This window comes from Bidens hawaiensis, unplaced genomic scaffold (assembly GCF_021521415.1).
Source record: "Bidens hawaiensis isolate Kalapana, Puna unplaced genomic scaffold, B.hawaiensis_p1.1 tig00013001_1, whole genome shotgun sequence".
In the NCBI taxonomy this organism is placed as follows: Eukaryota; Viridiplantae; Streptophyta; class Magnoliopsida; order Asterales; family Asteraceae; genus Bidens; species Bidens hawaiensis.
Window position 1 is genome coordinate 210,883 of NW_027492090.1, and position 72,089 is coordinate 282,971.

General features: G+C 37.4%; 1 protein-coding gene and 1 pseudogene across 1 annotated transcript; one reads left to right on the forward strand and one right to left on the reverse strand.

Moving 5' to 3' along the window:
• Positions 1-30,272: 30,272 nt before the first annotated feature.
• LOC143542922 (uncharacterized) lies at positions 30,273-31,409 on the forward strand. The gene has a single exon (XM_077035380.1). The coding sequence runs from the start codon at positions 30,273-30,275 to the stop codon at positions 31,407-31,409; it is 1,137 nt and encodes a 378-aa protein (XP_076891495.1).
• A 13,546-nt stretch (positions 31,410-44,955) lies between these two features.
• On the reverse strand, positions 44,956-47,415 carry LOC143542923 (uncharacterized; annotated as a pseudogene).
• Between the last annotated feature and the right edge of the window lie 24,674 nt (positions 47,416-72,089).

A 72,089-nucleotide genomic window follows, 5' to 3' on the forward strand; every position in this document is an offset into this window, starting at 1 on the left:
TGATACTAACCCCAATACCACATCGAATCCTCCTAAGGTCATTACATAAAGTGTAACAAGGAACTCTCGTCCCTCTAACTCTATCTTACCGTCCTTAACCATTCTCATTATCCTAACAGAAGTATCACTAGCCGTTTCTACCATAAAAGTTTCAGGCACACGACAACATGCCATTTTAGCCAACTTACAGAATGTTACATCTACGAAACTTCTATTAGCACCTTAATCGAATAAAACAGAAACGGAAATACCGTTTACTAGAATGTACATGTCACAACATCGGGAATCTGCTTGTCCTGCTCCTGTGTCAGCATGTAAAATCTGGTCTTTGGCCTAGTCTTCTCAGCGTCCCTCTTTCCACTACCCCCAACTTTAGTACATTCCCTCGCTATGTGGCTCGTCTTGCCACATCGAAAACATGTTGGTTCTGCACCGACTCATTGGCATAATGCCCTACCTTACCAAACTTGTAGCAAAAATTTGACCCAAACTTGCACTCCCCTCCATGAGCCTTCCCACATTTGCAGCATACATCAGAACCAGTTCCCCATTTTCACTCACCACCATGCATCTTCCCACTTGTTTTGCATGGCTTCTTCCACGTCTTCTGCTTCTTATCCTTGTCATTCAACATCTGCGTACCGGGTCGTTTTGCAGGAGCAACCCACTTCTCCTCCTTCTTCTCCACGGTTCTTGCAAGGCTCTTAGTAGACCTTTCTTATTGAAGACACTTCACTGCGGCGACTACTGCTTTAGTAATGGCAGCATGAATAGCGGGGTCAATCTTGTAACATCTCAGAAAAACCCATATTTATTTTGGGCCAAACATGTCAACTTTGAAAGTTGAAGGATTAAAAATATTCTCAAAATAAGTCAAGGGAAAAAATAAAATAAGAAAAATAAAGACATCTTATCATAAGGAAATGAGAAAATTCCATCCCACATGGAAAGATGGAAGAAAATGAAAGTATTCCACATGGGTATAAATAAGGAATGGAACTTTCATCCCACATGGAAATAAGGAAAGGAATGGAAGCTCTTTATAAGGAAGCAAGTTTCCATAGAAATGTTTTAATGTGACTAATCACTCTCCATAGTCCAAGCAGAGGGTGCGAAACACCCGACGCGCACGCGCACAGACTCAGACATGGACACAAACACCGACTCGGGCGATGGGCGTAATGTGGCGTTTTGATGGCGCACTTTACATTTCGCACGCTCGCATCTCCGTGAGCCACATAAGGGCCGGTTTAGTATTTTTGGAAAATGGAAGTATGTTCAAGAAGTGACAAGTTATCAAAGACGAAGGACCAAAAATAAAAATTTGACTTCTTAAACCCATCGCGCTACGCGATGAGCTCCAGAACAAAACCATCGCGCTACGTGATGGTGTGTGATGACGCAACAGAAACGTGTCACAACGGGGAGACACGTGGCAGACGCTAGGGCTAAGTCAACAGCCACGTGTCATTCCCCTGACATCGCGCTACGCGATGCCCAAGGTGAAGGGACAATCGCACAACGCGATGGTTCCCAATTTCGGCTATAAAAGGAAGGGTTCACAGCACATTCAACTCACATCAAATCACACACAAAACACACACTACACTCACACATAGTTAACCTTGTTTTGCGTGCCAATATCGTGGAACGTGCAAAGCTCCGAATCTCTGACAGTCTAAACTCTAGTACGCGATATAGAGTAGAAGTGCTGCTCGATCAAACTTAGATAACTAACTCCAAATACCCGTGCGAGGTAGGGGCTCTGCTTAAGTTATTATTTTGTTATTATTATAATAGCATAGACCATAGTCAGGGGTATAGCCCAAACCTTGATCACTGCTAAATATAACTTTTCATAAGCAAAGGTTATAGTTAATTATTGTTTCTTCATGATTAAGAAATGTAATAATTTACATGCAAAGGGTATAGTTTAAATAGTATTTCTTATTGATTAAGAAATATACAATTCATTCACACAGGTTATAGTTAAAGTAATGTTTCTTCTTAAAGAAGAAAACTGGCATAAATGTTTATTCCTGAACACCAAACCTGATATATAATTAATAAATAAACAAATGGACTAAAGGTCCAAATGTTTTGTACAAACAAATAATTTGTCAATGTGACAGCTATACAAAACAGACTACGGGGTCTGAAGCTAGATCATTGATCTAGATATTTATACAAATGTTAATCTTGTACTATAGGTCCGAGATAACAATCAATCAATCAATCAGAAAGCTGAAAATAGAAACAGGAATCAGTAACAGAAACTGATTTACAGACAGGGGTCAGTAACAGGAATCAGTGTCAGAAACTTATTACAATCATAAAAGGTGAATACGCCCTAAAATTTTTTTCAACTCTTTTAGAGTCTGACCTGTTTGCACAGGATTTACGAATCCTTAAAACTTTGTGTTAAAATAATAAGAAAGGGGCATACTCAGATTAAGAATTTACATGTATCTGGATCCATTCATATATGGTGACTCGGAGTTCCCCGAAGCCATGCATATCATCAAACATGCCTCTGGAAGTCTACGGCACTGTTTAGAGAAATGATATTGTGTATATGATTAATTGTACATGTACTTAAGGTAAGCAGTTCACCCTGTAAGCTGTGTCGTGCTGTAACCTAAGCAGTTCACCCTGTAGACAGAGGAGAGAAAGAAAGTGTGTCGTACGCTAAGCAGTTCACCCTGTAGACGGATGAGAGAAAGTGTGTCGTAAGCATGAACAAAAATCGAGCAATGGATCTTAGAAGAATTCTACTTTTTCGGCGCGACTCTTTCTATATTCGCGCTTACATTTGAGTTGTATCTCTTTCTTTCTTTCAATCGACACACTCGACGCATATAACTCCAAGGGCCCCCTAGCTGAATACACGTAAGAAAGCTGCCTGAAAAAAGGCAAGATGCACCTTGGATTGAACTCGACGCTCTTCTCTTAGGTCCTTTTTTTTATACAAACAAATGATTTGTCACGGTTACAGCTATACAAAATAGACTACGGGGTCAGAAGCTAGATCGTTGATCTAGATATTTATACAAATGTTAATCTCGTACTATAGGTCCGAGATAACAGTCAATCAATCAATCAATCAATCAGAAAACTGAAAATAGAAACATGAATCAATAACATAAACGGATTTACAGACAGGGGCCAGTAACAGAAACTGATCAATATACAGGAATCAGTGTTAGAAACTTATTACAATCACAAAAGGTGAATACGCCCTAAACTTTTTTTCAACTCTTTTAGAGTCTGAACTGTTTGCATAGGAAATACGAATCCTTAAAACTTTGTGTTAAAATAATAAGAAACGGGCATACTCAGATTAAGAGTATACATGTGTCTGGATCCATTCATACATGGTGACTCGGAATTCCCCAAGGCTATGCATATCATCAAACATGCCTCTGGAAGTCTACGGGGACTGTTCAGAGTAATGATACTGTGTATATGATTAATTGTACATGTACTTAGGGTAATTTTATCCCAATTAAGTTCGGTGCCTAATGAGTGTCGACACAAAGGTATTATTGTTGTTTACACAATGGTATTGATACTGAGTCAACGTCATTCACCGGCTATGTACTGACATATTTTTCCCTCACAGTTCAGGGAAACTGCAAAAAATAAAACTGACATGTAAGACAAACTAGAAGTTTGGAGACATAGTCATTGGAGGTGATCTGATGGCTCAGATATTTTATTCGGAATCTTATTAAAGAATTATATTTAAAAAGGCAGGTTTTTTAATTATCAATCGGGTATTCAAATCCCGAGTTTTTAATATAATAATATTTTATCTGAAAAGACTTCCGCTGATATTTTATACAATATTCAAACGGGTATTTTAACCGAAATTTTATAAATGAATACTATATTTTAAATACTTCCGATAAAATAAACCCGCAACTCTGATATATTTTCAAAACATATGCCAACTAACGGGTGTCGCACCTAGGCCCTAAGTCGGGGTGTGACAGGTTGGTATCAGAGCTATGTGTTTTAGCGAATTAGGTATACTTTATACCTAGGCTTTGATCAGAAATAAGTTATGTTGAAAACATTGATATTCAATCAAGAATATCAACTGATATAAACTGAATGATTATGTAAGTCCTCGAACCCCAGAACCCCACAGTTGGTATTCATTCAAAACACTCGTAAAAATATTTAAACTTAAAACTGATTCATTTCATTAAAATAAACAATTCAGAGTATAATTCATCGGAAAATCTAAATAATAAAATAAGTTCCCAAAAACTGGGGAATTTTGCCCAAAACTAACATAGTTATCTTTAAATAAAAATTTTCAAAAATAATTGTTTAATAGTAAAACTTCAATTCCCGTATGCCCTTCACCGTCCAAGTAGATTCGTGCACGTCCAAGCGATAAGGCATCCTCTTCCTAACCTGAAACTCACACTAACATGCACACAAAGTCAGCTTGAGCTGAGTGAGTTCAAGTTTTAAGTAAATAATATCAGTAAACAATAGTTATGATAGTCATACCAAAATTTTTTAACAAGTAAAAGGGTGCATCCATCAAATCATCATTTCTGAAAACTAAACATCCTCATACATACATATACAAAATGTATATGAAAACATCCTTTCAATTACATCTCTATATATATCTCAGTATATATATATATATAACATCCACGTATAACATCAGGGTCGAGCAAACGTAAAACCCAAACATGTAACATCAGTGCATGCAAACACAAAGTAGGCAAACACAACATCAGTAGTCGAAACGACTACAACATCGCCAGATATAGGCCAAGAAATAATGTATATACATATATATATATATATATCTTTAACATCCTAAGGCCTACCATATGCTAGCAAGCCTATATAAATTCGTTTAAAACCTTTCATCATGTAAGAAAACACATAGGTACATGCTAGCCCAAAAGTAAAAAGAGTAAAAAGGGCATCATGAACTCACCTGAAATCAATCGAACACCTGCAATGAGCTAGAAAATTCCTAAGTGCACGATCACAAGCAAGGGCCTGTAAATTATACACAACACGTTACTAGACTAGACCGTAAGAACACTCTTGCCTAATGGGCCGTTCAAGCCCAACACTTTGGCCCAAGGCCAAACCACTTGGCCCAATGCCCGCCACTTGGCCCAAGGCCCAACAACTTGGCCCAAGGCCCAAGGACAATCAATTCGGGTCGAATGAGAGTGCAATAAACCTTAAAACCATTTGTTAAACGAATCAGCCCCAAATGGACCAAATTCCATTTTAAATCTTTTCATTCGTCAAGATTATGTCACCCGAGTTGATAGGGTTGACGGTTACTTTTTACAACTCTTACTTTACCGTTTAAACGAAAATTCGTGCACCGCCGACTCGATTGACGAAGCACTAACCACAACAGCCCCGAGCATCAAAAAATTAATTTTTCCACAGCCCTTAAACCCCCATAGGGCTGTACAAACTGATTCGGTCGATCACCCGATCAATTAACGCATCAAACTCAACAATTTGCAATTCTACACCCGATAAACCCTAGTTTTCGAACTAAAATCGATTGACCGACCTAAACATATCCAATGACCACAAAATTTTAATACAATGTAAATGCCATAACTGGGGATCTTTCTACACCAGAAACTCTAATTTTTATCCACGGGAAGTGGGCCAATTACACCTTGGCCAAACAACGAAAAGTTTCGGCAAAATTGAGCATCAAAACGATTAGGGGTGAACAAAAAGAGTGTTGGGGATTGTAGTACATACCTTGAACTACTTCTAGGATCTTGGAATCGATCAAAAAGTCAAAGCAAGGAAGGGTGGGGGTGGCTGGAAGGGGCCGATCGCAGCAGCAGCTGTGGTTAGGGTTTAGGTTTTTTGTTTAATGTTATATCATAAAACATTTTCATTCTAGCCCCCGGAATTTAATAATAATGCAACTTGGAAGAAATGTTAAGCGATTAGACGTACCGGGATGATGTAAAGGCCTCTGAGAAACGTCGGATAAATCCCGAGAATTATACATACTCTACAAGCTTTAATTCTTGAAACCGGAATTAACGGGCGTTACAGATTAAATATGATACGGATAGGATTTAATCCTATTATACAATACTAGTTCAAACAAAATAGGTACTTAACTGAAAGTATCTAAAATACAATCACTGAATAATAAACTGTTACGGATAAGATAAGAATTCAATCCTATTCCCAAACCTAACATCATACAGATGTCTGATCATCAATCTAGTCAGGATCATTTCAACCTCGGTAAGGAAAAGGAAAAGGGTGTATAGGGACAGCTTTACTCCCAATCCCTATATCTAGTAGTGAATATTCACATCAGATGACATTGGAGGAGGATTCAGATTCCTTTGATTCCAACATCCCACTAGCTCATCTGATCCCAAGACAGGATATTCATGGAACTAGATCAAGTGGATCCAAGAAATCAATAAAGTCAAAGGGAAAAGAAGTAATAACTGATCAGGAAGAAAATCCTCAGGGGCAGGAGTATTTTAACTATCCAATAAATCAAGATCCTTATTTTGCTCATCCTCAAAATGAACGCCGAAGCACAGATTATGAAGTAATATACATCAGAGATGATTCAACATGTTATTAAGTCAATGTTACAAAAATAGCCGAATCAATGCTCAGCGATATATGATGGAAGAAGAAAAGGAAAAAGAAAAAGGAAAACAAAAGGAAACAAAGGAGGATACCAAAAAGGACAGCAAAATCAAGAAATTGATTATCCGTTGGAAGAAAAAGATAATAAGAACCGTAGTAGTTGTAACAAGTGTAATTATAATAATGTTGTGCACTTTTGTAACTACAACATGATAAATAAAGGACATGTTTTGAATTCCCCGAATATTGAATTTATCTTTAACATTTTATTGTAGTATGTCCAGAGAAGAAAGTGCAAACTCTCAGAACAATCCTTCCAATAAAGTTGGAAGCAGAGAGAATGAAAACAAGGAACTTCCCGCCCAATATAAAGATGAAATCCAGAAAATGATAAAAAAAAGGATAATTCTACAAAACAAAGCCAATCAAACAAGAAAAGTCAAAGTAAATCTATTCATTCAAGAAACGAAGAAGCTTATGATAGCTCTGCATCTGACAATAATTCAAAGGGCAAAACTCGAAAGAAGTTGAGGCATCAAAAGGGATGCAACTTTAAAAATTTCCAAGCTTAAAAACATAAGGAATTTTATGGATACAAGGATACTATAGCCGCTTAAAGATGGCTAGAAGAACAAGAAGCAATTGTCTACATTAGCAAATGTACCAACAAAGAAGCTATCCAATATTCATCTCAAATGTTCAAAGGAGAAGCTCTTGAATGGTGGAATATCCTAGTTTGGAATAAGGGACGAGAAACAATGTACAATCTAAGCTGGGAAGCAATCAAAGGTCTCGTAATAAATAAATATTGTCCACTCCACGAGATGGACAAGATACAAACTCAGTTATGAAATCACAAGGTTGTTGGAACAAACCTCACGGAATATAATACTAAATTCCTTGAATACTGCCGACTAGTTCCACATCTCGTTACTCCGGAATATAATAAGATAACTCGTTATATATATGGGTTACCAAGAGAAATAAGAGACATGGTAAGAGCTAATATGCCGCAAACAATTGAGTCGGCTATGGAAGTAGCCGGATACTTGATCAATAGTATGATAAGAAATCAAGAGGAAGAAAAGAAAGAAGAAAAATAAATCAAGAAACCGAAAGAATTCAAGGAAATGGAAAAAGAAAGAAATACTCCAAAATCCACTTGTAAAACTTATGGAAGAAAACATTCTGGGAAATGTCGACTAGAAGGCACTGATAAGTGTGCATACTGCAGTAGAGAAAGACATGCAATCCAAGAATGCAGGAAGAAACAAGGAGTATGTTTCATATGTGGGGAAACGGGCCACTTTAAAATGAATTGCCAGAAAAGAAAAGTTAATCAAGACTGACATCAATGTCAAAAGCAATCAGAAATATCTGACAATAATAAAAGACAAGAGCAAACAAATATCAAAAAGAATGTCAGATAGACTAGTTAACTTCTGTACATTAATTGTAACTCGTTTTGAAACGAGAAATTTTGTAAACTGAAAAAGGGTATTTAATTCCCTCTGTTCTAAATGAAATATTAACATACAGATCTTTTCAATGCACAAGAATGCTCATATTTAGTATTTCTAAAATGAAAGACAATCGAGCATCTGAATTTAAAACTAACATTAAAAACCGATAACATGCTGATTAGGTTTATCATCTGACAGATTCATCCAATTGGATGGACTATCTCTATTAGGCCAAAGCGTGCCATAATAAAACATCGCATGTAAATACAAAATATAAAACGACTATAAAACTCTATTAAGGTTAAATCCAACCTAAGAGTCTGCTGAACTGAATCAGACTTAAAGTCTGCTGATCAGACCAAGAGTCTGCTGAACTAAATCAAACGTAAAATTTTGCGGATCAGACCACGAGTCTGCTGCCACAAGTTTGTTGAACTGAAACAGACTTAAAGTCTGATGATTAATCAAGAAACACCATCGAGGTACTTATGCCTACCTAATACAAATATATGCTAATAGCATACTGAGGGAAAAGATTCTGAATATCATTAAGAAAGGATAAATTAAATGCTAAAAGATATCAAAATATATAAAGACAGCATATCATTGAAAGAAATCTCTACTTGATCGCAAGGTATTCAAGAAATACTGGAATATCAGCAGGGATTGATCAAAAAGTTAAGGAGCTCGAGAACGTACATGATATGATTGATAGCTTATCAAATATGATACGAGTACAAGGAAACAAATAATCAGGAGCAAGGAATGGAATAGATTTAAAAGATCGATCCAAGAAGTATAGAGCTAACATTGGTAAATGCTTAGAATACATAAGGTAAGGTAAATAATTAAATACAACTGGCCACTGTGTTTAGCAATTTACAATTACTTATGAAATTCTAAACTATTTGACTGATTACGTCAAATAAAATATAATGTTAGCAACAGATCCGAAATTTTCAATCATTCTACATTAACAGTTAAACTCGAAGATCAGATTAGATAGAATCTAATCATGAATCAGTAAGTAAGAACATCCAAACCTAAGTGATGTGGTCTAAAATATACATATAAATGTATAAATATTTCTTATACTTTGAGTACTTTTGAGCTTAGTTTTTCTTGAATATTATTCTCAAGTGATTCATATGTGAGTTTTTAAAATTTAAGAGACAATGAACTAAAATGGGGCACTTTTATTAAACTTGAGACCGACGAATGAAGGGTCGAGCACATGTTATATATTACTAGTTAAGTATTAACTATTAAATTTATTTTAAAAAAGAAAATGAAAGAAAAAAAAACGTACACCATAATATGTAATAATAATAATATCTAATGATAATAATAAGTCAACACAAGTAAATTAAAAAAAAAAGAAAAAGAAAACAAAATAAAGTAAATAATTGACGTGCAAGTGAACTAAGAGATTTTATTATTAATATGTCAAACTTTATGATTGTAACTAAATTCATTCCACTTTTGTGGCATAATTAAATCAGGCCCGCCAAGAGGAATCATCAATCTCACACCAGCCGAATAAGTAAGTTAATAGCATGTGGTTGGGCTTCAAAAAAGAGAGGCACGAAAACTTGGAGGAAAATTAAGAGGGTGTCGGCCGATTTTACTTATAAAGGGAGTTTTTTGAGAGGTTCCATGAGGACTTGGAGCTAGGCAGCCACGAACGGCAGGAGACGAATAAAAAGAGGATGCCCTTATTGACTTGGAAAGAAGAGAAAAAGTCGTTGGTTCAATTATAGGGCGTTTGGGTTCGACACCTACTCATCCAAGCATCATTATTATTGGTTTGAATATATTATTTTCGTCATGAATTTATTATTTAAACCTATTTATTTTCTTTTGTTCATAAGTATGGTTGTTGGCTAAACCCCTAGACCACCTAGGTTTATAATGAACTTTTATTGACGTTGGATTTTAGTTTGGATTTTGCTTTTGTTTCTGGTTTATGATTAAGTAAAAGGTTTATTGTTATTCGTTCGATGCATATGTATGCTTAAGATTGTTTGGTGAATTTTATTGTTCACAGTTTTCTTGGTGATTGTTTCATATAATAGGATTCTGTTAGGTCATCTACTGTGTGTTTTTGACTAGTTTGTGGTTGTTATGCATTAAAACCATAGGAACAATATTAATAAATCAAATAGACTTAAGTGTGCTGCTGCTAATCTAAATAACTGTAAGGTGATAGATTATGTGATAGGTCTTGGTTGATAAATTGCTAGATTTAGTTCTCTGTAAGGAGTCCGTCTAGGTTTGGTTTATTTGCCTTGTCTATCTAGTCGAGCGAATTCTTTAAATTACCTTTGATTTCCGCGCTGTAAGGTAGGATTTCTTATAGAGGTGCTTGTCATAAAATAATTAGCGACCGTAAGCGAGTCTAATTAAACTGGTGTTTTTAAGAACTTAATAGAGATTCATAGGTGTCTTCTTGAGAAGGGTCAGGGGTCCTGTTCGGGTTTTCTTTAAGTGAATAATTTAAAATCCCAGTTCCATAACTTAGCATTTTCCAACTATTTGATAATTGATACATTAGGGATTCTAGCCTAGGTGGTTGTTTGTCATCATTTGAATTAAGTTTAGGTTTAAGTCGTTTTTAAGTCTTAGTGATTAATTTAATATTAGTTTTTCGTAAACCCCCCCCCCCCAATAATAATAAATAAATAGTCGTATCAGTTAGTCGAGTCTAATTAGCTAGTTAACGTAATTAAAGAGTCTCGTGGGTTCGATATCCGGACTTACTTAGCTTTACTAGAGTCGATCGGTTCACTTGCCGGTTAGTAGTTTAGTTAAGTTTAAGAGTCTAGAATTTACTACTTAGTGTCTAGATTAGCGTGTTTTTATATAACTACTTTTAGCACATCACTAAGACAAGCGAATCTCGAGGACGAGATTCATTTCAAAATGGGAAGGATGTAACAACTCGAAAAAACCCATATTTATTTTGGGCCAAATATGTCAACTTTGAAAGTTGAAAGATTAAAAATATTCTCAAGATAAGTCATGGGAAAAAATAGGATAAGAAAAATAAAGACATCTTATCTTAAGTAAATGAGAAAATTCCATCTCATATGGAAGGATGGAAGAAAACGGAAGTATTCCACATGGGTATAAATAAGGAATGGAACTTTCATCCCACATGGAAACAAGGAAAGAAATGAAAACTCTTTATAAGGAAACAAGTTTCCATAGAAATGTTTTAATGTGACTAATCACTCTCCATAGTCCTAGCGGAGGGTGCGAAGCACCTGACGCGCAAGCGCACGGACTCGGACTGGGACTCGGACTCGGACGATAGGCGATGGGAGTAATCTGGCATTTTGATGGCGCACTTTGCACTTCACAGGCTCGCATCGCCGCATAAGGGCCGCTTTAGTATTTTTGGAAAATTAAAGTATGATCAAGAAGTGACAAGTTATCAAAGACGAGGGACTAAAAATAAAAATTTGAATCTAAAACCCATCGCGCTACGCGATGAGCTCCAGAACGATGACGCAACAGACACGTGTCGCAACGGGGAGACACGTGGCAGATGTAGGGTGAGTCAGCAGCCACGTGTCATTCCCCCTAACATCGCGCTACGCGATGCCCAAGGTGAAGGGACCATCGCGCTACACGATGGTGCCCAATTTCGGCTATAAAAGGAAATGTTCATGGCACATTCAACTCACATCAAATCACACACAAAACACACACTACACTTACACATAGTTAACCTCGTTTTGCGTGCCGGTCTCGTGAAACATGCCAAGCTCCAAGCTCGGATAGTCTAAGCTCTAGTACGCGATATAGAGTAGAAGTGCTGCTCGATCAATCTTAGATAACTAACTTCAAATACCCGTGCGAGGAAGGGTTCTGCTTAAGTTATTATTTTATTATTAATATAATAGCTTAGACCATAGTCAGGGGTATAGCCCAAACCTTGATCACTGCTAACTATAACTTTTCATAAGCATAGGTTATAGTTGATTATTGTTTCTTCATGATTAAGAAATGTAATCATTTACATGCAAAGGGTATAGTTTAAATAGTATTTCTTAATGATTAAGAAATATACTATTCATTCGCACAGGTTATAGTTAAAGTAATGTTTCTTATTGAAGAAGAAACCTGGTATAAATGTTTCTTCCTGAAGAAGAAACCTGATATATAATTAATAAATAAACAAAGGGACTAAAGGTCCATGGATATGCCATAAAGCGCGAACCAAGATTCGTGAGATGTATGTAAGTCGACATTGCTCCATGTATATGTTCTTTTGAGCTATAACCAATCAACAGAATGAAGTTAAATCTAGGGTACGACAACGAACATGGAGAAAGAGGACTGTCTATCCAAATCCCTTCTCTTCTTCACTCAAAGGGCCAATGCATCAGCCAGCCAGTGTGGTGGCGAACACGCTGTGCTGTAAGCTAAGCAGTTCACCCTGTAGACGGAGGAGAGAAAGAAAGTGTGTCGTGCTTGATTCATAAGATTCTAAAGTAGACCCCGTATATTATTTCACTTAGCCTGCCTCTCCCATGACTTTCCAGACCAACCAACCCGGCGCTGTCCTTGCAAGTCTCTCTTCATTTTGGAAGCAGTGCATGCAGAAAAATCAAGCAATGGATCTAAGCAGTTCACCCTGTAGACAGAGGAGAGAAAGAAAGTGTGTCGTACGCTAAGCAGTTCACCCTGTAGACGGATGAGAGAAAGTGTGTCGTAAGCATGAACAAAAATCGAGCAATGGATCTTAGAAGAATTCTACTTTTTCGGCGCGACTCTTTCTATATTCGCGCTTACATTTGAGTTGTATCTCTTTCTTTCTTTCAATCGACACACTCGACGCATATAACTCCAAGGGCCCCCTAGCTGAATACACGTAAGAAAGCTGCCTGAAAAAAGGCAAGATGCACCTTGGATTGAACTCGACGCTCTTCTCTTAGGTCCTTTTTTTTATACAAACAAATGATTTGTCACGGTTACAGCTATACAAAATAGACTACGGGGTCAGAAGCTAGATCGTTGATCTAGATATTTATACAAATGTTAATCTCGTACTATAGGTCCGAGATAACAGTCAATCAATCAATCAATCAGAAAGCTGAAAATAGAAACATGAATCAGTAACAGAAATGGATTTACAGACAGGGGCCAGTAACAGAAACTGATCAATATACAGGAATCAGTGTTAGAAACTTATTACAATCACAAAAGGTGAATACGCCCTAAACTTTTTTTCAACTCTTTTAGAGTCTTAACTGTTTGCATAGGATTTACGAATCCTTAAAACTTTGTGTTACAATAATAAGAAACGGGCATACTCAGATTTAGAGTATACATGTGTCTGGATCCATTCATACATGGTGACTCGGAATTCCCCGAGGCCATGCATATCATCAAACATGCCTCTGGAAGTCTACGGGGACTGTTCAGAGAAATGATATTGTGTATATGATTAATTGTACATGTACTTAGGGTAATTTTATCCCAATTAAGTTGGGTGCCTAATAAGTGTTGTCACAAAGGTATTATTGTTGTTTACACAATGGTATTGATACTGAGTCAGCGTCATTCACTGGCTGTGTGCTGACATATTTTTCCCCCACATTTCAGGGAAACTGGTAAAGAATAAAAGTGACAGGCAAGACAGACTAGAAAATTGGAGACATAGTCATTAGATGTGATCTGATGGCTCAGATATTTTATTCAGAATATTATTAAAGAATTATATTTATGTTTTTGAATTAACAATCGGGTATTCAAATCACGAGTTTTCAATATAATAATATTTATCTAAAAAGACTTCCGATGATATTTTATACAATATTCAAACGAGTATTATAACCCGACATTTTATAAATGAAAATTATATTTTAAAGACTTCCGCTAAAACAAACCCGCAACTCTGATATATTTTCAAAACATATACCAACTAACGGGTGTCGCACTTAGGCCCTAAGTCGGGGTGTGACAAATCTGATACTCTTCTTCATGTACAGTCATGCTTCTTTCTTCACTAGGCTCAGTAATTGGTTCTGCGGAGGGTACTCGGTTAACATGTGGCCTCCCACAGCACCCCGTGCGCCCTCTTCGCTTAGTAGTCGTCTTAGCACCAGCCATTCGAATTATAACGGAAAAACACAAACATCATCACTTCGGGAACTATTTAGTACAAAGTTAGTATGGCTGCAGGTAATAATAGTGGCTAGCTGGGATTAGCTGCTCACGTTACTCTCTGTGTCCTATAAACTTCCTATCGTGAGTCTACTTGTGTTCGGTTCTACTTAAATCAGTTGAACAATCAAGCATTTCAAATATAATCAAGCAATCCTATCTCTAACAGCCCATATAAATTTCTTACTTATCACTACATTATACGTAAGGTACTTCACGTATTAAGCTTGCTTGAGTGACACATGGCATTCTCTAACTGGCATCTTCTTTCATTCTTCTTTTCATCCCATTCTCTTTCGAGTCTAAGTATGTAGGATGCTTATTCTCTCGAAGTTATGCTCTGATACCAACCTGTAAGGCCCCCGACCCGGGTGCCCTACTTTCGCTCGGGTTGGATTTACTCATTCACATAATTTGGAAATCAGAGTTAATTAAAACAAATTCGCGGAACATAAACGTCAACCATTCATACAAACACCAAGTACGGTTAAACGAAATAACATAAGTCTTAAACATTAAACATAAATAACATGTGAATCTTCTTCTCTTTGATGTCAGTCTTCATTTATTTATCACGTGTCTCCCTCTATGCAACCTGCCTCATTCTATTCACCTGTGTGCATACTAAAAGTCAGCTATACTGAATGAGTTCTAGTTAATTAATATACCTTACATACACTTACTTATTAATACGCGTCTGGAGATACATATTAAATACTTACCTGTTCATTTATCATTCATACATACATACATGTGTTCATACTATCTTACTTATTATTTTTATGTTTACATTACCTTCATATTACTTCTTAATTTTAAAGAGCATTTCGCCCTACATACCTCGGATATTATAAGGGTCCAGATCCCTACTTTCCTCGGATATTATAAGGGTCCGGATCCATACTTACCTTGGATATTATAAGGGTCCGGATCCCTACTTCGTACCATACAACCATACATTCGTTATAAACATATAAACTGTGTGCATACTAATTAATCCTTCTATATCGTTCACATACATACACAACATATATCTATCATACACTTACCACTTAAGGTAAGTGTATCAATCTAACACATCGTATTATGCACAAAGCCCAAAAAAATGTAACACATAGGGGCTAGAACTCACCTGTAGACGATTCCTTTCTGAGTTAATCTTAATGTCTTTCTTCAGTTGAGCTTGACTAACTGTTTAATAACGTATACATATTAAATCTCTATTTTTAAGTTTCTTTATTATATTAACGGAGTTATCCTTTAAGTTAACTGAACTAAACGTATAACCGTGTCAAACCGATTATATTAGTTAACTTTATTTTATTAGTTTATTAACCGTTAACTTTATTATTATTATTATTATTATTATTATTATTATTATTATTATTATTATTATTATTGTTATTATTATTATTAATATTAAGAAGCCAATCTTATAGGTTACGATCCGGTCTAACGATTCTTAACAAGCTTTACATGTTAACGGCTTCTTAACGAGTTTATACGTTTAAGCTTTCTTAACGGGTCGAGTTTTCGGTTTCACATAAGTACATTCGGGTTTTAGTTTCATATTTTTATAAGTTAACCGCTTGTTTAACGAACTTCTACGTTTAAGCGTTCTTACGAGCTTCATAATTTAACGGTTTCCTAAAGGAATCGGATTCGTGTCGAGTTCGTATTGGCATCGAGTTCGGTGAAGTTCTCATATATATATATATATATATATATATATTACAAGTTATCCATTTCTTAACGAACTTTCAGGTTTTGATTCTTAGAATGAGTTGGGTCCTTGGTTTCGGTTTATGTTTTCGTTTGAGTCGGGTTATGGGTTAGGTTCTACGGAGTTATATCCGAATCGATCAGACATATATATGGGTATATACATTATTTGTTTGAGCCTAACCAGATTGCGTACAAGGAAACACCCACCTGCTACAAGTTCAAAATTACCAAAATACCCCTCCCCACTCTCACTATTTATAATACTCCACCCTAACATGTACAGAGATCACCGCCGCCTTCATTCCCGTTAGCCATGGCGATGGAAGGAAGATTTTTAATATTGAAGCTAGGTGAAGAAGTTGGTGATCGAGCCGAGTACCTGTTGAGCCTAGCGGGCCGTTTCACCCCATGTTCCACTCGAGTCAAAATCGAATCGAGTCGATTCTAGTAGATTCACTCCCATCGAGTTTCTTTGAGTCGAGTTAGGCATCCAGTTAGTTCTCAATCGGGTCGAGTTTGATAGCTTGATCAAGTCGAGTTTCGTAGTCCAATCGGGTCTAGTGTGGCAGTTCAAACGAGTCGAGTTTGATAGTCAAATTCTAGTTGACCTTAAACAAGTCGAACCCTGCCTATACTCGAGCCAATTTCAGATTTCAGTAGAGTCCACTATTTGGCTCTACTTTACCATCAAGTTGATCCTAGGTTCCATTTGAGTCAACTTTTAAGATCAAATGAGTCGAACTCATCCTTCATCCACTCGACCACACTCGACCTGACTCCCTTTCACTCGAGTCGATGGAGGACTCGAGTCCTTTGCTTTGGTCGAGTCGATCTCCCCACTCGACTCGTTTGGATCGAGTCTACATAATTATAGTCGAGCTGAACCTATACGAGCCAATTGTAGCTTGCTTTATTCGCCCAACTTTGAACCGGGTTTCATGTACTCCTTAACCAATCGATCTAAGCCACTATTCGGGTCATATTCCGTTTGAACCGAATTCGGGTCTCATTAACCAATCAGGTTTCATTCCAATAGAACCAAGTTTGTTATATCTTTATGTACATATGCTAAATCATTTTAAACCGAAACCGGCTTTTCTTAATTGGTTCTATTAAAGTTCATTTATGTTGGTTTGGATTTGATTCATTTTGTCTAAGCTTACAAGATTCATTTTATTATTGTTATTTTCCTATATATCATGACAAGAACAAGATGAATATGAAATGAAAAAGGATAAACTTTGATCTTAATACATACCTTATAGATGGTTAGATCTTGATTCTCTGTTAATCTTAAATGAGGTTATTAAATGATGGATGAATGAAATCAACCGTTGTCTCTCCACACCACCGGAAAACCGACCTTCACACCACCACCACCACTAGAGAACCGACCTTCATTGTCGATTCCTGCCTCAAGTCAGATTCGGACCAGCATCGGCACGTCACCGCGCAACACTATCATCGCCATCTTCACTCATCATCGCCACCTAATACCGACTGTCACAGTCTTCCCCTCCATTGTACTTTCTGGCGACCGTTACAAGCATCGCCGCCCAACACCACCGTAACTTGCTGCACACAATCGTGAAGATTAGTTCTTGATTTTGAAGACGGCGGTCTAATTTTGGGGTTTGAATTAGGGTTTTTTCTTAATTCGGTCAGTAAAATTAACAATCGGCGACGACGACGACATAATAGTTCTAAATCAAGCATAGCATATTCTAAACCAGTGTTTGGTTGACACACCAGTCTGTTCGGACAGTCAACATGGTGGCGCAACTTATTGATTCCGCTAATTTTGTTCTCCCCTACACGGGTTTTAAATCAAAGTGTGAAGTCAAGTCTGAAATCGAAGAGTGAAGTATCGAGTTGGAGACTACAGTGTTGTTCTAGTTGAATTTAGGGTTTTCCATGATTCCATCGATAACAGGGGTTTCTGGAGATGAGATGAGATGAGATGGGTTTGGGAATATGCTTTAAGAAATGAACAACATAATAGATATCAAACTGAAAGGACAATTTGGCCCCCTGAGTTAATGGTAAAATAAACAGAGTTAACGATTTGGATGTAATTGGCAGGAAATGAGAAACCTCGATGGTCCAGTCGCAAAAAAGGAACTTTTTGGACGAAAATCTCATAATTAACCAAACCATAAGGACGATTTTGGCACTTTACTCTAATAATAATAATGTAAACAAACATGTAAAAGGACAGTAACACCCCTGAGTTAACATTGAATTTAGACCAAGTTAACAGTTTGGACGAAATTGGCAACGGTTGGGAAACATCTAGGGTCTAATTGTGGAAAAAAATATTTTTTGATGAAATTCACAAATGTGACCAAACTTTATGGACGATTTTGACACCATACTCATATAATAAAGAACGTGAAAAAGACATGTCTACCATTGACTTAACGATTCAATTTAATGGGGTTAGTGATTTGGACATGGTTGGGAATTGGGAAACGTGAATGGTCCATATGCAAAAAATAAACTTTTTAGACTAAATTCGCATTATTTGCCAAACCATAAGGACGAAAATAACACTTTACTCTTTTTGAGATATAAAGTTCTGATTTTCATATCTCATCAATCTTAAATAGATAAAAAAAATGTTTTCGAATATAATATAAACAAAAAATCTCATGTGATTACCAAATTTATAACTATATCTGTATCTATATTCTCAAATAAAAAGAGACATTTTTAGCACTTGTCAATCCCACATTATTCCTCAAAAATTTTTAAAAATTTATTATTGTTCATTTATTAAACTAGGTTAGTATCCCATGTGATACACAGGTTGGATAGATAATATTTTGATTTTAATAAAGTAATATAAAGATTTAGTAAATCAAATAAATTACATAAAAATAATGATAAAGTTATCAAAAATCTATAAAAAAAAATTGTTTATACAGGATTGTGCATGCCTAGCTGGTAACACCTAAATTATATAAGAAAAGAATATCATTATTAAAATATTTTGATTCATAAATAGTATAAAAACAAATGTATTAACATGTTTTCCATGTAAAGTCTTTCAGGATACATCACAACCCTAAAGAAACTTTGTCCTATTGAAAAAGTTTATAGAGGTGTATATGCTTATGCTAGTAACATTAAATTATATATGTTTGATTTACAAACAAAATATGAGAAACTACCAAAAAGATGGTAAGATGATTATGATAAATAAACAACCTAATATAATCTTAACCAAAAAAGTTACATATGCTAAACTATGAAATACATAAGATTATTCACAAATGACTACATCTATTTATTTTACTTATATACTCTTTACAAGAAATAATGTACGAACTTTTTAGATAAATTAGTTAAACAAATAAATACATAGATCTGTAACATTATTTCGTTTATGATTTAGAAAAGACAAATTATTACACGGTTCATCAGTTATATCAACAAAGTAGACATGTTCTATAAATGCATCATTATCGGTTCTCAAAATTAGTCATAAGCGTAACATTTACATCAAATTTATTAAGTTTGTAAAGTCTCATCAACTTTTCTTCATTTAAAAAATTGCATGGGAACACTATGGGTTCAAAGATCCATTAATATGAGCAGATATAACATAATCATCAATAAAAACACATATATAGTTATAGAAATTAGAAAATACTATTTAACAAAATCAATAGTATTGTAAAAACTTTAAGATGTTAACCTAGATTATCATAAATTCAACCAAAATCAAACAGGTAAACAAATTGTTGGTGCATTTTGTGACCGTCGCTATGCAATTCTGATCAGCGGAACGCCACAGGCGAAGTTAGCACAACTTCGCCTTAGGCGAAGTTAGAACAACTTCGCCAACGGCGAAGTTGTAACAACTTCTGCCTTAGGCGAAGTTATCACAACTTCGCCAACGGCGAAGTTAGCACAACTTCGCCTACTGAAGCCCAGGCCCGTGAATGTTTGTCTATATATAGTTGTGTCTTGTTTAGTTTTAGTAATCTAGAAATCAGTGTGTGTTTGAGCAGCTTGTTTATTGAGAGAGAGTAAGAGACTAGAGTCGTGTGAGACGACCCGAGGTAGAGCTCACCTCGGGTCAGTCGTGTTTTCTGTTTTTGTTACGGTATGTAACGTGATTATTTTATATATGAATCTGCAGATTTGTTTATCCCGTTCTAGTATTTGTTTGTGTATTTGATCGTGTACGTGTTTGTGTTATTCGTCTATACACCATAAACGAGTCTAGGAGGATTCCGCACTCCTAGACCTCGTGCGGATCTCGTATCGATCGCCGACGCCCCGGGGGGACTAACAAGTGGTATCAGAGCCTTAGGCTCTTATGCTATGGTTCGAGATCTGCGTTTTGGTGTTTCTGGCACGTTTCTGTGCGTTTCTGGCCGAACAGTTCTTCAGGCGAAGTTATTGTTCATCAGGCGAAGTTGCCGTCACTGTTCGTAGGGTTTCAGCGAAAGATATAAGGTCTGGCGAAGTTATGAACAGGCGAAGTTGACTTTAGGCGAAGTTGACTTCTCGGCGAAGTTATAGCCCGGCGAAGTTATAGCCAGGCGATGTTAACTTTCGGCGAAGTTAACGAGATAAAAAAAAAAAAAAAAAAAAAAAAAAAAAAAAAAAGAGTATTTTGGAATTTTCCGTCTGTATGGCCAGGTGTACACGATTATTGTGAGACCGAAGATGTTGTTCCGTCAATGAGTGATCTTGTTATCTTTTGGTTTTACGTGTGAACAAATACGTGTCAACTCTGATTTGGTGTTGAGGTTGTGAATGGGTTATTGTTTGAAACTGGATAGTGACACATATTCGGGTGTTTGTGGGAAAGGAAATTGTTGTTGTTCGTGGTGACCAACCGAAGAAAGTCAAATTGAACTGAAGGTTTTTCGTCATTACTGGATTGCGGTCAGAGCATATTATTTATGTTATTTTCAAGGCGTTCGAGAATTGGATCCTGAAACGTGATGCTTATTTATTAGAGTGAAGATTTTGGAACAAGTTGGATTTAACCGGGAATTAAAGTGTTTATGTTCCTGATCGTTATCCCTGGTGATTGAAGGTGCTTCAGATTTTTTAATGGTCGTGTGTTAGATTCTGTCAGGGTGGTTTTGTGATGAAATTGATCACTTAATGTTGAGTAGTTGAAGATTAAACCTTATCGTATGCCGACGAGTTGGTGAAGTTGTGGAGGAAGCCCAACTTCATGTGTTGGTGAAGTCAGATGGACTCACGTGATTGGTTGAGATGATCTATTGGCACGAGGATGCATGCATTACAAAGACCTCAATCGTTATAGTCGGAGAAGCTTACACTGAAGGGGAGATCTGATATGGAAGACGCTGGGTGATGGGTAGATTTGTGAAGCTACAGGACAGTTTCTGACACGGCTGGTTGACTGCAAACAGAAGATCATCAGTTAAGAGGGAGTCTGTTGGTGCATGTTTTGTAACAGATGATCTTTCGTGTTTGTTAGAATTGAGAGCAACGGTCAAAGGGGAGACTGTTGGTGCATTTTGTGACCGTCGCTATGCAATTCTGATCAGCGGAACGCCACAGGCGAAGTTAGCACAACTTCGCCTTAGGCGAAGTTAGAACAACTTCGCCAACGGCGAAGTTGTAACAACTTCTGCCTTAGGCGAAGTTATCACAACTTCGCCAACGGCGAAGTTAGCACAACTTCGCCTACTGAAGCCCAGGCCCGTGAATGTTTGTCTATATATAGTTGTGTCTTGTTTAGTTTTAGTAATCTAGAAATCAGTGTGTGTTTGAGCAGCTTGTTTATTGAGAGAGAGTAAGAGACTAGAGTCGTGTGAGACGACCCGAGGTAGAGCTCACCTCGGGTCAGTCGTGTTTTCTGTTTTTGTTACGGTATGTAACGTGATTATTTTATATATGAATCTGCAGATTTGTTTATCCCGTTCTAGTATTTGTTTGTGTATTTGATCGTGTACGTGTTTGTGTTATTCGTCTGTACACCATAAACGAGTCTAGGAGGATTCCGCACTCCTAGACCTCGTGCGGATCTCGTATCGATCGCCGACGCCCCGGGGGGACTAACACAAATCGTAAACCTTAGAGGTTTATTATCGAGGTTTGGAGAAATCATGAAAGTATTCGTAGATAAATCGGCATAACTGAGATTTGATAGATGGAATAGCTTGAGATTATGTGATTGATTTCTGATTCTCCAGATAAGATTTCAAATTGTATTTTTTTTGCGTATGATATCATTTAGGGAGAAAGTCAATTACGTCATATGTGATTTAGGGAGGCAAGAAAAGTCAACATGTGTGTTATAAATTATATGGAAATTAATATAATTTTTTTTATAACAAAGGGTTGGTTACGAGATACCCATTTACCAATTTTGATTATTTTTTTTTAAAGAAAAAGAGTTTTATTGATTGAAAATAAAATTTACAAAATGACACAAATATAGACATGTATACTCTCTTTTACTACATGTGATTATATTTTTAGTACATGATGTATAAGTGTTTATATGCTTCTCACAATTTTCTAATTCAAACTAGTATTGAACTAGACACTTGTATATATAATACGATTAATTATAAAGATTACTATAATATTGAAATTATAAAAACCGAGCACTGATTCTTTGAGCTGAGTTCTTTAATCTGGTTTTTTAAATAATAATGATGATGATGATGATGATGATGATTCATGGAAGAATAATATACACTCATATGAGTTATGTTCGGTGGAGATACTTCAATTTTTTGGGTCTCAAAAATTATAATAGATAAAATAGCAAAAGACATCCTTTATGTTTGATCGTTTTTTCAATTGACGTCCTTTAGCAAAAGAAATGGCAGAAAACATGATTTATGTTTAAAAACTCTATCACATTATGTCCTTTGGCCCTAACTCAGTTAACTTTTCTAGTTAAATCTAGTCGTGTGCTAGACACATGAGGGTATTTTGGTCATTTTAATTTTACAAATTAAATAATACTGTAAGGTCCCGTTCCCGGTACCCTACTTTGGTGTTGGATTTACTCATAAACACAGTTCTAAAATCAGAGTTAGTTAAAACTTTCGCGTTTTATTAAAACTTCATGCATTACATTACAAAACATTGGATCTTGTCGTAACATAAGTTAACTTGTCTTAAAACATACAAATTGTCTTTTCATAAACATTAATAAAAAATAGTCATGACACTTCTTCGCAGATGCCAGCTTCTTCAGTTCATGCCACATGCCTCTCCTCAATCCATCTGCTTCAACCTATTTACCTGTGTGCATACTAAAAGTCAGCTACGCTGAGTGAGTTCTAGTTTATCAAGTTATAGGATCAGTCTTACACGTTCTTTTATTCACGCACAAATATTATTTGGTACTATTCTTACATTTCTTACATAGCATAAAACTATTCTTGCATTCTTGCACAGATATTATAAGGGTCTGCCACCCAACCTCTTGCACAGACATTGTAAGGGTCTGCCACCTAACCTCTTGCATAGACATTATAAGGGTCTACCACCTAACCTCTTGCACCGATATCATAGAGTCAGCCACTCTATTCTTGCCCAGGTATTAGAAGGGCCTGCCACCCTGACTCTTTCATTATATTGTATTTGACTCTTACAATCACATTTAGTTATCAACTACGTACATACAAATTCTTACCACATTCTTTCGTTCTTGCATTAGTTATTCTCCTTCAACATATATGTATGTAACTGTGTACATATATATATATATGTGTGTGTGTGTGTGTGTGTGTGTGTACTTCTAGTCTTACAAGTATGCACACAGCCCCGAAAACGTTTCAAGAGAAATGGGGCTAGAACTCACCTGTAGTCGGCTTATCTCGGAGTTAATGGTAATTTCCTTCCTTAACTGAGCTCGGCTAACTGTGTAACAAGTTACAAGAATCAGTTATCCATTACTACTACTTCTGACATCTAAGTTAATGAAACCCTCAACTAACGGGGGTCCGGGGCCAGCGCTCCTGGTAGCGGAGTCTAGGGGCGGCAGCCCCTAGCAAGGTCCAAGGGGTAGAGCCCCTGGCTGTGGGGTCATTAATAGGTCCAAAAAAAACGCATCAAAAATTAATTGGTTCGTGTTTGACAACAATTTGAAACAATTGGCATGAAGAATTCGCAGGGGAATTCGCATGGAATTTCGCATGGGAAGTTCTCTTCGCATGGAAGTTAGCTTCACATGGGAAGTTCGCTTCGCATGGCTATGCGATGCGAATTCTTTCCTTTTCTTCATTTTAACCATTTTAAAGCCTTTTTTTTCCTACGTGGCTCTTCCTTAGGACCCGATTTTACCCTTTTTATGGGTTTTGGGTTGTACCAACTTTGTATACCCGTGTTTTATGAGGTCTGGACATCACCTCTTTGTCCTATAACGAAACCGTTAACGCTCGTCCCCTCAAATTTACATTTTTCCAACTTCTTGCAACCCGATCTACTAATATATCATGTTGCATGTCGAATCCGACCATGAAACTTAACCTATTTGCCGAAACTCACCTTTTGGCTTCGGGTTCGGATCTGGACAACCTGAGGATCTAGACGTGTTCTTGGTTGTTTGAAGACACTTGAACACCAAAAATCTTCCTTACTTTAACCCGGTTTGGATTCGGGTCTTGAGAGAGAGTGTGTGTGTGGAGGAAAAAGGAAAGGAAATGGTGAAAGGGTGGAGGGGTTGGGTTTATATAGGGGCTATGGGCCTCACAACCCACTCCCAATTCCAAATCCAAATATTATCCAAACATATACGCACACAAAATTTATCGAAACATTCCTTCATTATTATTAACAAAATAGGATGTTACAAATATTAAGTATATATATGCACCCACCTTCGCTCCTACTCATCATCTTCTTCATCATCACAAACCTCAACAACAGATCATAAAATTCCCCCAAAATTCACAAATTTTGGGTTTCTAAAAATCAAAATGCTACTAAGGAGCTCATCAAAGCCCGCACTCATTTCATGGTACCAACAACAAAATCACATCATATTATCATCATAGGAACCCAATTTTATCCACCAGAGCTTCAAATCATCAACAACCCTGCTGATGCCTTTAAAGCCCAAACGATTGTGCCATAAATTGAGCTTGAGGGTGGATATGTAACCGGTGGTTGTTGTAGGTGTAGGCGAAGCGGCGTTGATTGCAAGTTGAGCCCAAGTCGATGGTGGTTGAAGGGGGAGGCGGAATCGACGGTTTTTACAGGTGGAAGCAGAGTTGATGGTGGTTACAATAGGAGGCGAAGCCGACAGAGGATGCATGTGGGGCGTTGAGAACAAAAATCCCTAATTTGGGGATCTAGGGTTTTAAAGTTTGCAACATCTTTACCTTTTTTTTGGGTTTGAAAGCTCTAATTTGGGGTGGGTAGGGTTAGATATATGATAGTGGTGGTGTCGCCTGTTTGGCCAACGGTGGTTTTTTTAGACAAAAAGGAGATGGTGGGTTTCAATTTCTTCGTCGGATTTCTTTGAATAGTTGGGTGGAGGTGGAGTTAGAGTTGGGGAGAGACTAGAGAGGTTCGTGTGCTTGAGGACCCGCAATGGTGCGGTGGTGGTCGTTCGATGTTGCGGTGGTGGTCGTCTGACGATGCGGTGATTGTGGTTAGTTGATTACTTTGTAAGTTTGTTGTTAATTAAAGTTTGTGGTGGTGAATGGTTCTGACTTCTGAGTTAATATTATTTAATTTGCAAGAATAAAATGACCAAGATACCCTCATGTGTCTTGCACATGACTAGTAATGTTAACTAGGTTAGGGCTAAAAGATATAATGATAAAGTTTTTAAACGTAAAGGATGTTTTCTGCCATTTCTTTTGCTAAAGGACATCCATTGAAAAAACGATCAAACATAAAGGACGTCTTTTGCTATTCTGTCATTATAATAATATTCCATTACAATGCTACACCGTTATTATTAGTTAATACTATTAATTACTAAATAATTATGTAACATCCGCATTTCTAAGAATAATAAATAACAGAAAGTTTATTATTAACTGTGTGTCGTTAGTTTAATTGTGTGCGTGTTCATGTTTGGATAGGGTTTTGGTTAGAATGGGAAGTGGTGGTGGGGCCCTTAGACCCCCTATATATATCCTATCTTCTTCTCCATTCCATTTCTTTACACAACACTCACACTCAAGAAACACACAGACACTTTCTCTCTAACACCCGAAACCAATCCCGAGCTAAAAGAAGAAAGAACCTCGTGTGTGAACGTCATCAAACACCAAGAATCACGTCCAGATCCTCGAGTTGTTTTGGATCTGAACCGAACCCGAGAACCAAAGGTGAGTTTTGGTTAAAAGGATAAGTTTTAAGTCGGTTTCAACATGCAAACTGATAGAATGATAGATCGGGCTGTAAAATGTAAGAGAAACACAAACTTGGTAAGTTATACCCTCTCGAGTGCGTGTTTAGCTAAAAAGGTGATGTTTGGACTATGAGAAACACGGGTGTACAAAGTTAGTACCACCCGAAACCCATAAAACGGACTAAGACGGGTTCTAAGAAGGGTCTTGGGGGAAGATGGCTCTAAAATGACAAAATAAGGTAAATCGGGTCTTTTTCGCACGAAAAAGGGGTTTCGCATCGCATGCCAGGCGAAATCTAAGTATTCGCATCGCATGCTATGCGAAGCGAAATACTTCCATGCGAAGCGAAATTCCCATGCGAAGCAAAATACTTCCATGCGAAGCAAAATCTTTCATGCGAAGCGAAATGGCCATGCGAAGCAAAATTCTTCCATGCGAAAATCTTCCAGCCTCAACCCCAGCCAGGGGCTCTGCCCCTTGGACCCTGCTAAAGGCTGTCGCCCCTAGACCCCGCTACCAGGGGCGCTGCCCCCGGACCCCCGTTAGCTGAGGGTTTCATTAACTTAGATGTAAGTAGTAATGGATAATTGACACGCGTAATGTGTTGTACAGTTAGCCGTGCACAGCTAAGGAAGGGCATTACCATTAACGGCGAGAGAAACCGACTTCAGGTGAGTTCTAGCCCCATTTCTCTTTGAAATGTTTTCGGGGCTATCTGCATACTTGTAAGATGATCAACATATATACTTATATGATTAATGTGAGAATGAAAGAAAGATGTTAGAACTTGCATATGTTAGTTGTTTAACTTAACATGATTGTAAGAGTCTAGAAAGAGTATAAAGTTAGAGTCTAATGTAAGAGTCAGGGTGGCAGGCCCTTCTAATACCTGGGCAAGAATAGTAAGAGTCTAATGTAAGAGTCAGGGTGGCAGACCCTTCTAATACCTGGGCAAGAATAGTAAGAGTCTAATGTAAGAGTCAGGGTGGCAGGCCCTTCTAATACCTAAGAGTCAGGGTGGCAGACCCTTCTAATACCTGGGCAAGAATAGTAAGAGTCTAATGTAAGAGTCAGGGTGGCGGGCCCTTCTAATACCTGGGCAAGAGTAGTAAGAGTCTAATGTAAGAGTCAGGGTGGCAGGCCCTTCTAATACCTGGGCAAGAATAGAGTGGCCGACTCTATGATATCGGTGCAAGAGGTCGGGCGGCAGACCCGTATAATATCTGTGCAAGAGGTCGGGTGGCAGACCCTTACAATATCTGTGCAAGAATGTATGTATAATTGTATGTTTGTAAGAATGTGTAAGAATAACGTAAGAGTAGTACAAATAATATTTGTATGTAAATGAAAGGATGTGTAAGAATAATTATATGTACGTGAAAGAATAAAGTAAGGTATATGCAAGACGAAAGAACATAAGAACAGGACAAAGGTAAGAATGGTACCCACGGGTACAAATGTGTAAGAACAATCCTATAAACTGTTAAACTAGAACTTACTCAGCGTAGCTGACTTTTAGTATGCATGCAGACAAATAGGTTGAGGCAGCTGGCTTGAGGAGGGACACATGGCATGAACTGAAGAGACTGGCATCCGCGATGAAGTTTCATAACTGTTTTAATTAATGTTTATGAAACGACAATTTGTATGTTAAGACAAATACGAATGTTTTGTAATGTGACGTTTGAAGTTTTAAATTTATTCCGCAAAGTTTTAATTAACTCTGATTTTTAGAAATGTCTTATGAGTAAATCCAACACCAAATTAGGATTTCCGGAAACGGGGCCTTACAAATTAATTCATAATATGGGGCATATTTAAAGAAAGGTCCGGTTACAAAACCATTTACTAATTTTGATTATTCTTTTATTTAAATAAAAAAAAGATTTTAATGGTTGAATAAAAACTTGCAAAGTGACACAAATAAATTTTTATTTATTATAATAGTAGACATATAAATTTAGTAACAATTAATTTAAAATAATTATTTTAGTCTTCTAGCCTAATTCTTAATTTAGTAAATTAATTTAACAATATGCTAAAATAAAAAAAAACTCATATTAGAAAATAACTACTAAGTATCCACAAATTGTATTTTGTATCTTTGAAAACTAAATAACCTAAAAATACATTTTTTCAAACAGTTTTTAAAAGATTAAAATGTTATTTTTGTTATCACTTATTCCTTTTAATCAAATAAATTATAAAACTCATTACTAACACAATAAATGATATATTTTTTAATTGTGTTCATATAAAAACATTTTTTTTCCATAATCGTAAATACATACCTAAGTTTAAGAATTCTAATTTTAACTTTTAACTAAAAGTATTCCGAAAATAAAAATATTTATTCGGAAAGAATCTCAAATTAGTTTTTAAAAAGTCAAGTTCTGTCACAAAAATAAACATTTTAAAAATCCCGTCGATTTGGTTTCCTTATCTTTAAACTTTAACAAATCCGTCCCATTGACATTAAATGTATCATTTTTTATATGTTAGTTTTTTTAGAAAACTCGTGTTTTCTCAAAAATCACAACAAATAATGTCATTTAATTAACGACTTGTTTATTTTTTAAATTGCATTTTACGATGACTTTGTATGATAATTATATTGTTAAATTGTATTTTGATAATTTATTAAATTTATGGTGGTTGTTGCGAAACAACCTTTTAGCCCATGTCAATAAGCCAAAACAAAACGTACTTATCTAAAAGCCAAACAACTTATTGACATATTAATTTTTTTTTAAATACAATAAGCTAATAAACTCTTTCTAAAAACACAATCAAATACCATCTTAATAAAAAATAATGTAATTTTCAAAACCGTTTTCCTTTTTATGTTTTAGAAAGTGCTTTTTAAACCTATATACTTTTTATTTTTCTACAAAAAGTGTTTTGAGCCTTTTATTTTTTTAAATGATTTTTCAGGAGTAATAAAACAATTAGGTTGGCGGGAATGTCTCTCCCTTCATTCACCATCGTTCATGTGCTCTCTCCTCCACGTCACCCAACTCATTTTATCCTTAGCCATCACTTAATAATGAAATGCTGATCATTCATCAATCTCTCATTCAATCATTTTAAATAATCAAAATTTAAATAAATAAAAACCTGAGTTAAGGTTGTATTTTATTTACTAAATTAAATATTGGATCTTAAATATAATTAATTAATAAAGTAAAGTGATATTTTTTCAACACAAATAATGAAAAGCGTGTGTAAGAAAGAAAAAAAAAATGATTTATTATACTTGACCAACACCAACACAATTAACCTAGCTCCTGCTATTTACGTCTTCCGTCTCCTTCGGACTAAATCATATTTACACTTCTTTATTTCTATCATTTTTTGTCACTACATCACATAGGAGATAGATAGAAAGGCCGGAAGAATGTCACCTTGAATGCTTGGGATGATCTAGGTGGCTACCGTGTCCAGAACTCATTTTTTCAGATATTGACCCAGACGATGCGGTGTTTCTACTGGAGTCGGGGCAACACTGAACCCATCATTCGGGCGCATTTAACCTAATGCTACAATAGATATTACAAGTCCTTATAATCTATCAGATTTTACAAACTTCGAATTTCAAAAAATTATGGGTATACATTCGTAAATTATATAGTCTTTTTCAAAACTTATCATTTAATCCTTCATATATATATTACATATATTTATTTATAACAAAGTACAATAATTATGATTTGATTTGGTGTTGCTATACTTTACATATTATTATGTTGACTTCCTATATCATCATTAGACTACCAACTTCCACCACGAAAGTAACTAGAAATCGGGTACAAGGACATTTTACCTACCAACTAATCAAACAAAGCATGCTTTACATAATATTCCCATTTCTATAATGCTTTGTTGCTGTCCCAAAGACACACTCCAATAATAACCCCCTCTCAAGCATACACACACATCCACCACCACCATGTACACCATCATCATCATCCTCCTCCTCATACTCTCCACCACCGCCGCCATCACCACCCTCTCATCCGATATCACCGCGCTAAAAGCGATTAAATCGTCCATTAACCCGGCCACCATTCCCACTTACACATGCTTACACTCATGGGACTTCACCTCGGACCCTTGCTCACCACCTCATGTCACACACTTCCTTTGTGGATTATCCTGCTCCGGCGACCGAGTCACCCAACTCACCCTTGACCCGGCCGGTTACTCCGGCACTCTCCCGCCACTCGTTTCCCAACTCACTCAACTCATCACCATCGACCTCTCCGACAACCGATTCCACGGCCCCATTCCCAACTCCCTCTTCTCCCTCCCCAATCTCCAAACACTCATCCTCGCCGGCAACTCATTTTCCGGCGTCAGCCCGCCGGCGATCACGAATCTTAAAAGAATACAAACCTTAGACGTTTCCCATAACTCGTTATCCGGATCACTTCCCAAAACATTTGCCTCACTCACCGAGCTGACTCGGCTCGACTTGAGCTTCAACCAACTCACCGGCCCCATCCCCATACTCCCAAAAAATATAATCCAACTCGCACTTAAAGCGAATTCGCTATCTGGGTACCTCCAGAAACAATCTTTTGCCGAGTCCACTCAGATGGAAGTAATCGAACTGAGTCAGAACTCACTCACCGGAACAATCCCCGGGTGGTTTTTCCTATCACCCTCCCTCCAACAAATCAATTTATCCAACAACAGTTTTACTCGCTTCGAGATATTAAAACCCGTCAACAGCAGCCTCGTCGCCGTAAACCTCGGCTTCAATAAACTTTCCGGCTACCTCCCGGCGGCATTTCCGGCGTACCCCATGTTGGCGTCTTTGACACTGAGTTATAATAATAATTTAAAAGGAAGAATCCCGTGGGAGTACACCAAGCTAACCAGATTGTTTCTTGACGGAAACTTGTTCATCGGATTGCCTCCGAAAGAGTTTTTTACGCGGAAAGCATCAGTTTCCGGCAGCCTAGGGGACAATTGTTTGAAGAGTTGTCCGGCATGGTCAGAGCTTTGCTTCAAGTCGCAGAAACCATGGTCGGTTTGCCAAAAAGCATATCGTCATCGTGGGAAACTCGAATCAAAGTCGTAAAGTTGTTCGTCTTTCTTTGTTTTATTATTTTTGTTTTGTTAGTGTAATTAAAAATGTTTTAAGCTTATTTTTTAAATCATTTGTTGTACGTCACCACGTATCATACATATATATATTTTATTGTTGTGGGTTATTTTAGACTCAGATTCTACAGGCTTATTTTATATTGAAAATATTGTTTTTTTATTTATTTGCCCGTTGTAATCAAACGTATTTTTGGAGATTATATTAAAATGAATGTCATTTGATTGTGTCCCATCACTCTTATATTATCGTAAATCCACCGTATAAGTAGGATATGTTTTATTAGATTCCTATAGTAGGTCTTTCAATTGGTCAAAGGACGTATGAATAACGGATTTTCTATGGACACCGTCCCATTGCTAAAACACCGGCCTATACGTCGCGTATAGGTCTATACGTGGCGCATAGGCCAGTGTTTCTAGAAAATCCAACCAATTTTGTCTTATTATGTTTTTTTTTATTTTTTTTCTTTGTTATTTTGTTATTATTATTATTATTATCATTATATATTAATTAATTATTTATTTATTATTTAATATCCTTTCGGTGAAAAACAGTTAACATATATATATACCAAAAATCATTGTTAAATCTGTACAAATAAAAGAAAATACAACAACTAAAACATAAAATCTACGTGAAGTCCCCCATGTCCATGCTCATGTCGTCGTCATGGCCCACGAGCCCCCCGAACGCGTCGCCAACGTCGGCGTCATCCTCTCCCCTGCGCCTCGGCCCCGAACCGTCCGGGGAATCCACGTTGTCGCCCCGTCCGCGTCTCACGCCAGACGTGCTCGCCTCGTGGTCAAAACTGGGGGTGGTGGCAGTGGCACGGTAAACTGCTGTCCAGACAGCTTCGCTACCCGACTGGCAACAAGCCAGTCGATCTGGCGCGACATCTGGCTCATCCGCCAGTCCGTCTGGCGCGACATCCACCTCATCTCCAACTATAGGGCCTCCAACCTAGCGTCGATGGCGGGACCCAGACGCACCGCGTGATATGTGCGTGGAACTTGTTGCGTCGGCCCCTAACAACAAAACCACAGAAATACGTTTAATACGAAGTTGAATTAAAAGAAACGATAAAATGATAATATATTAAAACGTACCTGAGATGCGCCTGGATCCTCACGTCCGGCACCACCGTCGTCAGGATCCCCGCCAGCCCCCTCACCCGCGTCGACAGGCTCATGTACAAGCTCCACCTCCGGTGCCGCGATTGGGGGAGGCTCGACTAAAGGCACCGGGACAAGGCGCACGTGCCCCCGCCCCGGCCACCAGTCGGTCCCGTGAGCCGTGGGGCCCGGGGAACGAACGCACAATGTGCATGCCGCCGCAACGCTGGCGGTCCAGCGGGCAGGGAGGGGTCGGAATGATACGCAGGCCGTCCACCAGGTCTCCATGGCCCAGAGATATCGCAAGCTGGGTGACGTACCCGCCACCCATCAAGGACCCTCGTCCCTGCCTGAACTGGTAGGCGACAAAATAGTCTGCAAACCCCCTAGCGAGGTTGCAGTGCCTGTGAGTCAGCAGGCACCTAAAAAAAACAGGTCGCGTAGGCTGCAGTGATCCACGCCCTGATTGCGACCCGCAATGGACATCGCAATCAGCCTGTGAAGGTACCTGTATAATATAAGATAATATCATTTATTAACAATAATAATAATTATATTATATTATATTATATTATATTATATTATATTATATTATATTATATTATATTATATTATATTATATTATATTATATTATATTATATTATATTATATTATATTATATTATATTATAATATATATATTATATTATTAATATATATTACGTTATACTAAACAATAGAATATATTTTAAGAACGTACATGTGCAGCGGGTCCCTAATAGACGAGACCTTGGAACTGGTGCCCAAGGTCCTATCCCCGAAGTCGTGATTGCTGATGGCCCGCCACCATACCCGCAACTCGTCCTCCGGCATCTGGTGGATGCTCTCCGTGTATATCGGGCTGCGTACCTCCTGCGCGGTGTATAAGCCTAGAGCAACCGCGAACTCCTCCATCGAGAGATGGACGTCATGCCCAAACATGCGGAAGTAAGCCTCCGACTGTGTCGTATCGGCGCCTGGCACCCTCATCTCAATCTCTGGCATACCAGGCGCGCGAGGCCTGCAATAATATAATATAATATAATATAATATAATATAATATAATATAATATAATATAATATAATATAATATAATATAATATAATATAATATAATATAATATAATATAATATAATATAACAATGTGGAGTAAACTTACGTAACGCATATCGTGGAGTAAACTTCCAATGTCAGCTCCCGGTGAGCTGATAGTGGCATACTGAAGCATCGGCTCCAGGGCGTATCCTTTCCAATGTACTCAGTCGCCCGCTGGTGCGCGTCACAGGACTCCAAAAACGACCAGGAAATAATCGTGTTGGGAAACGGGTGCATCTGGCGTAGGCGGATGTATCGTGTGTGGGCGTCCGAACCCTCAGGAAACTGCACATGAGTGTAGGTGAGCAACATGTTGTTGCCCTTAAGGGGTCCGCGGCCCCGCCCCTCGCCCTGCCCAGGCTGCTTGAGCTCGTGCTCAATCTCGTCGTCCACAAACTATAATAATAAAAAATAATAATAATAATAATTAAAACAATAACAATTACAATAATAACAATAAATAGTAATAATAAATATTAATAATAATATTTATAATAATATTTACAACAAATAATAATAATAATTATAATAAAAATATTAATAATAACAATAAATACTAATAATAAATATTATTAATAATATTTATAACAAATAATAATTATTATTATAATAATAATTATAATAAAAATATTAATAATAATAATAATAAATACTAGTAATAAATATTGATAATAAAATTTATAATAATATTAATAATAATATTTATAATAATATTAATATTAATAATAATAATAATATTATTATTATTAAAAATACTCAGAAAAAAAAATTATATCAGACGCGACGTATAAAGCTCTACGCCGCGTCTGACAGTCCAGGTAAACCGACTGCCGGACTCCGGCCGACAGTTTTATCCATTCAAACAACATAATCAACATCATCACATCATCAACAACACATATTAATCATCATGTTAACCTAATCATCATCACTAATATAATATTAAAAAATTACCTCCATATCGTGTCGGTGTCGCTGTCGGGTGAAATCTCGTCGGCTCGTTTGGTATTCCGGTCGCCGTCCGATATAGGCTCGTGTGTGGATGCTCGGTCGTTCGCGCGGGAGTTTTGAAATTTGAAAGTGGGCGTCTGAGCATGCGTATGCTGATAATATGGGGTCCTAGACGCCACGTATAGGCCTATACGTGGCGTCTTACGCCTAAGTCTGGTGGCTGAGCAGACATCTACTGATATAAGGGGTCCTAGACGCCACGTATAGTCCTATACGTGGTGGCGTCTTAGGCCTATTATTTTTATTTAATTATCATTATTTATTAGTATTTATTATTTATTAGTTATTAATATTAATATTAATTTGTTATTTAGTTATTATTATTTATTATTTATTATTATTATTATTTTTTTATTAATTTTTTTATATTATTTAGTTATTATTGTTAATATTTGTTTGTTATTTAATTATAGTTATTTATTATTTATTATTTAATTTATTATTATTATAGATTTTTTTGTCCATTGATACTATACGTGGCGTCTTAACCCTATATTTTTTATTTAATTATCATTATTTATTAGTATTTATTATTTATTAGTTATTAATACTAATATTAATTTGTTATTTAGTTATTATTATTTATTATTTATTATTATTATTGTTATTATTATTATTTTTTTATTATTTTTTTATATTATTTAGTTATTAATATTAATATTAGTTTGTTATTTAATTATTGTTTTTTATTATTATTAAAATTATTGTTATTTATTATTTATTATTATTATTATTATTATTATTATTATTATTATTATTATAGACTTTTTTGTCCATTGATACTATGTCTTCTATAAGTTCTCTAGATCTACGTTAGAGGATTCCCTTCGCCAACCCTGGCGTATGTCTTCGTACTCATTCAAACGTTGTCCGAACCGTGTTTTCCATTCGAGCGCCGCCAGTACGGCGCTTCTTTCCCAATTAGGGTTTGGCCTAGGCATTAGGAAATACCCTACCAGGTTTATATATATTCAGTGATCACCTCCCCAGTTAGCGATGCCTATAACCTGTGGATCTGGAACCAAGTCAGGACCGATTCTCAATGGGAAGTAAGATTCGGTCTGATTGCCAACTAGGTTGACTAACACACATGCGTATGTCTGAGCAGCCACGTGCCCGTGACCAGGTAAGCTGAACCAACGACTCGGCGGCGCCGGTTTGATCGTGTTGTAGTACGGAATGCTGGAATGAACCCAGCCGTACAATCTGTCATCCTCTTTGTTGAACATCGCCCTCCACCACCCTTCGTTCGTTTCCAGCTCGTTCTGCATCGACCGCCTAATATCCGGCCAAACTTTCTCATGTATCCCCAAACCCACTGCAATTGATCGAAAACCGCAGTTACCGTCTAGGCGTACGTTTTTGATGTCTGCGACGAACGGCTGGGCCCAGCTAGGAATGACGCTCCTAAACGTTTCTATCGCCGGTACTTGCGCAAGCGAAACCATCAAAGGAAACCCGAGGTGAGCTCCCGTAGGTCGTCCACGAGGAGTTTTAAACCGGGACGCTGACTGGGACAACGAACGATTCAGCGAGGATGGGGTGGGGTTTTCTTGGCTGGGCCCCTGTGGCGAGGATGGGTTGTAGAAGCTGTGTCTGGGGAGATCTGGAGCGGGGGTGTATGCGCTGTGCCTCGGGGGATCTGGTTTTTCGGGACGCCCCCGAGGATCCTCTCTTTTTTCTGGCTCCTTCTTTTTAGATCTTCCTGGAATAGCAGACAAGAGCCTGGCGAAAAAACATTTCTTTTGATTAGGGTCATCTATGGACGATAGCGTATCTGTGATGTCCCGTAGACCTGCTGCGTAGTCTGGCTCTTCGTTCGGTGGACAGGCTGGATCAAAATTAAGCCTCTTCCAGAACGGGTCAACATCCTCTATTGGGATACACGTGTCGTTAACTATGTATCCCTCAATCCGACAGGCACATGGCAGCCCCGAAGACGAATACAAATGGTGGTCGCATGAAACGCCGCCGTCACGCATCTTGTGTATCAACCCATACTCGTTCACAAGTAAACCCAGAGCGTGAATCGACACCCTGTTTATTAGCTTCTTCAACCAGACGTGCTGTCGATGTCCTTCCATGACCTTCGAGCGGGAGGCTTCAAAAGATTTACCGGTTTCTTTCATCTGCGAGTTGACCATTTTAAGGATTTGCCTGGCAATTGGGTCGAGCGAGTTGTTGCTTCCATTGAGGTACCTTTTCAGATATGCGTGCTGGCTCTCAACTCGGTTCATCGTAGTTTCGCCGTAGTTTCGGCGTTCGTCGATCCAGTAGGCTACAAACTTGTGTTTGTATGGATCCAGCCAGCTCTTGCGAATGTATTGCCTGACCTCTGAAAAATAAAAGGAAACGTTATTAACACGTATGTTTAGGCTATTAAAAACTGTCAGGTGATACGAAGGACTCATCGGCTCTATCATCCCGTATCAAATGACGCTCCATGTTGAGGCGACGGTGGTCGTACTCCTGAATCGTCGGCGACTGATACAGGACCTTCCACCAGTACGCAAAGTCCGTCCCCATTTCCGTGCTATATAGGCCCTTAAATTTTCTCCTTATATTCTCGGATATGTGCCACATGCATAAATTTTTGGTGGCATTAGGGAAGACCGCGTCGCATGTGTTCATGAGGGCCTGGTCCGCATTAGTTAGGATCACGCGTGGCTCCATACAGTCGTAAAGCATTTGTTTAAGTTTCTCCAGAGCCCAGCCGAAGTTCCTCTGCCGTTCCCTGATCACAAACGCGGCGGCGATACAAAACGACTGTGATGTCGAGGTCACACCGATAAACTGAACCAACAGCCAGTCGTACATGTTGGTGTTGTACGTCGTGTCAACCATCAGCACCTCGGGGAACGCAAGCCACATCTTATGCGACTTACTATGACAGAAGAAAATTTCCTCCGTCATGTCGTTGGTATAACTCTCCCGGGTATAGAACGTGAAACCGTTGCCTGCGAGAAAGTTTTCCAGCGCCTGCATTGGATGAAATAAAACTTTGCTAAATATTAAAAGCACAACAAGTACACATTAAAACTACAAGTGTTTTGAACTACCTTCATAGGGGTGTCGCCTAGTAGCCCATCCCTCATAATCTTGGCGGTGTGATTGTATATATCTTTTAATAAAGGTTGCACACCAAGAAACTTTTCGCGGAGGGCTGCTTCGATTTCTTGCGGCTTCACACCGGCCCTGTGTAAACTCTCAACCATATCCAGCTGGTCGGTGTTTATTTTTCTAAAAGATGCACACACCTCCTCGAATTCAACGGGATCATGGTTGTGAGTCTCGTTTACCACTTGAACCCTCCAACATGCACCCCTCGAGTCGTACCTGCCCAGGATCTTAAACGGACAGCATTTTTTTATGCTGCCGGTACGTCTCACCGTCGCCTTTATTTTGTGTTCGCCTCCACGATTGCATGCAAGGTCCACGACGTTTTTCCTTGACCGATGGACCACAACAACAAACCCATGCTCTCGTCCTCTAACTTTTTCCCATTTCTCCAGCTCCTCGCGGCTCTCAAAAATCTGAAACAGTTTTACGCTAATTCTTAAGCCGTTTATTAAATAACATACAAACAAATAATATTAACTTAAACAAAACACACGGTGTCTTACAGCATCTGTTTTATACAAAACCTTCACCTCGCGTATGTAGTCGTCATCGTACCCATCTTCGTTATTTGGGTTTGGCCCGGCAGAATCATTTCGCCCGTGGTGCGATGAAGAATCGGTTCCATAAAACGGATCATTTGCTACTGGTGGCTGGTATGATGACGTAGCCTGACCTCCGTAATCCGACCAGGTGACAGATGACGGGTACGAAAGTTGTCTACCGTAATCCGACACGAAGTACTCCTACCATACATAAATTAGAAATTCAAACAACAGTTCCAGTGGTAATAATTAATAATAATAATAATACCTATAATTATATAAAATATAATATTTTAATAATAAATAAGAATATTAAAATAATAATAAGATAACCGTATATTTACAAAAAGACTGTACAACAAAACCTGGTTCAAGTTTGGCAAGCCCGGCGAGCCAGTGTTACCATAAAACTGTTCAGGCTGGGTATCATACCCGACATACTCCTAACAAAACAAGAAGAAGAGAAAAATAACGAAGACAATTGCTATTGTATGGATTGTTGTTTGAGTTTGTGCTTTCATTGTGTATTATGCAAACGTGTCAACGAATGCTGTAAACATACGTGTTAATATCCGGGTCAGCACCGAACCTAAACCCACGTCTGCATATGTGTCAACCGGTTCAGCTAAGTGCGAACTAATATCTCAATCTGGTGCTCGTTATGTTGGAGATATGACCGAATTTCCATATATCCGTCCAAAGTAGGGGCTCCCGTTCTCGCTGCCGTTAGTGGATACCGCGTATCCGAGAGATTCAAACTCATCAAACTAGAGTTTCGATCTGGTGCTGGTTATCTCGACGCAATGAATTCTTATACTGCACATCTACTATATATATACGTATATATAAAAGCCGATAATTCTTTAATATACGCAACATGAGCAACTTAGAATACCCCAACTAAAAATAAAACTAATAACAATCCTAAACTTAAGCTTAGTAACGTCTGATATGTGTTCGAGTGAACACAACTACGGTTGTCAGTGGTGACCGACGGTCAAGACCGTTAGAGTTCGAAGAAATCGAAGAGCCAGATTTGAGATGTCGATAACGAAAGCAGCCAAGAAATTGAAAGTTCGTTTGGAAATGCCAGTTTTCCCAAGTAAGCCACTTTAATGATTGAAGATGCCCATAACGAAAGCAGCCAATAATTTAAAAGTTCGTTTCGCACTGTCAATTTTCCCAAATAAGTCCTACTACTAAACGCCCGTTATCGAATTTCCAATAATAATATGTTATTGATAATTAAATATTATTAATATTAATAATAATCATAAATAACATTAATAATAACAAAAGAAAAGAAATAAAAAAAGGAAAAAAAAACCATAATAAGACAACACTGGTGGGCTTTTCTAGAAAAACTCACTAACATAAATATAACATATTACAATATAACATAATATAATAATATAATATAATAATATTATTATATTATATTATATTATACAATACGCTATACAAACGTACCTACCGAAAGTCTTGCGTCGCCGCCTAACCCCGACATCTGACTCTCTGGCGTACATCAGGTACCTAATAATAATAATATTTTAGTACTAATAATAATAGGAAACTAAATGCTTTAAAACTAATAATTATATGTTTAGAATAAAAATAATAATAATATAATAATTAATATTTTAATAGTATTTTACTATAATTATTTTAATAAGATTTTAATAATAATAAAAATATAATAATTTATATTTAAATAGTATTTAAATATTATTATTTTAATAATAATAATACTATTTTAATAAATACAATAATAGTATTTTATTTTACTAACAATAATATTTTCATAACAACAATATCTTAATAATAATATTAATATTTTAATAGTAATAATATAATAAAAATTTTAGCGCTAACGGTAACAATACGGGAAATCTATTTTAAGTTTAGGAGGCCCGGCGAACTAGGGTTACCGTCAAACGGTCGGTGCCTAGACAAATTTATAAAGTAAACCATTCACTAAATCTCTGTCCTAACATCTACAACTATGTCCTAACATGTAAAAAATAAAGATAAAACGAAACCTGGTTTAACTCCGACTGACCGTTAGCGCCGTCCGGCATCTCCTTGTCCGACTCCGGAAACATACATGGTTTAACTCCGACTGACCGTTACCCGTCCGACATCTCCTCGTCCGAATCCGGAAACATATATGGTTGTTGGTGTTGGTTGAATGAAGAGGGTGAGGGTTAAGAAAAAAAAATAAAGGAAAAAAGAAATGGTAGAGAGGGAGGGGAGGGAGCTGGGCTCCAAAAATATACAAAAGTCAATACGCCGCGTATAGGGCTATACGCCCTATACGCGGCGTATAGCCCGTACGATCCGACAACCCTATGACAAGCCAGGCTAGGACGTCAAATCGTACCATAAAACGCCGCGTATAGGCCTATACGCGACGCCTAGGTGGGTGGCGGGGCGGTGTCCCTAACAGGTCCCATGAATAATCAAAGTCTATTGAAATAGTTATTTGATGGGTGTATTTAATATCCTAGTAAACCACCGTTGCGTTCCTCATGTTATATGGTATGATGGTAGGTGCTTGTGTCGGTTGGTGGTGGTGGGTGGCACCGGAGGAAAAGAAGGAAGGAGGAGGGGGGTCGTTAGTGATGGACAGATGAACATATGAAAATTTGATTTAGGGTTAATGAAATTATAAAGGTGGGAAGAATTAAAAGAAATGAGAAACAAAAGAAAATAAATATTACCAAATTACCCGACTTAACAGACATAAATAGACGATGTTAGAAAAAAATATTAAAATGATAAGTTTTAAAAACGTGAAGCACCCAATTACAATAAATTCAAAATTGATACTAAAGTTGCGTAATTAAACAAAGCACTCATATAAAATTAAGGGTAAACATCATAAACAAAATCTGCATAATTTTTGTTATTTCCTGTATAAAAGTTTGTTAACCATTCTTTATATGTTATAAGTCTCTTTTCATATGTTAAATATAAATGTGCTTACAAAATTGTTTTCAAAAATAACTTAGGGACTGTTTGGTAGCCTCTTAACAGTCATTAAGAGGCTACCTTTTAATGGCTCATAACATCTGAATGGTTAAGAGGTAGCCTTAAGTCTGAATGGTTAAAAGGTAGTCTTTTAACCATTCAGATTTAAGACTACCTTTTAACTAGGGGTGCAAATGAGCCGAGCTAGAGTAGCTCGGCTCGTTAAAAAGCTCGATCGAGCCGAGCTTAATCGAGCTCGAGCCTAAAAATAAGCTCGTTTAATAAACGAGCTCGAGCCCGAGCTTCACTTATCGAGCTCGAGCCGGCTCGCGAGCCTAAATGAGTGTCATTTATATAATTTTTTAAAATATATATTTAATAGTTAATTAATTAATATATATATATATATATAATGTTTGAAAAAATCATTAAAAATAACTAAATAATATATCATTTTATACATAAAGTTATAATAGAGAAAATATGTATATAAATAATTATAATTATATAAAAAATAGTTGATATATAGTAAATGAGTCGAGCCCGAGCCCGAGCTCGACCTTGAAAATCTACTCACGAGCCGAGCTCGAGCTTTGAAAATAGAGCTTGAAACGAGCCGAGCTCAAGCTCTGTGTAAGCCAAACGAGCCGAGTTCGAGCCTAGTAGAGCTCGGGCTCGGCTCGACTCGTTTGCACCCCTGCTTTTAACCATTAAAAGGTTACGAGCCATTAAGTGGTAGCCTCTTAATGACAGATAAGAGGTTACCATTGAAACAGCCCCTTCGAACCAATCCATCCAGTGGTTTGCTTAATGTGCGACTTAATAAACTAATTATTTCATTGTGGATTCCAACTTTCTACATTACAAAAGACGTTATATTCTCCCAAACCATTGTTGACTTAACAGCCCAACATTTTGTAGTAGTTGCCTCGAAGTCAACATGACTCCCACGCCCACTCTTATAAAACCAATCCACTTGTTAAATGAATTAGTTAGCTTAGCATATAACAAGTGATGCTCATACATTACATTAAACAATATATCCATTTCACAACAAAATATCGTCAGGAAGTCAGGAACATAGTATATTTATCCTACCTTCAAAAAAACAATTATAAAACAGGCTCAATTCAATAAATTATCAAAGACAAGATATCCTCTTTCTATACCTTGAAAAGTGTGTAAGTGACAGTATCCTAAAAACACATTAAATAAAATTAGATATAGATTAGAGTATCCTACCCATAAACCAATTTAAAACCTATTAAAATATAATATATATATATATATATATATATATATATATGATTTGTTTGTAGTGGTTGTGGTGGGGTCATTACGAACTCACCTCCCAAACGTTTGAGAATGCAAAACAAACCTAACACAAACGTTTGTCTCCACCCATAAACCAATCTAAACCTCATGTCATGTCACCAAAAACCAATGTATGAAGTTGCTCTTATGATGCCATATAACTAAACGGTTTATATGAGCAAAGTTAATAGAATGGAATAGCCTACTATAAAAATAATATCGTGTTAGGCAACTAAACGGTCTCCTTGACGCCATAGTTTGGTTTTCTTGATTATAGGGGAACGGAGATAACAAAGCTAATTTGATCAACCACATGTTTAAAGCTTGGATAAATTTAACCATGTTTAAGGAAGGAAACAAATCAGTGAATCATATTTGCTAGTAAATTTCCTTGAGGTTTTGAACAATTGAAAGCGAAAGAAACTATTTGGTTCGGTTATTCCGAATTTACTTATATAATGATCAAAGTATGAACCACCATAAGAAAATCAAAACCAAGTTTTAACTATACTTTTTATGAGTTTTTTACTGAACTAGTGTAGTTGGAAAAAATATTTGTCAATTTTTGTAAAACTATTTACCAAAATAAGTATTTTCTTGAAAAATGTTCATCTCTCCCCTATTTTAATCGAATAAACCTAATTCTCATTAATTAAATAAAAAGAAGGATTGTTATATGTGATTTGTTATTATTCATCATTACTGTGTATGAACAGACTGTTTTTCTTTTGGTTTCTACCCATAACCCAACAGTATTCCATCCTTAAAATATCTGGTCAAAAGCAACCAGACTGTTTTTCTTTTGGTTTCTACCGGCTCCGGCCAAATTCCCAACTTTTCGATATTAGTGCCATATTGAAACCGTCAGCGCCAGATGAGACGACTTCCATTTCTATCTTTATATAGATTCCTTCCCTAAGATCTTCTCTTCCATTTCACCCTGCCTTTGAATTTCTACCAACTTCTTAGTCCAAAATAATGAAGTTTAACAGGGGATATCGTATGGAATTTCTACCAGCTCAATGAACCCTAGACCCATATCAATAACCTCCATGCGATATCCCCTGTTAAGCTTCATCTTTTGGATTAAGAAGTTGGTAGAAATTCAAAGGCGGGTGAAATGGAAGAGAAGATCTTAAGGAAGGAATCTATATAAAGATAGAAGTGGAAGTCGTCTCCTTAGGCGAAATTCATCTGAAATGCGCCTTCGCCGGCAGTTTCAATATGGCACTAATATCGAAAAGTTGGGAATTTGGCCGGAGCTGGTAGAAACCAAAGAAAAACAGTCGGGTCGTCTGCTTTGACCATATATTTTAATAGTGGAATATTGTCGGGGTGTCCGACAGCTTTGATCTCTTTTTGATCGGTCTCATCAGAAAACTTACACATGTCAGTTTTTGATTGGAGGATGAATCCCGTCGGAACATTTCCTAAAGTGACCCCCCCTTCCAAATTCCCGGGACATTTCTGGAATAATGGAAATTTTTGGGCTATTTTTTGTTGCTCCCTCTAAAAATGACAATTTTGAGAATTTTCCCTAACAAATACTGTAACGATGCTCCTTTTGTTTAGTTATTTTACTTTGATTTTGTTCTAAAATAGTTTCCAATTCAAATTGATTTTTGTGGTGTTTTGGCTTGCTGATGGCAGAGGAATTGTTGTTCGTAGTCAAGAAGCCAAAATGAACTGTGTGTGAACTGTATATGCCATAAGTTAACAAAGAAAATTAACGGAGTTAACCATTTCAACGTAATCGATGGTCCATTTGCACAATAAAAAGTTTTTGAACGAAAAACCCATTTTTGACCAAACCTCATGGATGATTTTAGCACTTTACTCTTTAGACTAAATAATAGTCATTTATGGTTCTATAAAACCCAACTTGATTCATAGAAACCTTTTACCCGGTTTCTTGGTTTTAAAAAGCACACCTACACCCGAGGCGACCTTTGGCACACAACTCTTCAATCTTGTATGGGTAAGGCGCAAGCCACGCGCAATTGGGGCACAACCGATTAAGGATTTTTAGGTTGTACAAACGTGTAACTTTTATGTAAAAATAATGCATAAACCTTATTTATAGCTACATTTTGAATGGGGGATACAAACACCTATGAATATACCAATGATCCTATCCCCTTACAAATGTGAGATGTTGAGATTTTGTTAAAAAAAAGACCTATGATATATATAAATTTTTTTTTTAAAAAGAGTTAAATAATCACTTTGCACCTTGAATACAAAAAGCGGTTCGCTTTTACACCTAGGTTTTAGACCCTCCTTTCCATAACCGTTTTAAACATTCTGAACCATTCCACTGCCTTGACGCACAATCTAATAAGCAGTCCTATATTGTGTTTTACAACACATCTTGAAAGTCAAACCAAAATATAAGTGCATTCAGGTACAAACAAACATGTTTGTTCAATCATCATTACCAGAATCTTGATCTTCATCAGAAGATTTGTCTTCCTTAGGTTGTTGTTCATGGTCCCCTGCTTCCAATTTCATCTTCTTTTCTTGTTTCTTTTGCCTTTTCTTTTGGCGTTTCAAACGTTTTTTGCCGTGCGCTCTTCTGCTGCTTTTAATCTTTCCTCCCTTCGTTTATTAAACTCCGCCACTTGTTTCCTTTTTTGAAAATCAACGTCCATTCTTGCAAGCCGATCTTGTTCTTTCCGTCATATGTCGGCACTGTTCCAAAAAATAACTACTCAGATGATATTCAATAATCAAATATAAATAAACACCAAAAGCTTTATTTACAACAAGAAGATGATCTATTTTTACACATCAACCTTTTTTATCAAATAAACCTTTCATAATTTATCAATCCTTTGGTTGTTTTGGCCAACCTCAACCCCCCAAGTACATGACGCGCATCTTTTTTAAAACCATGCATGCATGTCTATGCTTTAAAGTTCATGAAAAAGATGCAAGAAACACACATCAAATTGTAGAATAATTATCCATTAATGATAACGAGAGGGGCATAAGGTGAATTAATGTCAACTATCAAGAACCATTTGATCCCTTTGAGCAAATCAGTTCAATTGTTCCGGTTTGTGGCCCACATTTTGTCATTATTAAATTACAATACAGAAGTTAAAACTCCATAAAGTTGCAAACTAGAAACAGCACGGCACATATTATTTTCTTAAAACGAGAGAAACCAAGAAGTCAAAAAAGACCAGGAGATACAAGTTACAAATAATTTTTTTGTAGCTCTCCTGTCCTCTCCTATCCCTACCGGTCCTCTTTGTTTGACAGCTCTTTCAACCAGTACGACTTTTAGGGTTTCCCTTTACAGAAATACCAAGTTAACTTATGGAAGAGTGATTATTACCTTGGTAAAACAAAAACAACTAGTATACAACATATATATCTTATTCTAGTATACAATAATAAGACTCTCGGCCATGTATCTATCTCATGGCTAAATAAGTGATCTGATTCTAACAATAATGACTATTCACATGATTATCTATAAAAGCTTATTCCCTTGAACCTAAAACCCACGGACTAAGGCTGAGTAGAAACATCTCCTCTTGGTTTTAAGAAGATGCCTCAAGCAACACAATGGTGAAAAGACATCACATAGGCAGATACCTAAGGTTATCATGAAAACGCCTTTCTTTAAAACCAAACAAATCCCTGCTTTCGTAAGTAATTGGCAGAGTAAAGGCAATGGTGGCTGTGATTGATATGTTAGGGCTCAGCATAGCATATATAGAGGGAGGGTAGCAAAGCTACCCACGGATCCCTTATCCGACCCGCGGATCTTCAAAAACATCCGCATCCCACGGATCAATCAACCAACCTGTGGATCGCCAAAAGACATCCGCACAAAGAATAAGTGGACTTGGGAAACCATCCACAATCCAAGACACTTCATGGAACTCCGTCATAATCCGCGGATGGTCACGCAAACATCCGCAGAAGGAATCTACAAACAAATCAAGGGACTCATCACACGTATGATCCCCACGTGATATGGAAGAGCAGTTGTAACAAACTATTTCTAGAAGATTCTCTCCAAACCTCCTGATAGTGACATCGGCCAACGGAAACAGGACACCTGGACACGTAATGGCCATCCCACGACGTGCACAGATAATGGCTACACCATAAGCGGGTCCAGGCTGTCACATCCAATAAAGGCCCGACACGTGTCCATTCAGGCAAGGAAGGAATAACTTGATAGTGACAATTCCACCAATCACCTTCCCTCCCCCTTCGGCTATAAATACGAAGGTCATCTCTTCAAGGTATTCATTCACACTCTCAAGCCTTAAGCGATTACATATCGTGTCTTACTTTATTCCGATCAAAGTACGATACTTATTCTCACGCCGGAGGGTGGTTACGGGAAGACCCCCCACTCTGTCCTTCCCGTAACGAGACTCAACTTCTGATTTGCAGGCTTCAGTTTGGATCTGTTCTCATCACTTCAGTATAATCTCATATGGGGGAAATACCCGGTCGGACGATCCAGTTCGATCTAGTGTTCATAATATTGGATTATTAAAGGAAAATAAAATGAGAAGAGTTGTGAGTTGTTATAATAAGTGATTGATAGAAATGAAATAAAAAGCCACCTGATGGAAGTCACCGGAGCCAGAACCAGCGGAGCTACCGGAGGTATCGAACAGGGACGCAATCTAATATACGACGGAGCTTCACCTCCAGCTCCTCCTCTTCTTGATTAGGAACGGGAGGCCAACTGTATTCAACCACAGCTGTAGATGTAGATTTATCAGAAGACACCGATACAATCTGCAAGTCTCCACTCCTCCACATCGGAAAAACAAAACCCTAAGCCGGAATTTGTTTTCTACCTTTCCAAGATTGGGATAAATTTGTTTTCTAGTTTTCAAAGATTGGGATTTTGCTTATTTTATTATAACTTATAATATAACTGGTTTGAGAATTTTTAACCCGTGTATTTGATGGAAAGTTTTAACATTAATAAATATAAAATCAACAACAAAATTATCATATATTGTTAATATAATTACATCTTATATTAAAATTACAGAAATTATAAAAGAAAAATTACGTAAATATTTTACAATTAAGAAAAAATTTTCTTGTACACTACATTTGTTGTTGTATTGGTCAGGTTATCTTGTTTATCAAAAATCAAAATCTTTAAAACATATTAATATATATAATCTATGAATCTTTATATCTTAGAGTGGTCGAATTGGTGTAATTTTAAGTTCATATAGTGTTCTTTTTTATGGTGGTTGCCTCCGGGTTGTGGAGGTAGTCGTTGGCGGTTGATCGGTTTGTTTATAAAAGTTTATCGTTAAAAAAAAATTATATATATGCAATCAAGTAATTTAAATATGCAAACACAAAGAAAAATAAATAATAAGTAAAGATAAATATAATAAGTACATAAAGATGTTTTAAAAATGTTACAGCAGGTTCAAATGAGAGTCAACTTCTTAGTATGAAAATGCGGATTTTTGTCGGTCGTACTCACAAATGAAACAACGCATTCACTAAAATGACATTAGAAATGATCATAATGTTTTTCTATATTAGTTTGCAACCTGATAGTTCGGTTCATTTAATAACCAAACCAAACTTAAGCTAAATTTTATTTAGAATTGTATGAATAGTTCGGTTCAATTAACCAAGGGTAAAAAAGAGAAACCGATAACCGATTTTCGGTTAATCAGTTTTCGTTTAATTTCAGTTAGTGGTTCGATTGTTTATCACCCCTAATATTTACAATAAATGTGCATTCAAAAGTAGTTTCTATAGTTTGCATCAACTTTGAGGTTCTATTAGAATGTTAAAAAAGAAACTTAATTAAAAAGTCGACCCTCATATAAATTCTAGTTTTGAATAAAAAAAGTTAGCATAGTCAAAGAGTTTAACTTTTTCATTGCTTAATTTCAAAAATTGTTGAGTTTGTGGTACATACTTAATGGTGCCAAGAATGACAGCTGACCTAATATGTAAATAAATGTTGGCGTCTAATTAATCTGAGAAAACTTTATGTAGTCATTTAATAAACATAAAGCTTTCATAAATGTGTGAACGCCAAAAGGACACAGTTAAAAGAAATCAATGCGTTATAGAAAATCTAAATTTGTAACAATATTTTAGTCTTTAAATCATAATGTGTTAATTGTAGAATACATATAAACACATAGGTAGGCCCAGAAGGAAAAGTGGTAGATTTGTCATCAAGTAAAGTTGGGTATATATCATATTTATATGAAATTAATCCTTCCTTTTTATGACCTTATGGTTGATTGAAATTTTCAAATCATGTTATGCATATATAACTCATATTGGAGTCTGCAAACTTTAGTTTAGTTGTCATGAGCTGAATTATTGTAGCCTAAAAAAGAAAATAATAGTATTTTGTAAACCATGTTAATAAAAATGTACAATTGGGTTGTGCAGGATTCAAGAAAATCTTCAACAATGTCAAGAGTAAAGTAGGTGTCACACCCCAATCTAAGACGGAAATGCCGAGGCGTGATCCAATTGCTCACAGCTCGAAGATACTATCATAATTATAAATGACAATACCTAATTAATTATTTTATTCAAATAATACACACAATAATCAAATACAACAAAAACAATTCAAATAAATAAATATAACAAGATTAAATCTAAGTTTGTCTTCATCATAACCCTAAGGTCTTTCTAAGCGTCCATACTTCAACTTCAAACAATCTACATATGCGTAGAAAATGGAGTTTTGTCAACAAATATGTTGAGTGAGTTTACCACCAAGTTTTGACACCAAAATAACGTTAATATGATAAATAAGCAAAACGTAATAAATGCGGTAATGAAATCAAACCATAAGCAAGTAAGTTGTTGATTAAACCATTGCCAAGCGAATCGGGCACCGGTAAATCAACCATGAGCAAATAAATAGAATAAGACTGTTGCCAAGCGAATCGGGCGGTGGTCAATAGAATGAGAACCCAATACATGGGGATCTGCGAGACCTCTCCGAACACGAAGGCGCACATAAACAAGTAAGCACATAACAAGTAGATTTGATTAATCACACACAATTACACGTTTGCTATTTTTGATATGTATGTATATATAGATATGTATCTATAGTATGATATACGCATATGTCCCCAAAACGTTTGTGAAAATTGAGTAAAATAGGGGAATGATAAAACTCACCTGATCGATTAAGCCAAACGGGAATGAATACGACAAGAACGATAATCACACTCTTCAAGAATTACCGACAAGAATCCTAATTAAATGATATGATGAGTGAATTATAAATGAAATAATATGTATAATGAATTTAGGATTTCGATATGATTTGAGTTATAATTATGTTTGGTATGTTATGGATTGAACGATTGATCGCTACGCATTATTGTTATCGTTTAATTATAAAATCATCGTTTAACGTGTAATCGAACTTACAATTAATTAGTTTGAATAAATATGAGTTAAGATATTATATAATAATTAATAAACGTTTAAATATATGATTATCGGAAGCTTTATATCTTGAGCTTTGTAACAAAATCCGAGGGTAAAATATACATTAACACTTTTAATCATGTTTAATACTTTTATTATAACTCTTGTTTTAGAAAGACTAATATATATATATATATATATATATATATATAATAATTATGAACAATATTATAAAGACGTTTTAACAACGAGAAAACAACAATAGTGGTGTCGGTTTTAATAAAATAATGATGGTTTAATAAATAAATATACACTTATAATACATACACACACACGAAAACTTGTATCGAAACTATTTGACACAAAACATTAACTTATGATGTCGGTATAAATAAAATATTGTTTATTTAATAATTAATATTAATTATAATATATTATATATTAATAAAACAAGTTAAAATATTTAATAATCAAAAAATACCAAAAATAGAGTCTGCTGGGACTCGAACTCGCGACCTCAGCTGGACCAGGGGTTTAGCACACACACCCTAGCCAACTGGGCTAGGGTGTCAGCTGGTTATTATTTGTAACCTGTTAATTATATACAGAACTAAGCAAACCCAAGTTTGAATATAAAACCTTAAATGTTCAATCGATTAATCTGTTAAGTGTTTGTTTAATTGATGTTAGGGCTTTTGTTATACTATGTTAGACGAGTAATAAGCATATTTCAATTACCTTAAACGTTGCTGAAACACGAGCCAATCGCGAGTAACAGTGTCGGCAAAAAGGAATGACGAACAGCCTATGTCCAGGAAACGATGATCCAATTAACCCTAGGGGTTTAGTTTGCGCTGGTATGAGCAGGGTGCAGACGCAAGGAATTATGTTATTATAAATATTTGATTATATAATCAAATTCTAAGTCACGGCGGTTTAGGTTCTCAAACAATTCATATCATATAATATCTTGTTTCTTAATTAGTGATGATGGTTAGGCCGTTTATGGCAAAAGAAATCAAAACTATGAATCAATTCCAAATTTAGGACGACAATTGTGGCCCAAGTAAACTAAACGGGTCATGGACACGGGTTGCGGATACGGGTATGGGTACATTTTATCATCGAAAAATCCGAGTCGTTACAATAGGATATTATACACATCATATATAAATAGTAACATTATATAAAAGTCAAAAGGCTATTATTTTCATAAAGCGATATTTTAGTCTTTAAATCCTAATATGTTAATTAAAGAATACATATAAACACATAGGCAGCTAAAAAGGAAACAAGCCTGAAAGCTATGCTTTTGAGAGTTGAATGGTCTAAATTCGGTTGATCATAAATATTGACACAGTCTATAATATCCCATCCGGACTCTGTCAACGAATCCACAAAAAACATAAAGCATTCATAAATTAGAAAATTACACAACAATCTATATATGAACACCAAAATGACATAGTTAAAAGAAATCAATGTGCATGATTTAGGAAATTACACAACAATCTAAACCTGACCTAAAACTAATCAACCATCAAAACAATTTCAAATTAATAAAAACATACAAATTGATGGATCTAAAGTAGGGAATTATAAAAGTTACCTAATAATAAGCAACAATGGATAATAGGAGACGATTTGCATTGCGTTGGTAAGAAAAGGATTGACCAGAATAAATAGTCATATTATTAACCATGATGAACGGTTTGAATCGATAGCGGCGGTGGAGATGAACGATAGCAGCGGTGGGGATGAACTATCTTGTAGGTTTAATCGGATAAGGGAGAAGGCAGCGTTGGGTATCTAGGTCTCGTATGTTTAATCAGAGAAGGGAGAAAGCAATGAGAATCAGGTCTGCAACCTAGGTTTCATTATTGGGGATGAGTGTGTGTTGAATTAAAACAAATGGATCTTGAATAATATATGGATCCGAAAAACATTATTTGCGCGGGTTAATCAGAAATACATACCATTTAAGGAATATGAATTAAAAAAGATGAGGAGTGGTGAGAACTTGACAAGTGAAAAAAAAGAGTATCCTTTTATTAAAGTAGTAAGATTGGTGTTTGGAAAACTTAAAAGTTGTGAGTGAATAAATCATAAGTTAATAGCTTATAATTTATGATTTATATACGTTATAAGGAGGTTAAATAAGGAATCCCAAACACCCCTAACCGCCCTTGGCCCATTGGGTTATCTTTTATTCATCTTGTACTGTTAGACCACTAGTTCAAACCCCACATGCATACTAACATCAATATTTTTCTTTACTTTGAATTCATCCATTAAATTTAGATGTCAAATGTAAAGATATTTTGGTAAATTTGCTATCATTTTAACAATTTTCCATACTAGGAAAATTGGATTTTAACAATTCAAACTATTGGCCATTAGCCATTAATAATCCCAACTAACAATCTAATTAGTGGCAATCCCAACATTTAATTTAGTTTCTAATGACAATCTCAGTCTAAATTATTACGAAATTGGTTAATTTTTCTGTTAAAGTCTTATGGAATGACCCAAGTACCCTATTATAAGGTTATATTAAAATAAAAAAGAAAATAAAGTCATCATTCCACGTCGTTCTAAAAATAAACTAACATAATAAAATCGTTATTCGATCTCCTACCCGTATAATACCAATATCTCCAGCGACCACCATCCCTGGTGACGTGTCTTTTCCGGCAACTAGAGAAAGAAATTGTCGGCCGCCCTTTAAGATTCGAATGAATCGGGTTGCAGTGGATTGCCGGAAAAGCGGAGAGGACGATGGGGGTGAAACGAGTACATTTGAACTGAGATAAATTACGTGGATGAAGGGAGATATGAAACGCCGCTAACAGCTTGTTAAACCCTTAACTAAGTAGATCAAAAACGGATCGCAGGTGGTCACTGGAAAGAACGAAGACGAAGGGGTTGAAAAAAGTGGTGTGAACTGAGATGAACGACGGAGATGGATGAGATGAATCAAGTAGATTCTAAACGCCGCGAGCATGATGGGGTGACACACAAAGATGATGGTGGCCAGTCGGAGACGGAGACCGGTGAATTGGTGCGTGTTGCAGAAGAAAAACAGAAGTGCGTAGATGTAAAGAAGTGGTAGTAGTGGTCTGAGATGATGGAGACTGTGGTCGGAAATAGTGAATTCTACTACGGCCGGAGATGCCGTGGTAGGGATGATGCAGGGCCGACTATGTGTGACCTTGAGTTGGGTTAATTCAAGAGACTCGAACAAATAATGTTTGATTTTTAATTTACAATGGTGTTATAATATTACCACTAAATTATAACAACAATTAACAATGTATTCTTTAAACTTGAAGATGATAAAACAAGAAAATAGGAGAGACATATAATTAGTAAGTTTGCCAAAATGTGTATCTTCCTTTGTTACATGAGGTACACATATGTACTATTGGTATCATTGTTTAGGAGACAGACACCATAAATTTGTGTTGAAAATTTTCATCCATTCACATGGATGTTTTACCCACACGTTTATAACACTCCCCCCTTGGATGAAACATTTTCAAACTTCGGGATCTTGAATTACTGCCTAATTAATAACCTTGCCAAAGAAAACCCAGTGGGAAAAAACTTTAGCTAGGGGAAAAAGAGTGCAATATATTAGGGATGAGCAAAAATCGGTATGGTACCGATCGGTACCGGTACCGAAATCGGTACCGATTTGGTACCGTCGGTACAGAATCAGTACCAAGGATTTGAGTTTTCGGGACCGATACGGTACTGGTACCGGTACGGTACGGTAACGGTATTTCACGAATTTTACCTTAAATACGGATACCGTGCCGGTACCACACCGGTATCGGTACCGTACCGGTACCAAACCGAACATTTCGGTATCGGTACCAAAAAATTACGATTTTCGGGATCGGGATTTTTGGTACTGGTACTGGTACTGTAAGACCCCGAATCCTGGGAATCCTAGAGTTGGTAATCATACAGAAAACTAAACAAATTATTAACTCCAAGACAGTTCATTTCATTTCAAAACTAGTTCTGAGTATAAAATCAGCTGAAAATCATAAGTACTAAAACAAGTTCCCAAAATCCGGGAATCATGCTCAAAACCAAATTTAAATGCGTCTAGTAATAATTAAAAAGAAACAGTGTTCATTATTGCAATTCCCGACTAGATATGCCTTCAACCTTCCAAGTAGTCTCTAGCACGTCCAAGCGGTAAGCATCCTCCTCCTAACCTGCAACTCACACTAACATACACACAAAGTCAGCTTGAGCTGAGTGAGTTTAAGTTTTAATAAATTGTCATATATATAAATCATTCCAAGAGTTTAAATATAAAACGGGATATGAACAGTTAGGCCATAATAAACGATAAGTAGTCATACTTATATACCTATATAATTATATCCCTATGCATAACATCCAAGTAATAACATCAGGGTTGAGCACACGTACAACCTAAACACGTAACATTCCATCCAACGTATGCAAACACAAAGTAGGCATACGCAAACATCCTTAATCGATAACGACTAATTAACATCAGCAATCATTGGCCATAAAGTAACATCTGTATAAACATACATATTTATTATTCTATAATATACCATACTACAAGTAAGCCTATGGGCCATAAGGTATCACGTGTGTATACATACTTAAATATCATCACAAAACATACCATAGTACAAGTGAGTCTATGCAAAACCATTTAAGCGGTTTATCAAGTAAAAACAGTTCGGTGTGTATGCTAGCCCAAAACTTGAAAAGAGTGAAAAGGGGCATCATGAACACACCTGACACGAGGTACTAAGTCACCACAAGCTAGAGGGCCCCTAAGTAATTCCACAACTCACGCGCCTGTTGGATTATATACTATAGTTACTAACGATACCGAAGGGACTCGTTTATCCTATGAGGCGTTCTAATATGGTTCAAGTTACCTGAAGCCTCAACCTCACCAAGTCCGATTAAAACAGCCCCCGGGGCCTCATATCTACCAACACGACCCCTAGATACCCCCGAGAATAAAGAATTCCCAAATTACCCCCGGAAGTACTAAGTGAGACTAATATGCGCGTTTAAGAGTTGTTTAGGCACATAACCCCCAACTCAGCCCCGTGTGGACCCAATTTGATAAATTCACAGCCTACTAGCCCACACGACACTACACGGGTTGGATGGGTCGGTAACTCGCAAGCATAACGCACCAACTACTCAATAAACGCGAATTCGCGTTGTACCGACCCGTTAGAGTAACCGACAACCAATTCAGCCCCAATACCTTTAAAAATCAGTTTCTTACAGCCCACAAATTATACCAAGGCTACAACATTCGAATTAGTTATTAGTTCCCTCAAACAACGCGCTTGACACCACAATTCACAAACTAGTCAACCGAAATCTAGTTTTCACTTCATCAACAGTTGACCAACCTAACGAATGCCAAAATTCACGATACTCAAGTATGATATACAAGAGAAACCTAGGAAGATTATGGAGCAAAAACCTTAACCAAAACAGCCCCGAAAATGCTTGAATGGATAGCCACCGGGTAAGCCTAAAACATGCGATTTAATGATCAATAAGCGAGTTATAATGACCAATTAAGGTGTAAAAGACTTTAGAGAACTTGGGACTATCCTTCAATTAAAGTTTTACACCCTAATATTGGCTGAAAAAAAGAAAAACGAGGGTGGGAAGGGGCTGCTTCTTGCCGATCAGACAAAGGGAAGAGGGGTGGGGGGTTAGGGTTTTGATTATATTATAAAACTTTTACACTTTAGCCCCTCCAATTAGAAAGAAATAACAACTAGATTAGAATTTAAATAATTTTCACGTACTGGAAAGATGAGAGGGTCATCGAGGAAAGCCGGATAAGTCCCGAGAGATGTACATACTTTACATGCTTTAAATCATTTATCGGAAATTAACGGGCGTTACAAGTCCACCCTCTTAAAGTGGGATTCGTCCCCGAATCCCGATGCGACAGGAACAATTGCAGGTAGAGTTTCATCATCTCGTCTTCGGACTCCCAAGTATCCTTGGAACCCGTACGGTGCCTCCACTGCACCTTCAACTGCCTAACCACCTTATTCCTCAAAAGCCTTTTCTGACGGTTAAGTATAGCGATAGGTTCTTCAACGTAGTTTAACTTACTATCAAGCTCGATATCACCAACAGGCACATGGGCCCCCTCATCTGCTAAACATTTCCTCAAATGAGACACGTGGAAAGTAGGATGAATCCCCGCGAGCTTATCGGGCAATTCTAGTTTATCCGTTACCTCACCAACACGGGACAATATACGGAACGGACCAATGAACCTCGGACTAAGCTTCCCCCTCTTACGAAAATGAATGATGCCCTTCCAAGGAGAAACTTTTAGTATAACTCGGTCACCAGCCTCGAACACAATAGGCCTCCGCCTTTTGTCCGCATAAGATTTTAGACGATCCTAAGCGGCCTTTATAAAAGCCTTAATATTGTTAAGCTTCTCAGTCGTAGCCTTGACCACCTCTAAACTACCCAACTGTTTCTGACCAATGGAGCCCCAACAGACTGGAGTCCTACACCTACGCCCATATAACATCTCAAACGGCGGCATCCCAATAGTGGCATGGTAACTGTTATTATAAAAAAATTCGACCAACGGTAAATGACGATCCCAACTACCACCAAAATCGATAACACAAGCCCGCAACATATCCTCGAGAGTCTGTATGGTCCTCTCGGATTGACCATTTGTCTGCGGGTGATAAGCGGTACTAATGAGGAGTTTGGTACCCATCTCCTTAAGAAACTTCTTCCAAAACCTGGAGGTAAAATGCGTATCCCTATCCGAAACAATAGATACCGGCACCCCGTGCCTAGAAACGATCTCACGAATAAATACATCGGCCAACTGCTCGGAATTATAAGTTTTTCGAATCGGCAAGAAGTGAGCGCTCGTAGTCAACCTATCCACGATTAACCAAATCGTGTCATAATTACCCCTAGGAGTACGAGGCAGTTTAGTCACAAAGTCCATCGTAAGATGCTCCCACTTTCACTCAGGTATTTCCAGAGGTTGGAGTTTCCCGAAAGGCTTCTGGTGCTCAACCTTGACTTGAAGACACGTCAAACACTTACTCACGTACTGTGCCACCTCATACTTCATCGCAGGCCACCAATAATTCTTCTTCAGGTCTTGGTACATCTTGGTCGCACCCGGATGAATGGAATAGCGCGACTTGTGTGCTTCATCCAATATCTTACTCCTGAATCCCCCATACCTGGGTACCCATAACGACCGTCCTTAGACTTCACCCCATCACCGACGTCTCCCAGCAACTTTTCCTGACCCCAAATACGTTATGACATAATCCATTTCACCTGTAAAGTTTCATTCTGAACATTGGCTATCTGTTTCAAAATATCGGGTTTGAGAATAAGCAGGTAAGATTTCACGCGAATAGGTTTCAGTCTCTCCTTTCGGCTCAATGCGTCGGCTACCACGTTAGCCTTACCGGGATGGTATATAATCTCCAAAACGTAATCCTTAATCAATTCCAGCCACCTACGCTGACGCATATTCAGTTCCTTTTGTTCAAAGAAATACTTTAAGCTCTTATGATCGGCATAAATAACACAGGGGACACCGTACAAATAATGTCTCCAAAACTTAAGCTCAAACACAACGGCCGCCAGCTTCAGATCATGAGTAGGATAATTCGCCTCGTGAGGCTTTAACTGCCGCGAGGCATAAGCTATGACTTGGCCCCGCTGCATCAGAACACACCCAAGCCCCTGATAAGAGGCATCAGAATTGACAACCAGATCGTTAGTGCCATCGGGTAAAGCTAAAATCGGAGCATGCGTCAACCTGTTCTTTAATTCAAGAAAAGCCTCCTCCTGCTCGGTACCCCAAACAAACTTAACGCTCTTCTTGGTCAACTTGGTCAATGATGATGTGATTTTCGAAAAGTCAGGGATGAGAAGGCGGTAATACCCCGCCAAGCCCAGAAAACTACGGATTTCGGACGGAGACTTAGGAGATTCCCACGACTTCCACCTTTGCAGTGTCAACCAAAATACCACTCGGGTTAATAGCATGACCCAAGATTTGAACCTCGCGTAACCAAAAAGAAAACTTAGGAAATTTTGCGTACAACTTATACTTTCGCAGAGCTTCCAAAACTTCCGTGAGATGACCAACACGATAGGATTCGCTTTTGGAATACACAAGAATGTCGTCAATGAACACAATAACAGAACGATCAAGCATCGGCCTACACACCTGGTTCATAAGATCCATGAACGCAGCCGGTGCGTTGGTCAAACCAAAAGACATCACAAGAAATTCATAATGTCCATAACGAGTGCGGAAGGCAGTCTTAGGGATATCTTCCTCCCGAATTTTCAACTGATGATACCCGGACCTAAGGTCGATCTTCGAGAACCAACTAGCTCCTCGGAGCTGATCAAATAAGTCGTCGATCCTTGGTAGAGGGTACCGCTTTTTCACAGTGAGTTTATTCAATTCACGGTAGTCGATGCACATCCGTATGCAACCGTCCTTCTTCTTGATGAACAGGACTGGGGCACCCCAAGGTGAGATGCTCGGTCGAATGAAGCCCTTGTCCAGCAAATCTTCCAATTGAGCCATAAGTTCTTTTATTTTGTTTGGTGCTAGACGGTAAGGGGGCTCGAGCAACGGGTTTTGCCCCTGGCACAAGGTCTATCTAGAACTCGACCTCGCGATCCAGCGGCACATTTGACAAATCATCTGGAAACACATCCGGGAAATCCCGAACAATGGGAACACCACCGACGGTAGCTACCTCTGTTTTCATGTTTATAGCATACACCAGATACGCCCCGCACCCTTGTTGCATCAGTTTTCCTGCCTTAAGCATGAATATGATATGCGGTGTCACACCATTCCGGTCACCGAAGGCCGTAATTTGGGTCCGATTCGGGGCCCTAAGAAGTACAAGTTTCTGAACAAAAATGATTTTAGCATCAACACTCGCGAGCCAGTCCATCCCAAGCACCACATCAAAACGGCCAAGCGGCATCAAGTACAGCCACACCGGAAATATATACGCAGACAACTCGATGGAACAACCCTGAATAGCCCTAGACATGGAAACAGACTTTCCTACGTCGACCTCAACCTCAAACACATCGACTACGTGCTCGGGTAATTTATTCAACGTGGAACAGAAAGCGGTAGACACAAAACTTCTACTGGCACCCGAATCAAATAAGACCGATGCCTGTAATTCATCAAGTAAAAGGTACCTGGAATAATATTATACTACTACTTAGCTACACGATCACACATACGTTTCCGAAAGAAAGAGAAATTATAAACGGTAGATTATAAAGATGAATATGGCAAAAAGTACCTCAAACAACGTCCGCATCATCTTTTGGCTCTCTCTTGGAGATGTTGAAGGCCCTCGCCCTGACCTTCGGCTTTTCTTCCACTTTCCCCCTCGAGGAAGTCCCCTGATCGGATCCCCTGCCATGCTGGAGGATAATTTGATGCCAAGTGGCCGGTCCCCTTACAGCGGAAACAAGTCAACGACGGACACTCGAAATGGGGGTGTCCAACCTTATCACATCGAAAATAGGAACCAGACCCAAGCTTACATTCCCCCTTGTACGGTTTCCCGCACTTCTTGCATTTACCAAACGTCATATCCCTCTTAAAATCCGAAGTCTTAGTCTTTACCCTTTTCTCAGCCGAATTGAAGTTGTTTCCCCCGGGCCGCTTACCGTACGAATTTGAGTTCCACGTCTTTCTAGTCTCGGTCGGCGGTAACTTCTCTCTCTGATCATACAATGTGCCCGCTAGGGTAACCACCGAGTGAAACTAGCTTATATCGGTGGTCACCACGCCCCTACGAATATCTACTGGAAGACCCTTCACATACTTTTTAATCCTCTTGGCTTCGGGAGTAACCAGATCGGGAGATAAACGAGCCATCTTATTAAACTTTGTGGTATACTCCCGATGCGTCATACTGCCCGCCTCCAAGGTCAAGAAATCCTGCTCAACCTTATCCAGTTTGCGTGGAGGATAAAACTGATCAAGAACCAACTTCTTCAACTCATCCCAAGTCATCCTTCTATTAGAACGATCACCCATAGCCTGCGAAAGATTATCCCACCAACACAGCGCCTCGGAACGAAACGAGGCTGTAGCATAAGTCACCATGTCTTCCCCCTTACACTTACTAACCCTCATTACGGCCTCCATCTCCCTCACCCACTGATGTGCTGCCAACGCATCCTTAGTACCATCGAAAAAAGGAGGGTCACATTTCTTAAAGTCTCCATACGAACAACCCCGGGTAGATACACTAATAGTTCGAACATCGTCTTCATCCTCACTCGGCATAAACACCTCTTGCTCCTTGACCTGCGTCTCCTTACCCTTCCTTTCCTTATCTGAACTCTTACCAACCAATGACTCCTCCATGGCCCTAATGGCCTCAGCAACGATCTCAGGAATGGTTCTATGGAGAACCTGGTAAACTTCATCCGCGATTGCCCTGCGCATAGCAGGATCTAAGGCGGGGTTATCCCCCTCCTCATGACTCGGGGTTTCTTCCTGCTGGGGAGTTGGAATCTCACTCTCGGCTTCGGCACGTGGCTTATGACCACGACCATGAACACTAGGATGACCTCTCTTAGCTGCACGAGTATCAACCATGACTTATCCCTACAAAGACAGAATTTTAACATGGTCAAGTACAAGTAGTGTTTAGAACATGTAAGGTAAGGGTAAACTGCTAATGATGTTGATCAAGTGTAATTAGTCATTTACTTTAGCCGCCTGTCCTAAGCACCCCCTGCCCCTAACCACATTAGCATTCCATCTAACACTTAAACAATCAATCATATAACGGAACTTTAAAACTTAAAAGAACGACTAAACAGTTAAAGTTACCTCTTGGCGTGCAGCAACTCGCGGTTGGTATATCTAGTCTTTTCTCTTACAGGTGAAGTCTAAACATTCGGGAATGCTAGGATCCCTCGAACCATGCCTCTGATACCAACTTGTTAGACCCCGAATCCCGGGAATCCTACAGTTGGTAATTATACAGAAAACTTAACAAATTATTAACTCCAAGACAGTTCATTTAATTTCAAAACTAGTTCAGAGTATAAAATCAGCGGAAAATCATAAGTACTATAACAAGTTCCCAAAACCCGGGAATTATACCCAAAACAAAATTTAAATGCGTCTAGTAATAACTAAAAAGAAACAGTGTTCATTATTGGAATTCCCGACTAGATATGACTTCAACCGTCCAAGTAGTCTCGAGCACGTCCAAGCAGTAAGCATCCTCCTCCTAACCTACAACTCACACTAACAGACAAACAAAGTCAGCTTGAGCTGAGTGAGTTCAAGTTTTAATAAGTCGTCATATATATATACCATTCCAAGAGTTTAAATATAAAACGGGATATGAACAGTTAGACCATAATAAACGATAAGTAGTCATACTTAAATACCTATATAATTATATCCCTATGCATAACATCCAAGTAATAACATCAGGGTCGAGCACACGTATAACCCAAACACGTAATATTCCATCCAACGTATGCAAACACAAAGTAGGCATACGCAAACATCCTTAGTCGATAACGACTAATTAACATCCCCAATCATTGGCCATAAAGTAACATCTGTATAAACATAAATATTTATTATTCCAAGATATACCATACTACAAGTAAGCCTATGGGCCATAAGGTATCACGTGTGTATACATACTTAAATATCATCACAAAACATACCATAGTATAAGTGAGTCTATGCAAAACCATTTATGCGGTTTATCAAGTAAAAACAGTTCGGTGTGTATGCTAGCCCAATACTTGAAAAGAGTGAAAAGGGGCATCATGAACACACCTGACACGAGTTACCAAGTCACCACAAGCTAGAAGGCCTCTAAGTAATTCCACAACTCACGCGCATGTCGGATTATATACAATAGTTACTAACGATACCGAAGTGACTCGTTTATCCTACGAGGCGTTCTAATATGGTTCAAGTTACCTAAATCCTCAACCTCACCAAGTTCGATTAAAACAGCCCCCGGGGCCTCATATCTACCAACATCACCCTTAGGTACCCCCGAGAGTAAAGAATTCCCAAATTACCCCTGGAAGTACTAAGTGAGATTAATATGCGCGTTTAAGAGTTGTTTAAGCACCTAACACCCAAATCAGCCCTGTGTGGACCCAATTTGATAAATTCACAGCTTACTAGCCCACACGACGCTACACGGGTTGGATGGGTCGGTAACTCGCAAGCACAACGTACCAACTGCTCAATAAACACGAATTCGCTTTGTACCGACCCGTTAGAGTAACCGACAAACAATTCAGCCCCAATACCTTTAAAAATCAGTTTCTTACAGCCCACAAATTATACCGAGGCTAAAACATTCGAATTGGTTGTTAGTTCCCTCAAACATTGCGCTAGACACCACAATTCACAAACTAGTCAACTGAATTCTAGTTTTCACTTGGTCAACAATTGACCAACCTAATGAATGCTAAAATTCACGATACTCAAGTATGATATACAGGACATACCTAGGAAGATTATGGAGAAAAAACCTTAACCAAAACAGCCCCTAAAATGCTTGAGTGGACAGCCACCCGGTAAGCTTAAAACATGCGATTTAACGATCAATAAGCGAGTTATAAAGACCAATTAAAGTGTAAAAGACTTGAGGGAACATGGGACTAACCTTCAATTGAAGTTTTACACCCTAATATTGGCTGCAAAAAAGAAAAACGAGGGTGGGAGGGGGCTGCTGCCTGTCGATCGGACAAAGAGAAGAGGGGGGGGGGGGGGTTAGGGTTTTGATTATATTACACTCTAGCCCCCCATTGGAGAGGGTTCTCATTCTATTGACCACCGCCCGATTCGCTTGGCAACGGTCTTATTCTATTTATTTTCTCATGGTTGATTTACCGGCGCTCGATTCGCTTGGCAATGGTTTAGTCGACAACTTACTTGCTTGTGGTTTGATTTCATTACCGCATTTATTACGTTTTGCTTTTTTATTATATTAACATTATTTTTGGTGTCATAAATTGGTGATAAACTCACTCAACATGTTTGTTGACAAAACTCCATTTTCTACGCATATGCAGGTTACTTGAAGTGGAAGTATGGACACTTAGAAAGACCTTAGGGTTATATTGAAGACAAACTTGAATTTAAATGGTTGTAAATATTTATTTGAAGTATATTGTTTTATTTGATTATTGTGAGTATTATTTGAACAAAATAATTAATTAGATATTGTCATTTATATTTATGATAGTATATTCGAGCTGTGAGCAATCGGATCACGCCACGGCATTTCCGCCTTAGGTTGGGGTGTGACAGAACATCCTCATTTTCTTCACAAGGACGGAATGGATCATTGTTGACATTGAGTGATCTAAAAACAATTGGGGTACTTAAAGGATTTTCCCCTTCCATATTGAAACGTTTTAAGAGTTTTTCAGTATAATTCGACAGGTGGACAAGCATTCCATTATTCATATGCTCAATCCGTAAACCAAGACAATATTTTGTTTTTTCAAGGTCTTTCATTTCAAATTCTTTCTTTAAATGAATGAACTTGTCATGGATTTCGTTATGTGTCCCAATTATATTTAGATCATCAACATATACGGCTATGATAAAAAATCCTGATGTTTTCTTCTTAATAAAAACACATGGACAAATAAGATTGTCTTTATAGCCTTTGCTTATCAGATAATTATTCAGATAATTGTACCACATCCTTTCAGTTTGTTTCAACCCATATAAAGTCTTTGTAATTTGATTGAACACATTTCTTTGGGCTTTGAGCTTAATGCTTTAGGCATTTCAAATCCTTCTGTAATTTTCATATAGATTTCACTATCAAGTGATCCATATAAATAAGTTGTGACAAAATCCATGAGACACATTTTTAATTTTTTAGAAACTGCCAAGCTGATTAAATATCTAAATGTAATAGCATCCATAACATTGGATGTGTTTCTTCATAGTCAATTCCTGGGCTTTGAGAAAAACATTGAGTTACAAGTCTAGTATTATATCTTGTAACTTCATTTTGCTTATTACGTTTTTTCACAAAAACCCATATATATCCTACAGGATATGACACCTCGCTCTTCCATGTTAACACCGTCAACCCAACTCCGTTATATTACACGTCACGCATAACATTTACACGAGCCAGTAACAAGTCACACACATGAGTCTTATTGTACGCGTTGGTGATTAATGTCGAACCGGTTACGCTAATAACTTGTATGATTTAATTATTGCATGATAAGTGATTATGTGTTAAATGCTTTTCCATATTATAATGATTTGTTAAAAGTCTAGTGTAAAAAAACAAAAATTAGGCTCGCTACGCGTCTCGTAGGATGGGCCTTCAGCCTCCTCGCGGCTCGGGGGATGACCAGGTCGGGAAAATTTGTTTAAAACCTATTTTCAAACCCAAATCACCCCATAACCCTTTCCAGCCGTCATTGAATGAAAAACATGAATTCTTGGATAACTTTGGGAGCTTGTGGGTGATTAGGAAGATTAGGAGTCTTCAACATCATGTTTGATCATTAATTGTAAGTGTTTCATCAATAACCACTCGTTTACGTGCTTGTCTATTGTTCGTGTTGAAACACCCTAATAAGATATGAAATATTTCTGTAATATGGAGGTTTGATGATGGTTGTGATGATGTTTGTTCGTTTATTGGTGTAGTAGAACATTAGGGTTGTCGTATACATGATTATCGATCGATCTTTGTTGAAATCAGAATGCTGACAGCTTTGTACTCGCTTATTGTTTCAACTTGTTTCAACTGTAACTTGATGATAAAAGATGGTTTTTAATATATTCTTGATTCTAGAATATAGTTCGTCGAGTCTAGTTTCCATAAACTTATGAATTGTAATTTTTAGATATACAGAAGATAGGTTTTATGATTTTACAAGACTTCATGTCTAATTTGATTTGGGGAGATGTTTTCTTGTCTAACTTCCCGACATCATAACTTGAGATTGACAAAGCCAAATGGGTTGGTTCCACTTCAGGAACTCATTATTATGAATTTAGGTGACAACTCAATTGTTCTTGCATAATTTGAATAAATGAGTTGAGAGAAACACGAAAATACTTTTTGTTGCACAATTTGCTGAAGTATTTGTACCTATTTGAAATGATTGAATTATTGTGAGCTTTTAATATATGATAAACATATATAAAAATTGTTTTAGAAACCTAATCCATATATTCTATTGTGATAAATTTTGGAGAATTTATATTTGAGTTTTGCATAGTGAATAAAATCAGTTTGTACGTGCTAGAATCTACCTCGTTAATTGAATGATCGTAAGTTAGGTTGTATGATGAATATTTGGTTACTTTACCATAAAATGATGTGTGAATACTTGTTAGGACTTTTATTACAGTTGACATTACTTAATATAACTAACGAGTCGCTAGGTCAAGTTTGTGTTTGTGTGTGTGTCCATGTATCAGAGTCTTGTGTGGTTAAACACATTTTCATAACATAAACACTTGTACAAGGTAACAAATAACGAGTCAAGTGCTTACATTGGTTTGAGAAAAGTCCATCAAGGTGAGTCATGCTTTTTCCTAGTTGTTTTATGGATTGAAAACAACAAAACTATTTTCGTATACTTGTTTTCTGGATTGAAAACAACAAAGCATTTTCCTTACTAGTTTTCTGGATTGAAAACAACACAACATTTTCCTTATTTGTTTTCTTGATTGAAAACACAAAACATTTGCCTATACTTGTTTTCTGGATTGAAAACACGGACATACTTACATACTGGTTTTCTAGAGGAAAACGCAACGACTTATTTTGGATTTATGTAGTTTCTTATATATCATAAGTGTATACTAGATGCCCTCATATCACTTAAAGTCCTTACATACCTTGAACCGCTAGGATGGGATCGCGGGGAAATTTAAGTAGTACTACTGGGTTTGACAAACCCCACCTGCTATAACTCGACTGGAGGTCAGACGGGTGTAAATTGTCCTAACATACATCGCCAGTGTATTGTGATAGACCTGGTAAGAAGGCATACAGACAGTCAGCTTTTGTTCAAACGTCTAGTAGCTTGTAAATGAGTTAGCTACCTTGGTATATTTGAAAAGTGCTAAATCCACATACACAACTGATGTTACGTATACTATCCACACTATATATATTACTTTTTACTATAACTCACCAACCTTGTATTGACCCTTTAGTATTTATACTTGTCCAGGTTGATAGATATGCTAAGGAGTGGATTGTATTGCATATGTCAAGATTCACATTTGACGCATGAACTTTTTATTTCACATTATTTACATTTGATGAGTTGTGCATGTTTTGAATACATAGTTCACTTTAAATTGTTTGGATTGGATTTTTGTGTTCTCATGTTTGAATGAGACGAAAATAAAGGTTTTGAATATTTTAATTTGGTTGTTTGGTATAATGAATGAGCTAGATCATGGTATGTTACATGCCTCGCGGTAAAACTCCGTTAGTCGAAATTTGGGGGTGTGACAGATTGGTATCAGAGCCATTGGTTATAGTGAACTCGGTTTGTTTTCGAAAAATCGATCTATGACCTTTTTCAAAGCTCAACAACAGTTTTTCAAACGTGTTAACCCATCATTACATTGTTTTCAAGCATTGCATTACATACGTATATAGCATTCACATACACCATGACTCACATACACCATGACACTAATAGGTCTACGTTACCCATGTTACCATCCCTAGTTGATAAGATATCTTTTTACTTGTTACTTAGCGTCTTGCTTCACGTTTCTGTTATGACTTTTGATGCCACCACAAGTTCGGAAGAGACCCGGTCGAGCACCAAAGAACAGTGAGGAGGCATGTGAGGAGTTATCCGCGTCAGCACCCTAGGTGACACCCACAAGTGGCGGTAATTGCTAGACTTAATTAGGCCCTGGATTCATCGAGAAATAGTTTCCCATTCCTCTGGTTTTGGCTTTACCTCATTAACATTAACTACTTCTTTTCATAAAGGCATAAAGGAAAGGACATAACACCCCAATGTAAGATAAATTGACGAGTACGTCCGGAATGTAATCGTGAATCTATAGGTACATTGGTGTGAGATGGGATTCTGTTGTCTAAACACTTTTCTAAAGCAAACTCATGAAACTATAAACCTTGTCATCTAAACTTACCGACAACTACGAGTCCTTGACTGTCATTACAGAAGTATTGCTATTATGATTAATTCTTGTAAGTGTTTCCATGAATTTAAGACCCTTAACAAAATTTTGTTAAGAAAACCATCTTGATTTAAAATCTTTCTAGAGACTCATGGCCGGACCTTCAACTTTGTCTTGTGCACAGTAATTGAAGAATGCCTCGTAATATAACACCTTATTCCTTATGCTCTAATGATAAATTCCCTCTTGACTCTATTGCACTTCCCCTGTGGTCAACCCTCTGTCTAAGTTGATTTATGGAGTATCACAACAAACTCACGATCAGATTTTCAACAAGATAATCTTATTGTCTTAACTTCTTAAACTTCGCGTTGACTGAACTATACCGTATGTACAAAATTCCATATAATCGATCAAACTAATGCAACGACATTACCTATGATGAACATATAAGCACTCTTTCATTTTGTTTTCCCTTTTTTTTTCCTTGGTATGGAACCTTGACTTGAACCTTCTTTCATACAAGAAATTATCTCTAAACTTGAAGCACTCTATATCGCTCATCTGAGGACTAGATCCGTCATGCAATCAGCCAGAAAGAACAACTCCTATTAGCCGGCATAAGGCTCTCCATTTTTGAAGTCCTCCTTTGCAAAACCAACCAAAAATGTCAGATCTGTAATTCACGAAGTTCAAGAAATTGGTCGGCAAGGAGATTACTTTTATAAGATACGTTTTGGCCTACCCTGGACAAAGCACCTAAGCTCAATCCTTCGGGCTAAAGTTGAGGAAAGAATTCGGATTACACTATTCCACCTTCGGTGACAGTTGACATTGGCAAAGTAATGCTTGGTGATAGGAACCACTTGCAATATGCTATTGGTGTGGTGGGTTAGTTGCGCTATACCCTGTATATAAACACTAACAGTATGCCGATGGTGGGGACTAAAGCCAAATCATTTCCCGATCTTAAGCCTGAAGAATAGTCACTTCCGCTTTAACCTTGCAGAACCGGTACTCGCACCAAGACCATGAATCTCAAATTTCATAAAGAATCACCATAATCATCCATGCCAGACATTTCTCAACTCTTTATATTGTCATACGTTCTAACACCTTTACCATCAATAAACTACAGTTATATTTTCAAATTTACGAATTCAAAATTTCGGGACGAAATTTCTTTCAACCAGGGGATAATGTGACAACCAGAAAATTTTTGTTAAACATCTGCAACACTTCCGAAACAATTGTGACAGTAACCAATAGACGGGATGTCTACTCAATTCATTTTGATTTTTCAATGGACGGAAAGTTTACTTAATTCATGTTGCTCATACTTATAGACTGTGAGTCTACTTATTTACTTAGCGGCGCGTATCAATTTTCGGGAGGGAAATTTTTCAACAAGGGGATAATGTGAAACCTCGCTCTTCCATGTTAACACCATCAACCCAACCATGTTATATTACACGTCATGCATAACATTTACACAAGGCAGTAACAAGTCACACACATGAGTCCTAATGTACGCGTTGGTGATTAATGTCGAACCGGTTACGCTAATAACTTGTATGATTTAGTTATTGCATGATAAGTGATTATGTGTTAAATGCTTTTCCATATTATAATGAGTTGTTAAAAGTCTAGTGTAAAAAACACAAAAATTAGGCTAGCTGCGCGTGTCGTAGGATGGGCCTTCAGCCTCCACGCTGCTCGGGGGACGACTAGGTCGGGAAAATTTGTTTAAAACCTATTTTTAAAACCCAAATCACCCCATAACCCTTTCCAGCCGTCATTGAATGAAAACCATGAGTTCTTGGGTAACTTTTGGAGCTTGTGGGTGATTAGGAAGATTAGGAGTCATCAACATCATTGTTTGATCGTTAATTGTAAGTGTTTCATCAATAACCACTCGTTTACGTGCTTGTCTATTCTTTGTGTTGAAAAAACCTAATAAGATATGAAATATTTCTGTAATATTGAGGTTTGATGATGGTTGTGATGATCTTTTTTCGTTTATTGGTGTAGTAGAACATTAGGTTTGTCGTATACATGATTATCGATCGATCTCTGTTGAAATCAGAATGCTGACAGCTTTGTACTCGCTTATTGTTTTGATAGTAACTTGATGATAAACGATGGTTTTTAATATATTTTTGATTCTAGAATATAGTTCGTCAAGTCTAGTTTCCAGAAAATTATGAATTGTAATTTTTAGATATACAGAAGATAGGTTTTATGATTTTACAAGATTGCATGTCTAATATGATTTGGGGAGATGTTTTCTTGTCTAACTTCCCGACCTAATAACTTGAGATTGACAAAGCCAAATGGGTTGGTTCTACTTCTGGAACTCTTTATTATGAATTTAGGAGACAACCCAAATGGCCTTGCATAATTTGAATAAATGAGTTGAGAGAACCATGAAAATAAGTTTTGTTGCACAATTTGCTGAACTATTTGTACCTATTTGAAATGATTGAATTATTGTGAGCTTTTCATATATGATAAAAATATAATAAAATTTTTTTTAGAAACCTAATCCATATATTCTACCATGATAAATATTTTGGAATTTATCTTTGAGTTTTTCATAGTGAATAAAATCAGTTTGTACGTGCTAGAATCTACCTCGTTAACTGAATGATCATAAGCTAGGTTGTATGATTAATATTTGGTTGCTTTGCCATGAAATGATGTGTAAATACATGTTAGGACTTTTGTTATAATTGACATTACTTATGTCACCAACTATTCACCGGGTCAAGTTTGTGTTTGTGTGTGTGTGTGTGTGTCCATACATGAGTATTAGAGTATTGTGTTGTTAAACACATTCTCATAACATAAACACTTGTACTAGGTAACAGTTAATGAGTCAAGTGCTTACATTGGTTTGAGAAAAGTCTAGCAAGGTGAGTTCATGCTTTTTCCTAGTTGTTTTCTGGATTGAAAACAACAAAACTATTTTCGTATACTTGTTTTGCTGGATTGAAAACAACAAAGCATTTTCCTTAATAGTTTTCTGGATTGAAAACAACACAACATTTTCCTTATTTGTTTTCTTGATTGAAAACACAAAACATTTGCCTATACTTGTTTTTTGGATTGAAAACACGGACATACTTACATATTGGTTTTCTGGAGGAAAACACAACGACTTATTTTGGATTTATGTAGTTTCTTATATATCACAAGTGTATACTAGATTCCCTCATATCACTTAAAGTCCTTACATACATTGAACCGCTAGGATGGGATCGCGGGGAAATTTAAGTAGTACTACTGGGTTTGACAAACCCCACCTGCTATAACTTGACTGGAGGTCGGACGGGTGTAAATTGTCCCAACATACATTGCCAGTGTTTTGTGATAAACCTGGTAAGAAGGCATACAGACAGTCAACTTTGGTTCAAACGTTTAGTAGATTGTAAATGGGTTAGCTACCCTGGTATATTTGAAAAGTACTAAATCCACATACACAACTGATGCTACGTATACTATATATATATATATATATATATCACTTTCTACTACAACTCACCAACCTTGTGTTGACCCTTGAGAATTTATATTTGTCCAGGTTGCTAGATGTGCTAAGGAGTGGATTGCAATGCATACGTATGGAGTCATATTTGTCGCATGAACTTTTTATTTCACATTATTTACATTTGATGGGTTGTGCATGTTTTGAAAGCATGGTTCACTTTAAATCGTTTGGATTGGATTTTTGTGTTCTCATGTTTGAATGAGACGTAAATAAAGGTTTTGAATATTTTAATTTGGTTGTTTGGTATAATGAATGAGCTAGATCATGGTATGTCACATGCCTCGCGGTAAAACTTCGTTAGTCGAAATTTGGGGGTGTGACAGATTGGTATCAGAGCCATTGGTTATAGTGAATGTCAGGACCGTGAGTCCGGTGAAACCTTAGAAAAGGTTGACAAGAACACACCAACTCTGTAACCCAAAGGCCTATTGAATGTCCCGGCGGAATTAGGATATCCAACAAGTGGGAACGAATGAGTGAAAATAACAAACACGAAATGATAATGAGTAATCAATAAGAGCACATTCAAAGACAAAGATTCACTATATTAAATGAGTCATTAATGTAACAGTGAAAGGAATGTCTAGGGTTTCGTGCGTGATGGCGTCGGCGGCAGTATGAGGAAACAAATAGAATATTGTTTTAAAATGTATCTCGTATTGTGTGCGTCGTTATCCGTGCACTAAATGGAAACCTAGGACCCTATTTATAGACCCTGACATTTCTTCTAGAAGTTCCTAATCATTACATAATGAAATACAAAATAATAACAGTTTTGAGTTCTCGAGCAAGGTAGCAATCTTGCTCGAGCAGACTCACTATGCTAGGTATGCTCGATGATTGTCCTCGAGCATACTTTACTTAGAATATCTTCAGTGAAGATATTATCCTCCAGCAAGCTTCATTCCTCTTGACTAATCTATTGTTTGCTCGAACTAGTCCATCGAGCAAGCTCATTCTTCTTGATGCCTTCAGTCTTCTTATTCAGCAATCTTTAGCATGCTCGGATGTAAATCTTGCTCGGGGAACTGAACTGTGCTCGAAGTCCTTGCTTTGATCACGTGACATCTTCTTATTGCATCCATGCTTGTCCCCATGTGCTCGATCATCCTGAGCTCGTAACACTTGGCTAAAACTTGTATGATCAAGCTGTTTGCTTGATTGGCAATCCGTGCTAGGTAGAAAAACACTCTTGCTCGTTGAAGTGTAGCTTGCTTGAAGCCTTAACACTTAGAAGAATTA

Bases quoted from the DNA above. Each gene is read 5' to 3' on its own strand.
- LOC143542922 (XM_077035380.1), top strand. From the start codon at position 30,273: ATGTACACCATCATCATCATCCTCCTCCTCATACTCTCCACCACCGCC.